Below are 67,037 nucleotides of genomic sequence, written 5' to 3' on the forward strand. Positions count from 1 at the left end.
TATATATATATATATATATATATATATATATATAATATAGACCTATATATACATGAATATATATATTGGTTTTACTGATAAAGCGCAAAATTAAGTTAAGTATGTAGCGCAACATCTACAAACTGACCAAATCACGTACAATTAAAAAATAAAACATTCAAAGTATTTCCTAACATAAGACGAAAAGGGATGAAGATGCCTCGTTGATAAGCGTGCGAATCTTCCCCCTCTGCCTCAAAGCGCCTCCCCTTCGGCCACCGCGCCGCCACCACACGCGACACAGGTCAGAATGCCACTGAAAGACTCAACTTACTCTCTTCTCTTTCTCCACTCTCATTTACTTCTCCTCTCCCGATTGCTTTTCTTGGCACCGGTGTAACTCCCACGTGGATTTCTGCGGCGATACGGTCGTAATGACCAAAGCTATATTTAAGGGGGACTATAGATGTATGGTACGGAGCCTTCTGGTCTCAAGTGATACGAGGCAATACGATTTTTGCAAAGAAATAAGAGAGGTGACCTTTCGGTAATGTTCCCTCGATTTTTCTGTGCTTTTAAACATTTCCTGTACATGAACTAAAAAAAATCATATGTAATCCAAAAAGCTCCTGTACGAGTGTAACTAGTTGCCTACTTCACTTTTAAAAATATCCTGGCAACATGTTTGCTTAAAACCATGTGCTGTATTCTGGGGAAAAAATGACGGAGCTTGATTTTGTGTCCCTCTTTTAAGCTACAACTATAAAAAACCTAACAGTAAACAGCTGGCTATTTCAACACCGTTTTTCATTTTAAAGGTTGAGTCGGTTAAAAGATATCAACGTAACCACTTTACATTTAAGACGAGTTCCACGTTTCTTTCGTTTCCTTCCCTTTCTTATTCTTTTGTTTTTTTTGGGGGGGGGAGGGGAAGGATTGGCAAATAGCTAACCAAGTTGCTCATTCCAATCTTTCGTCTAATATATACGCAGGCTACGCAGATCTTTACACGACAATGTACAATGCAAATGTTTTATATGTAGTATAATAATAAAATATCTCGCATCTTCGACTGCGTAAAACATATAAACTCGTGAGAGAGAGAGAGAGAGAGAGAGAGAGAGAGAGAGAGAGAGAGAGAGAGACTTATTTGCTGGCATTAGCGCACATCGAGAAACAAAATAAAATGTGTAACAGGTTCATCCTGCCTACCCTTTTTGCTATACTATCCCATAAATCTTAATCACAACATTTCACGTAGAGCAAAAAGAGGTAAGTAAAATGGAGTAAAAATAAACGTGTTCTTTGGAGTGACACGAAAACCTTACTGCTCCCAACACGATCAAACATTAGTGGAAAAAAAACGTGGATTTGAAATGGACGAAGTGGCAAAAAAAAAAAAAATTAAAGCGGCGATAACTACCAATACCATTCTATACGAAGTGAAACAAGCCTTGGAAGCAAAAAAAAAAACTCTCAAAATATGCTAACACCCAGAACGAACTGAAAAAAAAAGAAAAAAACTCTGGACCATCGCAAGAAGCTCTCCGGAGTCAGGAAGTCATTCCAGAAAAATATAGGGACAACTTGGACAAGAACGACTGGAGCTAACTTTTTGGGGACACGGTTCAAGCGCGATCAGGCAATCCATGACAATGGCATTTGTGTGTTCGATCATAACTCATGGTGTTGTCCTGAGACACTGCTGTCCTAAGTTTGCAAAAAAAAAAAAAAAAAAAAAAAGTCCTTCGACTCTTTTCTACAGGTCGTTTCATTTGTGAAAATTATTTATTTTTCTTGAAAGAATCAGTATTGGTTGTGACTTGATCCTTTGGGGTGATCAAGGTCCATACATCAATCCTGGTGGTGAAGTTGACTTGTTGGGTGATTTCGTTTGACAGTGTGTAGTTAAATTCCTCTAACGCAGAATACTTTGTGTATTTAATGTCGAAATTAATGTAACATGAAATATCGAAATTAATGTGATATGAAATACGAAAGAAAAATGAAAATATCAAAAACAAAATAAAAGACATATACCTGTTTTATACATTATATATATATATAATATATATATATATATATATATATATATATATATATATATATATATATAATATATACTGTATAAACAGGTATATGTTTTATTTTGTTTTAATATTTTCATTTTCTTTATATTCAAATCACGTAATTTCGATATTTCATATTGCATTAATTTCGACATTAAATACACAAAAGTATTCTGCGTTGGAGAATTTAACTACACACTCATCAAACAAATCACCAACAAGTCATTGTATATATATATATATTATATATATATATATATTAATTTCAACATTGTTTCATCATTCTCTAACATAGGTGGCTCTAGAAAAGTGACAAGACTACAGGTTGTGGTAGCTCAGTTGGGTCGTTGTTGACTACACAGTATCTGTGGGTTGTAAGTTCAAGCCCCATTCATTTCTTAACAGATTTCACTGGCAACATGACCTTGCCATACCTTTGAACTGGGGCTGGGGTGTTTTGGGGCTTCACAGATCAGCCTGCTGAGCCATCAGCAGCTACTGAATAGTTCCCCCGATCCTTGTTTGGATGAAAATGGGTCTCTAGACGTTGTACGACAGCACAATGACAGGACCCTTGCCTTAGACACGTATAAGCATTGTTTAAACCTTTGAATGGTCACAGTACATGAAGTCTCTGTACAGGAGTCTTCCACATTGTTAGCTATTTGTTGCAGCAAAACAAAGACTCAAAAGTGCATCAAACACCCAACACAAGACACACTGGCCCTTCTATATCTTGTATGTACTCTTGCACGTGTTGGATGTTAAGACGCTTCCTTATCAAAATATTACTACACACGCTAATATAAAAAAAATAAAAGACGGGAAAATAAACAGAAAAGACAAGGCAAACCTGACAACATGTGTAAGAAATAGAGATTAATGTTATATTAAATACAGAATACCGTTGCAATCAAAACTTGAATTCTGTTAAATTCTATTCAACTTTTGTGCTTTAATGCAGTTGTTAAAAACTTCTGGATTAATCTAATTTTTATCCCAATTTTTATCTAAGACATTGATAGATTGAAGGCCATTATCTTAAGAGAATTTTAAGAAATGTAATGTTTCAATAGTCGATTAGAAACATTATTCGTTATCTTTTATGTACATTTATTAATTATTTTAATATAAGTACAATATTTTACATCATGTTCTTCTATTGTTTCAAATATCAGCATTCAAGGCTGGCAACAGGGGTGGGGTGTCCTTCCTTATGAATGCGTCTGCCTCACGAAAAATAACAATACTACATTATAAAATTCTGAATGCTGCAATGAGAACAATGAAAAATATTGTTTATCACTTTATAATGAGATGGAATGTGTACGACTGTTAATGTAACTGGCATTTAAAAGAGACTATCCGTTGATGGTCCAAGTCATAACTGCTAATTTTAGGAAGCAGAAACCTATCACTACGAGCCATTCTATCTAAAAAGAGATAAATCTCTGGCAAAAGCAGACATCCACACCATAGTAAAGGAAGGACAAATGGTTTAAAACAGGCTGCACTGATTTTATCAATGTCATAAATATATGAGGCCTTACATACGATACCCAACTTCCATGCATCATTTAATGATACTTTCATTAGATGTTTCCAATGACAGTTTCTGCTCATTAAGTACTTGAATCCATTAATGCCCTCCAAGGGCCAAAATAACTTGACAAAATATCATAGATTCATATATAAAGGATTACACTTTCTCAGGTGCCAACCCCGAGCACTTACAAGTGCCTGATAGTTATCTGTAAAGAAACAAGGAAAGGACTATTCTTTACAAAGCTGTGAGTTCTTAAATGTATGATACTATCAAATAAATCATACGTTTCTTGCCATAGTATAATAAATAAAAAACAATTCTATATAACGCTTTAATATTAAAATACAATTTTATCATTTTGTTACAAGTGTACTTCAATAAGCAAGTGCAACTCCTGATGATGAGCACAAGATACAGCTGAATTATAATAAATCATGAATTATCAACAAGTTGTTCATGTTATTTGTAAAAAATAATGATGGGTTGCAATAGATAAAATACCAAAAAGATTTGTAAAACAATTATTTATTCAAATAATTCAACAAAAAATCCATAAAAAATCTAAATTAATTACTACATAGTTTTACATGCAGCATAAATTACTGACAATACATTAACACAATTCACTGCAAAATCCATATTTACATCTAATTACAAAAATAACCTCCATATTACAAACTGAACAAATAAAACTTTTTAAAAACAGATAATTACACAGCACATACTGCATTATTTTTCTGGGTACCATACAAGATACAGATCCCTTCATAGCATCTGATTTGAGAGTCAGTGTTTAACTCCAACTTTACCTTAAGTTTTCTCAACAGCAAAATTCAAATTAGCACATTAAATCAATATATGTATATCACTTTTAACACTTAACTCAAGATTGCCATGCAGTACAAATTAGCTCTTTAATTCTAGTGTTTTTTCTATTAAATCTTAATAAAAAATGCTGTCTAGTAATAAAAAAAAAGTTGTACTTTAATGAGAAATTGTAGGTTTGATGGTTGATCCTAAAATTGATATCAACAAATCCTTTAAAGTTAATGTCAATCACCTTTCTGAAATTTGAAAATAATTTTCCAATTTCAGAAAGGTGTATGAAGTGTTAAGAACTTCATTTAAAAATAAGGTAAAAATGAATTTTCTAATAAAATTTTCAATCAAGGTACTGCCATTCTATTTAAATAACCTATGGCAAAAAAGAGAGAAAAGACTGTAGTAAATAATTTGACTGAGATGATGTTTTTTTGTTTAAAAACAGTTAACTGCAGAAGATTGTACAGCAGAAAATGCAGTGCTGAAATTTGCTTTTGCCATATAATTGGAAATTTTAAAGCTGAGGTAGTAGTAGTATCATTATATAGATTAAACAATTTTTTATTTAGATCATAATGAAAATATTATTAACACATGTTGATGGATTCATTCTTTTCACGAAATTCCTTCCTTACTTTTTAGAGAAATTTACAAACCTATAGTCAGTTATTCTAGAGCAGTGGTCTCCAAACTTTTCAGTGTGAGGGCCACATTGTGTACTGTATTTTACACATTTTTGTGGACCAAGGAAAAAACCAGTTTTTAAATGAATGGACAAAATCTAAGTTAATACATAATTTCATTTGGATGGTTTCTGTAATCAGCATCACACAATTTAGAACAAAAGAGAAATTTGAGTTATAATGAAATAATGTTATGCTTACACTGAGAAATGATATTGTGAGTGAATATGCAAAACAATAGAAAATGCTGACATACTCACAGAGATGAGTTTATTTTTGATAATTTATTGTATTTACTGAAATTTATCATTTGTTTACCTGAAATTTGGATTTTCCAAATTTTGCACAAAATAGGAAAATGAAAATGCCCCCCCCCCAAAAATTCAGTAAAACAAAGCAATGTCAAAATGAACCTGAACCATTAGTAAAGGTTGAAACAAAATTAACCCAGTCTGAACTTTTCAACACAATTCAGTCCTGAACAACAAATTGCAAAGTTTTGCACACTAACTGGAATGATGGAGTGTGGCAAACAGGAGCTGCAAGTCATCTGGCTGACAGCATTAAGAAAATAATGAACGGAAATTTGTTTTATATAATTTTTAAATATTTCAAGTTGCTATGAGCCAGATGAAATCATATGACAAGCTTGATGTGGCCCAAGGACTGTAGTTTGGAAACCCCTACACTTGAGTATGTAATAAGTAAATCTACAAGCACAGGATGCATCTATAGTCATTTAAGCAGGCTCCCTACAAAGTTTGCAATAGGAACATGTACAACAACAAAACTGAGATATTAAGTTCTAGCTAACTTGCAAAAATAATACATTAATATAAGGTAGAATAACCAGACTACCAAGTCAAAATTCTTAGCACTATCCCACAAGTGGCCCATAGGATTTACTTTTATAATGAGATTTAAATACTGATGCCTGACTTAAAAATTTTTTTTTTCTATTGATGCACTGTAGCATTGTAATACTAGTTTCAGTTTTATTGTGTATTGTTAATGTTAGTTTGATTTTTTACTTTTAACTCCATCATTTTGTTTCAAAAACAAAATACTGATTAAACTGTTAAGCATATTTTTGTTGTAAAGCTTTGTTTCCCTATAAGAGAATGTAATGCTCCTATCCAAACCATAATCTGTAATAGTGGTTCAGGAGTCACCATACATTTATTATTTCCAGAAGGAACATGACCTACTTTTTATAGTTACAGATACCTATGTTTTAAAACAGATGCAATGTCAGGTAATGAAAAGTGAATTACCACATCCTTTCAGAGCTGTCTGCATACACCACACTGTGCAATCCATACATTCTTACATGATCAAGTGTGTACTGCTGATGGATATGGTTTTTATGAATAGTAAAAATGAGTAGACTCATACTTTCGACATATCTTCAGGAAGGGAAGTACTACAAGCTGTACATAAAGAGGGCAAAATCCTGCTCTAGGTAGACCTTTTTCTTTTATCAACACATATAGAGTACCAAATAAGTGTTGCATATCCTCCAAGCCCCTATTTGTGATGAAAAATTCTCAAAGTACAGCCCGAGGTACCAAATGCTGTGGAGTGAATACAATTACTGGGGGGTGGTTGATTCTTCCCTATCTAACATCTGATTTATATCTATTCCTGAACTGTTAATGAAAACCTTGCTTCCCTCCCTATTGTTGGTTGCGTTCCATACGGTTCTGCTCTTTCACCTACTTTTCCCTTCTGTATCAATGGCCTTCATATCAATGCTTTGCTGATGATTCAACATTATCTTTCTCCTTATCCCTCTTGTACTTATAAACTCAATCTTGAGTTACTCTCTTGTACTTATAAACTCAATCTTGAGTTACTCTATCTCCATTTACTGATCTTGTGATCTTGTCCTAACAGAGATCCTGTAACTTAAGTTAAAATACATAAACTCCAAAACACTGCTTGAAACCATTTCTGTCTCTCTCTCTCTCTCTCACCCACTACTTTTAAATATTTAACTGGTCCTCTAACTTGTATCAGTTTTACAGTGCTCAGGTTACTTCAAAGTTCTTCAGAAACCATTTGTATTTCAAACTGATCAGTCTGCCACTAAACAATTGAATGCATATTGTTCAGAAAACGTGAATTTCTTCATTACATTTACTCGCATCACTCATATTTGGGGATCACTCCACAGTAAGGTGGCTTTCTGTCTCTCTATTCTCCACAGGTTACTTTTCTGTTAAACTAAAAATGTCTTATAAAAGGGAACCCCACAACACCTGCTAAGTGATCTCTTCCTATAATTAAGGAGAAAATGTTGACCGTTGAATTGCATTCTACCAAGCTCATCTATCAGCTTTGATTTTTTCTTTTTAATCTAAGAGCCAAGAGTAAGTATATTCTCCCTTTATGGTTACATGCCACCTTTCTTTTTTTTTTCTTTATTGCCTAGGCTAAAATAGTACACCAGGTTGGCTGCAAAAATTGGCCTTTGAACTTACAAATAAATAAATAAATAAATACATATAAACTGTAGATTCTAAGCTACTTATAATTTATTGGAATTTAAAAATGTCATCTAGTTATAACTAATTAGGTAATAGCTGTTCTGTTGCCTTGGATTGTAATTTTCTATCTGGAGATAATTCAATAGCCCTACGTAGTCTAACATGGAGCTCTAACAGATTATCTTCCAAAACATTCCCTACTCACAAGCTTCTTTTTATCAAGCGCTTTATATCTGTTGTTACTAAGGAATAAAGATCTGTTCTAGAAAGTATAAATTCCAGCTTACTTTTCTCCTCTTTATCTAAGACCTAAAATCTGACTTTCTTTTATACATTACTTGCTTTTGCCATCATGTCAACCTTTCAAACTTTTACCTTTGTCTTACAGTCTCTATATGGCACTGCATGCAATGGATCTCAAATTAATTTTTTTTCTATCTGAATGGGGAGTCTGTTTCTAACATCTACCTTCTGTTTGGATGAATGAAAGTGCCATATTAAGTAGTTTTACCAGATCACTGAGCTAACTTATTTAGCTTTAACAGGGATGGCCTGAAGGATCTGTCTTTAGTAATAATAACATTTAGATTTTATTTATTATTACAGCTCTAAAAGTTTTGTGACTGGGTTAACTGAAAATGGAGATTCTATTATACTGCCATATAAGAAAGTTTTCTAACAAGTGAGTTCCAAATACTGTAGTAGGGAGAAAACAGTTTTCTATAAGTCACTACTAAAAGAGCCCTGTACACTGCTCTGTAAGGAGCTTAACTGAAATATCAAATCACAACACAGAACAAAATAAAAAATCTTATGATTATGGTAAAAATTCCTTTACAAAATGCACCTTAGTCCCAAGAATAACCTTGTGAAGATAAATGTACATAAAATCTTTCTGGACACCCATGAGCATCAGATTAAATTTTCAGGTACTGGAAAAATCCAGTTTATAAAAAAAATATCAAAAGCAGCAACATACCATGGCAACAGTTTAAAAGACTTTGGCTAAAGCTAAGTTTCAAGATAAACATCATAATGCATGTTGGCTAAGCCCTACACCTATGGAATTTTTTCTCCAAGCATAATTTTTTATTACACTGCAAATAACCCATTTCACATAGCAGTAGATGTAAAAGAACATCATACATTCAAAAACATGTGATAGAGTAAATCTAGCTAACAACCCAATGAACTTTATACTGCTTATCACCTGAAAGATGTTCCTTTCAATGCACAATATGTAGTCATTACTAACTTTCCTGCCCAGTCTCAAAGCACTCACGATGATTAATAAACTTCTCTTCACATTGTGTCAAAGGGTGGAAAATTATTTTCCACCCCTATAAATGCATGTGAGATACAATTTATCAATTCATTCAGGTCTACTGCAATAACTGTATCAAGCATCCAACTTTTATGCAAGTACCAATGAATCCAATACCCACGAGCCCGTTGGCATATCACTAAAATGTGGTACTGTACTATACAAGGGAAAATATTTCATTACCTAAACAATGCAAATAGTATATTGCCGTAATAAAAAAAATGATAAAAGGTAATCTTTCGTACAGTTAAAAGTTTCTAACAGGTTTGAGGGACTCAAAACTCCATTTGAACTTCCAATTGTTAAAGTCACTGAGCTTCAAATGAAAGTAATGTATAGCAAAATCTTGAAATTTCTCAGAAATATATATACTGTACCTGTTTATCAAGAAAGACTGCAAAGAACTTAAAGACCTTAGATATAATTTTTAATAAAATTAGCTAACCACCTAACTGCTAAAGAGAGCAATAAGAACTACTGTGGTACAGAGTGATTCATTATGCAGAAAATAAGCAGAAACTATAGACTACATTCCAAAAGATAATGAAAAACCGTATGGCAGAACTGTTTTGAACACAAGGACAATTGCAATGGACTCTGTGACAATATAGCTGGTATCACATCATCCATCATCATATCAGCACACTGATAAATATTTTGTACTCAAGAGGACATGGCCTACCCCAGAAATACCGTAATTCCTTTATAGTACATATAACCATTGACAAACTGTTCTCATCAATTCTGGAAACAGCATTCATATGCAATCTACCAAACTTATGTCTTTTCTGTTGGGTTGAGGCTCAGTGATTGTTATACTTAAGCACATTCTTGTACACTACAGGAAAATGATTTTCTTAACAATGTAATACTTGAATACAATAATTTAAGAGATTAATATGCTTGTGAAACATTTTAAGCATAAATTCTAATCCCACTTACATTTTACCAAATTCTGGTACAATGCAGTGCAAACCCTAAAAACAATGCAACCCCTGAACAAAAAAAGTGTTATGTCCATATAGATGCCTTAGACTGTTTATATATTTGTATGCTATGTGCCTGAATAAATCATACTGCAAAATGCATAAGCAACAATGAATCTACATCAAGTTCTGAACACATATCAAACAAAGATTTAGAAACAGGAAACTGATGCAGGTATCAAACTGTTATGTTCAACAAACTGCATACTTACCTCATTCCAAATCTTGTATGTACAGTGCATAATTTGTTTTTCATCAGTGAGCCATAAAATTACAATTGAAACCATAAGACATCATACTTAATGCCATCATAGAATGTGCTGTGTATACTGTGTTATGCTACTTTTCATAAAACTCCAGCTACCTAAAATGTTTTACAAAATAAAAAAATTGGTTTTCATAAGTATTTAGAAACAGGATCGCAAGAACAGGAAAATAACCTTTATAAGAACAAAAAGCTTACAAAAGCATACAGTCTACCCTGTTAAATTTAAGCTATGCATGGCAATTAGTAACTGAAGATTTTTAAAATTTATCTTAGCAAGCACAGAATATAGTACTTAAGACACTACCAGTTGCACAATGTATTCTGCATCATAAATGCAGGTGAACATAGGATGCAGATGAACATACACATTAATTATAAAACATTATACGTACACTAATTTCAAATTCTCTGTTCAGACCTTACATATGATGTACTTTGCTAACATTCAAAGAAAAGGATATGTCTATATTCTGTTACCATGCCATAAAAAAGTTCATGGGCATATTTCATATATAGTACTTCAGTCTACAAAAAATTTTAAACTAAAAACTAACAACAATTGAATGATAACTGCATTAATGTTAAAACCAAAGCTTACCAAAACCAGTGAATTTAATATCTAACACCCAAAACTCCTGTATTTAGACTTTAACTAGTAATCCAAAAAGAGGGATGATTATGATAAAAACTTAAAAAAAATAATAAATAAATACAGTACATTGTATTTTTGCTTGAAAAGAATTTTCAAATCCTGTGAAATGATGCCTTATAAAAAAAGCAATAGTGTATATTTTGGAGCTGTCTTCACACAAAACACTATAAGTAGCAAGATCTGAGGTTTCATAAATCTTCATAATTCTGAAGACACAGGATAAAGTCATGAGATTCCGACTAAATGCTGTTTTCAAGAAGAGAAATCAATAATTATAATAAAAACAATTTTTGCTAGGAAGGTTTGAGATTTTCAATTTGAGTATGGGAACCTTAATCGTTCTTGGGTGAGGAAGTTGACCACGTTTATGAACTAAACATCTACTAGCACTCTTACGGAAATTGGACTACGGTTTCTCTCTTAATAAACCAATATACATAACAATTTAAAGATTTTATATAAAGAATATATTCTTTGACTTGTCCTTTTGTTACCAAACTCTGATGCTACCATATTTCATAATTTACAAATGTATCATAGGTATCTGTAAAATTTAATATGACAATACAATCTATTATTTGTATCAGCTACTTTTTGTTTCAAGTCAAGTCATGGATTTAAATCATTTAATACTCTACATTCTTTACTATAGTAAAGAATAAATAACCAGTTCCTTGTTGGGTTGTTACAATTACACTTTCCTTGATCCTCAACCTTCAAAAAGGTACTGGAACATGTCTCACAAAAGTGGAAAAATAAAGGTTTTCTTAAAGAAAATGAACAGTTCAAACAGTATTGAGGCTAACTGCACAATTCAACCTTGTAAAAAATGGAAGCCTCTCCTTGGTGGTATTACATATAAGCCCCAATTTCAAGTTTCCTATAAGATGTCAAACACTAAGATCACTAGGGCGTTACTAGGTAGAAAAAAAAGCATGGTCAAGTCTATTTGACCATTTAAATCTTTCTCTTAACATTAACCCCTTGTTTATGGTTTTGTCCGAGACTTTGTCATTCACTGTATTTGATTTCTTAAGAAATAACATTAATGAAATTTTTCTTTCATTGCAGTGCTTTTGGGAATACATAACAATAATAATAATAATAATAATAATGTTATTGAATGTACAACAAACACAATATATAACACTCAGGTTAAACCCTGAGTTATTATGGGTCTGTGTTTAAAGCAATTTTGTAATCTATTTTCCCTTTAACATTTATTTATTGTTTACAGAATTTCATTTTCTGAATTTCTCATTTTCACATTTGCCAATTGATTAATGAGCATTTTCAAAACTTTAGTTGCTTCAGCTGTACAAGTAATATCCTTTGCAACTTTAGTTAGGACCCCCTTGTTGCTTTTCTTAAATGAAAAAATTGAAAATGTTGTATCTATTTTCCCTGACCTGAGAGTGGAATACTGGCGGTGGGGAGCTTTGGCCTCTCATATTGTCCTATAACAATGTTAGCTCGAGCAAAATTGCTCTTCAAGTAGATGGGTGGTTTACGATTAAGCCAGTAAAGTGACCAATGACCTTTAAAATGACCATATGTTGCAGAAACTGAGGTTTGGCAGCACATGTCAAAATGCTATGCCACCTTTTTTTTTTGCTTTATGAAACCATTAGATATAGATTCAAAATATCTAGTCAATTAGAAAACTTTCACTTGAGTAGGCTCTGCTAAGCACAATTTATCATAACAATGATAAGTTTAGCAACACCGGAATTCCTTGTTCACCACATCCTAGTAATCTTAGTGTGTCTGACTGACTATATGTTCGTTAAAAATTACAATGGACGTCGAGTGATCATTTTAATGAGCTATAACTATTTATAAAAAGCATATAAATGTATTAGATATTCTAAAATGTCCACACCTTCAGCCTGTGCTAACAACATCTACCTTGTAGCATTTTTTCATGTAGTTCTTCAGCTCGCTCTCTTAATCTCCAAATTTCTTCTTGAATTTTGTCTGTTATAATTTTCCGTGCCGTGGTTGGATCCTCTTGCTTTGCCTTCATTTCTGCTACGATTTCTTTAAAATCCATGGGTTCCCCAATCAAAACTGTCACTTTTTTCCCTACTCTGGGTATGTAGGGAGCTTTATTTGGAAGAACTGCATCCATTCCTACGTGATAAAATGGAAGAACAATTGGGCACACAGGAGACTCATAAATAAGTCTTCCAACACCCCACTTGAAACGCATATGTTCTTGTGTCATGTTCACTTTTCCCTCTGGGAATATGTGCACCCACTCACCTTCTTTCAGTCTGTCTAGCAAGAAGTCCATTGCTCTCTGAAAAAACCAAAATCCTTGAAAATTAAGCTCATGTTGTAAATGTCCTTGATTTTATAACACATTTTTAATTTCGTTAACAAATAAGAATCTAATGTATGTGGAAGACTGCCAAGGAAAATTTGTCCAATAAGATTACATTCACATTCTAAACAACAATTACCACCCTGATACCACAGAACCCATGTTACCAGTTTCCGAAAGATAATTTTTTGCAATAATAATAATGATATTATTATCAAAATAATTTTTGAATTCATCATAACAGCTACAGCTCCATCTAGTAAACATAAATTATTTTTAGGCAAGAAAAATCATTTACATACATGGATTGATTTCTTTCAACAATCTGGCATTGCAACAACTTTAGTCATCAATGCAAAAATGTGGTTTTGGGTGCTTATAATTTTAGAGTAAATAAAATCTTAAATTCAAACAAATTTACTCAGCTCATATTAACCTTGAATTTGTAGTTATAAACGGGGATAAATATAGAAAAAAGTAATAACTAATTAAATCTTTCAGAGAAGGTTAATTTTTCCAGTAAATCTACATACTGTACAGTATGCCAATAGATTTGTAAACCCCATCCTCTCTGAGAGACACGGAGAGGCAGTAGTTACCCTTCTCATTTCTGCACTCAAAAAAGGAATAAGCTTCTCAAATCTCCAAGGCTGAGACACTTGACCATCAAATAATGCACAATCAAGGGTAGTCATCACAGAAAGGCTGGGGTTACCCAACCATTACAAATCCAAGTTAAAAACCAGCCCCAAAGCCCAAATTCACAGGAGGGGTGCCATCAACAAGGGAAGCTGTCTGTAACATATCTACCAAAATCATTAAGAAATGAGATGTTCAAGATAGCTGGAAGAGGCTCATTGAAGACAGTGACCCTGAGTATGGATTAAGCTGAGAAAAAGTCAATCCGCTCAGGAGGCAGACACACCAATAGTCATTTGTCAGGTCTCGGAAATGGAAAAGGTACCATGCTGTCATTCACTCAAAGATGTTTGTCTGGCTAAACTTTTATCCCAAATTTTTGGTCTTGCTTTTTTCTGAAAAATAATAACTTTCTTCAAACACATGTGCTGATTCTTTGGAATTCCAAGGCTGGTTAATCTTTCCAGAATTACATCTTGCAACAATTAAGTACTATTTACAAAACTCAGTCCTAATCTATTACTGTTGGCTTATGCCTTTTGTTTCGTTTCTCTGATAAAAGCTCTTTTAGTCCCTCTGATTACATGGAACTTCCTTTACAAGTAAATATTGCATTCACTTAATGAAAAAGGGTGACCCTTACCACACCTCTCGCCTGAGAGAGATATGCACATGTGTGAAGAGTAGGGAGGTGTTCATCAGTAAGGAGGAAGTAGTAGGCTAACTCTTCAAGCCTACTTCCTCCACTGAAAACTTTCTAACAGCAGCAAATTTACCCCTACAGCAGAGAATAAAACAGTTGGGATCACCTAAATGGAGGACATGAAGGTTCTCTACACTCACTTTAATACCCTTCACACTTCTGATAATGACAATATTTTTTGTGTAAACAAAACACTCAAAACCATACTACAAGTTCAACTCAGCAGTCAGTAGGAGCTCAGCAAGATGTCCTCGCTCAGTGACAGTGAAGAAATGCTTGGTGAAAGCAGGAGTGAGTGGTACTCCACCACTCAACCCCCTTACAACACAGTGCCAGGGGATAGGCATTAGCATTATAACTTTCCTATCACTTGAACAAGTCAGATATTGTACTGAGTTTTACTAGTGAGGAGGGTGGCCATCACACCACAGCCTCCTTTTTGGATTACTTAAATCACATCAGGAAACAGTCTAACTCATCAATAAAATAACCCGCATAAAGGGATTTTGACAAAGGAAAAATCTATTTCTGGGGGAAGACCTGTGTCACCAAGTGAAATTGGTTCCAATTGGCACATTTCTAGGTTTAAGACTGCTATATATACCAGAGAAAAAAGCTATGTAGGATGCTGGAGTTACTACCTCCATTTCGAACATCTCATACAGATGTCGGTATATACCGAGGTGAGCTATTACGCCCACAGGCCTTCGTCCAATAGACTTCTCAATTCTCAAAGACCCAAATTGGATGAGCCGTTACAAACCTGTGATTTCCGAATACTCACCCGACCGCCAAGTAGGCGTCATCACGAGACTGACGCGTCATTCCAAATTTAGCCTCTACCAAGCAGAGTATTTCACCGGGGGAAAAAACGAGGGTGGGTCACTGGGTGACACAGGTCTTCCCCAGAAATAGATTTTCCTTTGTCAAAAATCCCTTTCTGGGTCGACCTGTGTCAGCCAGTGAAAATAATAATGAGAGAATTAACTATACGAGAGCTTGGTGGCCCGCCTCAGAGAGTACACAAACGGAGTTAAAATAAAACATTTAAAGAAAACTTCACTGTGTTTTAATACAGACAATTCAAACATTATCACAAAAATAGGATTCAGAGGCACACAGGTAAAATATTTCATAAATACACAGTAAAATTTTGAGGTACTCAGATAAAATTTTTTTGAATACTAAGTATTAATCCAACTAGTATACTTAAGGCTAACAAAATAAATGACAATGAGGCATTGTGGAAATAAATGGGGCTAGGCTAAAGGCAGAACTGACCCAATGGAAAGGCAAGGGCAAGCAGGTGAGACAGGGGTCAGGGATTAAATTCATATAAACTAAACTTGAGTTGGACCAGGGGACCACACCACCCTGCAACTGTGGAAAATTTAAGGGCCTCTAAAGACTTAAGATAGTGGTGTTTAAATACTTTTGGTGATTTCAACCCGTATATTTCTTAAGTTCATCAAAATTCATATAATGAAAAAAGTTAGTGGAAGTGGCCACCGCACGAACATCATGGACCTTAGGTACTGATTCTGGATTTGCTTGCTTAATGAAATAAAGAATTTGCTGTCTGATGGCTTTCAGTGAGATATTGCATCTAAAATTCGTTCAACGAAACCTTGGTGTCACACATCAAGACTCTCACCAGGTTCACCTGAAGGATTTGTTCTTAAATGTACAGTAAAAATTGCAGCAAGATACAGTTAAAGAAGTTAGAGAACTAAGTAAGAAAAGACAAAAAGTTACTATTGAAAAGTAATATGCAGAAGGTAATTCAATAAGGGCAAAGGGGATGCTACAAAATCACATACAAGATCCACAAATCTTTTGTGTGATGTTATAACTGAAAAATTTTTAAATGGTAAAATAAAGTTGAAATGTAAAAATGTTGCTATGTATAATACAATGAGATTAAAGATACTGTAATGTAAAACCCAACCATACAGGCATTTGGAAAATTTTAAAAATTTACATATCACAAATGAAAAATATGCGATTAAAACACTTAGAAAACACACCATACAAAAAGACCAGATCAAGTAAGATAAACAAGGTTTACGCTTAAACATTTTCATAGGAAATTAAGTACTCTCTTAATTAGGCTGGTTCCCCAAGTTTGATAAAGATAAGACTCCGCTATTCTCAGCTTTTCACGATGTGTTCCTGTGAGGAAATATATTCCACTTCTATTGCAAGGATGAATAGCAAATTTCAGTGGTCTTACCAATTGTTCTAAGCTTCGGAACTGTTAACTCTATATCTCCCAGTAGCTGATAAATGCAGAACACTGGCGTGCATAAATGCTAATGTGTCCTAAGAACACTGGAAATCACAATTTCCATGAGAACAAGTCCAGCAGTGACCAATGTCAATCTTTTTGCCTGAGGTTAAGTCTCCGTGTAATTATAAAATCAGAAAACTAAGGTATGGAATGTATAACAAGATAAATGCCACAGATGTATAAAAATACACATAAAACTAGATTTCTTACATGGCATTTATTATACTGTAAATATATATAGTATTAGCATTACTATCATTATCATTTACCAGTAATTTCACCATACAGCACAGTTAAAATATTCAATTCTCATAGGACTGGCCAAAGGATTTGTTTTTCATAACTAAATAAATACACATTTAATAAATTACAGTTTTTGGTATGAGGAATTCCACAATCCAATGAAAGGTTTGGTTGGTTTCAATACATTATTATCTGACTAAATACTTTTTAAAACTTGCCATTCATTGAAGGTAACTGGTTTAAATGAAAACCATCACTGACAGGAGCTTACAGTACAAGAATAAGAAAAAACAGATATTGACCCCAATGAACAAAAAACAAAGGTAATACTTTGTTTATTGTGAAGGGCATCTCAAGAATCTGATGGAAAATAACAGCTAATAACTTTGGTCTGAAATAGAATGGTTAACTGTTTAACTAAATTTGTGATGGTCACTGGTCTTTTACCACCCTGAATGACAGCCATGTCTTTTGTAAAATGAAAGGTTTATATTTGCATACAGTACACCAAACAACTAATTAATCAGAGACCCAAAGTTAGTTGTCAGAAGGAAAATTCTGACACTGATAGTGCTGATAACCAAACATAAGTAGTTACTCTAACTGCATAACAATTTTCATACAACTGTTATACAAATATTTAGATAATAGTACTGTACACCGAAATACTTTTACAGCACTTTCAAAATATTTCTCCTAAAGCATTATTTCACAATCCTACCTTCAGGAGGACCTGCAACTTGTGAAACAACTCTTATTGTGATACTGCTATATATCCTTCCCTCACTACCTTCAGTGAGCTGCTGCTATTAATTAACATACCTGATAAACGCCAATACCTCTGATAATTGGCACACATCTTCCTGCACTGAAAAACCAGCTATGAAAGCGTTTCGTAAATGCAATGTCATGCGCTGCCGGAGACCACCGCAATTTCTTTGCATTCCATAACTCACGCAATCTTAAGATACCTACAAATCAAAATATTTCAGTAAAGTATGTAACATTTATAATAAGAGGTCAAATCAATATGCATTCCCAAACCTGTAAATTGAAGCATTTTCATTAATACTGTACTTAACAAAAAACCTGTTAACCTGTTAAATTAGTCATCAGTACAGTATACTCAAGAAAATCCTTTTCCCTGATGACAAATATTCTTTAAAATAGTCATCAGTACACACTCAAGAAAATCCTTTTCCCTGATGACAAATATTCTTTAAAAATGAATTACAAGAAATCTTGTACATAAACTTTTCATAAACTGTTCCAATGCAACAGGACACTTAGCAATCTAAATTTGATACATTCTACTACAGCATATACTGTACCTAGTTCTGAATATATCCACTTTATCAAATTCCATACCAGGTTATAGGATTAGTAATTTTTCATAAATCTGCTCAAATCTCTATTCCCACAGTACAGTACAGTACTATCAAGTGCAAGGGCATCCTTCATTTAAATAACAAATTCAAACCACAAATATTTCAAGGGCTGATAATATAGTTGTTGAGCAAGCACACAAAGCTGTGACTGAATACTGTACAATAAAATTCCTTATTATAGTTGTGGTAGTTGTGTAATATACATTCATCTGCTATTAAAATTAAAAAAGTGGTAAGTTCAATTAATCTAAATTTAGTCATTTCTAAATACATATAGTACTTAGCTGTGTAAAAATCAACTGTACTTGGAGGTACTAATATAATCTGATGACAGCACTGAACTTTTCTCAATGATCACAAAACACTAATAGTGTATTACTGTACAGTATACGAAGTCATAATGTGACCCACCTACAAATTGCACTTGTTACTTCTATTTGAAATATTTATCCTTATCATAATTTTGTTACAGTAAATCTGAGGCTGTTGTCGATGTCTTACACCCTACCTCCCTGATCAGTTTGTATGTTTGCATGAAAATTACAGTTCATGTGCATACCCCATAATAATACAGCAATTTATACTACAAAACATATTTTGTGATTCAGATTATGTGTTTAATTCTATACTGTACTCTGAATGTTATTAGTTTTCTGGCAAGCAATAAGCTTTTTTTTAAATTTGTTCACACTGACTAAGAATTCTAGTTGGCCTCTACATCACAGCACTTAATTAGAATGACCCTGTCACATGCTAGCCATCAGTCTCAATCTTTTGATGCTAAACTTTTCCTTTGTCTGTCCTGACTCCCTTGTTTATAAAAGCAAAGGTCTTACGTGAGTCAGAAATTATCATTATTGAAATCTTACAGGGCAGGCTTAAAGGGTTGGTACTTACTGAATATACTTGACCTTAATATACAGTATTACAAATTTAATAACGGACAAGACGAAAATGTTGAAGAATCTGAGAAAATTTCTTGCAAGGATTTGTTTTCAACACTTCATATTCATTCTTGATTAAATAATCATAATTAATGGGAGTCCCCCAATCTCTGAACATTTTATCTTAGTTGCAACTATTCATATATTTCATTCTGCCTTGTTAATTCTGACTTCAAAATCCAGTATGTTCCCCATACCATAAGACAGTCCTCCTCCATCCCTTCACTACTATCTTATTTAAAGATACAGGTATCTTAAAAGATATTACTAGGATTTACTTCAATAAGGACCAATCAAAGATCTCGGATCATGAGTGACTGCGTGGATTTGAATCCAGGTACTTTAGGAAGATTATTTACAAAGGCTTCTGTTGTCTTCCAGTACAGTGAAACGTAATAGCGCACATCGCATGATATTCTTTAGCTGTAATTGGTGCCAAGATATTATAAGTGGATATTCATAATTAATATGTACAGAAGCTACCAGTCACCTTTACCAGCTCCTTATGTAACTGTAATAACCATAATGCTCCTCTTAGATTCTACAATTCTTCACACTTTTTGGATATGCCTATCACTAAAAAACCTGAGATTCAGATGAGAGATATGAGGAAATTCTGGCAACCGTAGCAAGATTCAAACCTGCATTTGGAGAATCAGAAAGAGGTTGCTTTACTGACCTGACCACAAGACTTCTTGCAGTCAGGTCCTTTTCATGGCCAGGTTGGTAATGTGACCTCGTTCTGATACCCCGCTACAGACATTAGGATTGTTTCATATTCTTGCACTTGGATTTCAGGCTTTGTAGTGACAAGTGCAGCTAAGAAGTGTGAAGAATTCTAGAAGTTAAGAAGGCATTGTGGTTATTACAATTTCATACTTAATTTTTAACCCAATGCATTCATTTTCTCCTTCATTATTGGCATTTGATATTCTGAAACAACTACTCAAAGAGTATGAAAAATGCAAGGGATGAATAGGTAAAGAGTATAAAGGTGAAAATTTACATCAAGAAATGCAGGTAAGTAATCTTCACTAAAAGATGCATTACACCATTTTTAACTTACAGTATACGAGCCATGCCCGCTTAGACCAAGCATACCAGTCAAGCCTGTTTAGACCACTTTAGAGGTGCTGTTTCTTCTGCAAAAAGTTTTAAAAACCAAATTTCCAATTTATTTTTCTTTCTCTCTGAAGTCTACGCTTGGTCACTTGTAAAACCCATTTCTTACATTTAAATAGTTTCCCTTAATATGGTACTATTGATACTTCATTTACCAAATGAATATAATTTGCCCCATATACCAAATTACTCAAAACACATTACAGCATAAAATAATAATCCACTAAGTAAAGAAAGTGCACCAATTCTCTAGTTAATGACTGCAAATGCCCTGTTGCTCTATGAAACACATTTGTAAAGTAACTGAAATACAGTCATTAGGCAAGAATGATCTGCAAGTGCGTGAAACGGAATAATAATATGCAAAGTGCATTCAATTTGATTATTATTATTGCATTTCACTCATTTGCAGGTCATTCTTGCTTAATGATTGTCTTTCAGTTACTTTACAAATGTTTTTCATAACATAGCAACAGGGCATTTGCAGTCGTTAACTACATAATAGTTGGTGCATTTTCTTTACTTAGGAGATTATTATCTTATGCTCCAATATGTTTTGAGTAATTTGGTATATGATGCAAACTATATTCATTTGGTAAATGAAGTATTAATGGTACTGTATTAAGGGAAACACTATTTATATGTAAGAAATGGGTTTTACAACTGGCTAAGCTTAGACTCCAGACAGACAGAAAAATAAATTGGAAATTTCGTTTTTAAAACTTTTTGCAGATGAAACAGCACATCTAAAGTGGTCTCAACAGGCTTGGCTGGTATGCTTGGTCTAAACGGGCTTGGCTCATATACTCTAAGTAAAAAATGGTTTAATGCATTTTTTAGTGAAGATTACTTACCTCCATTTCTTGATATAAATTTTCACCTTCAAATTTTTTACCTACTCATCCCCTGCATTTTGCATACACTTTTGACTTACTGAGGGAGAAAGGTACAGAGCAAGGGATGATGCTTTTGAAAACTTTAGTTTCAGTGTCCATACCTCCAGTGCACTTATTGGATTATTCATTTAAATACAGAACATCTTTTATATTTCCAGAATCAGATGTATCCAATCAGTTACAAACTCCAGTAAGTTGAAGCCATTAAGCTGAGGTATTGGTGTATTAATATTAATCAATGCCAACTGCGTAACTGAAAAAATCTGCTATGTACCACAGTAATTTATAAAATTTCTGAAGCAACTTCAATATTTCATAGTACACAAAACTTAGTCTTATAAGAATGCCATTTGGTATTCAGTGCCAAAGACCAGTGAATATAACATTTGGGAAGTTGTTCACATAGTTACTTGGTAATATTAGCAGCGCTGCTAAAAGAGCAACCCTGCTACCAATAAAGCACATCCTCTTCTGCCACCAGGCAGCCAAAAAATCAATCTGCAGAATCAAGATGAGGGCAGCCCATTATATATCAATGTTTTTTATATAAAAACACTACATTATGACTTCAATAAAGTCTAAATAATAAACTGAAACTAAGAGCTCAAGTCCTCATTCAAGCACAGATTACAGGTGAGGGAGAAAGACTTTTGGATGGTACCTCAAAGTAATTACCACAACTAGATTTGAATGCAACCTCAGGATACTTGAGACAACATAGTATGCCAATGCAGATGCTATTTACCTCCTTGTTAAGAGAATGTATACTGCTCATTACATACTTTACCACAAAAGAGGGAGCAATGTCCTAGTTAGTGAGCCAGTCTCCCAACAAAAATGTTGCCATAAAAAAATTGTACACACTAAGAGTACAGAAGAGGTAACTAAGGTGACTCACCTAGTTCATGTATAGCTCAAGACATTTAATCACAAGGTCTCAATCTGCTCTAACTCCTCATGTGGGCAAGATGGAGAGTGGTTTCAACAACTAACAGCAAGACATACTGCAGAAGACTAAGGGAAAATGGTGGTGGTAGTCAGGTACTGCTAACTCTCTACTAAAATGAGAGTCTCGAGTGTATGAGTCTAGCATTTTTGAATGGAAATGTACAGCACTTGGTGAGAAGCACTTCATGATACGGTACAAACAGGTATACTAATGGTCTATAATCAACAGATCAACCAGAAAGTGTTCCAGTTTATCCTTTCAGTGTTAAATGGACCATAAATACCTAACTATGTTCAAACTTTGGTAATTTCCTACCCATATTACGATACAGTATTTACATCTCTAACAATCCTGCTAGTACATATGTATACTTGACCACTATTCTCTCCATGTTTAGAAATAATATGCTCTCATAAAGTACAGCCATAGAAAATAGATGAACTAAGAATTTAACTGTTCATATGAAAATACTATAAATATGACATCACAAGCATGATTTGAACCACACCCTTTACTACAACTACTTTAATACAAAACCAGTTTCATGAGCTGACAAACAATCTCTTCCCATAATAACTTTACTTTAGTAAGCATATAAAGTCATACCTCTGGGAACGGACGTCTCAGTTAACAAACAATTCAGTTAAAGGAAATTCTATATGGGGAAAAATCTGCTCCATTAACAGACTTTGCTCAGTTAGGGGGTAGACAATGGCAACCCAATGCTAAAACGTGTATGGAATTAAGCACATCATGTGCACAGTTCCCAGCTGAAATAAAGGGAAGGGTTTCTATACTTGGGTCTCATTCAGTGCACATCTGCTAAACTGTCTAACTATACAGTACATAAGTTGTCACTGCCCCTAAGAAGGATAGGGTCTGCAGGGCTGAGCTTGTTGTGGAGGATATTGCGTCTCTGGGCAAGTCCATGGTATTGGCTAGCCACAGAACTCAGCGACCCTCAGAGGGAGCAGCAACAGACAACAGCTGAGGAATTGTCTTCAGAGGAGGAAGAGGAAGAGGAGAGGGAGAATGTCCCTAGTCCACTAATAAAGGAATTTGTTCAAAATGGATAAAGTGCAAAGTTTTGTTGAAAAACATCACTTTGACAAAACAGTAACAAACTATATTATGAACCTGCTGAAAGGCAGCTAACTCTCACTTTAACAACATTTCAAAATTCAGCAAAAGCAAACATCACTGGATAGCTTTTTAGTGAAAAAGAAAACAGTGACTCTCAAGAAGAAAGCAGTAGAAAGAGACAAAAATAAGAAATATCCCAGAAGCACAGTTGCCTGCCATTTTTATGGAAGGGGGCTCCCCTTCCAAGCATTAACAGCTCTCCTCCTCTTCACCTTTCTCACCACCTACCACACATGCCATCAACTCTCCCAATTACAAGCCAAGTGAGAACACATTTGCTTTTATTTTATCTACAATATTTACTTTCCATAGGTAGCAGACCCTCTTTCAAGCATGTAGTATTTAAGGTGATAGCTGCATCAGCTGCACTCAATATATATAGTTTTTGATAATTGATTTTTCAGAATTACTGCATTCTGCTGGTAACTCGCCAATGTTTGTCATTCTTGGAGGGGAAACCATTGCAAACTTTTGGGCAAATACACTATATCAGTTACAGGGTAATGACAAAAGTAATTGAAATCTGGAGTTCATCCTCTGTGGTTATCCTTATTCAGGATGCGTTAAAGCCCTTCTTACGAAAGCCCTTTAATGCACTGGTCTTCTTGGCAGGACACGCACAAGGAATTAGACCACATCTCCAAGGTACTTATAAATAATGGATATTCCAACAAGCAAGTTAATAAAGAAATACATAGGGCACTGGATTGGCAGTACTGTACAACAACCGTGAGCAGCCGCAACCTCATCCACAACGAAGTGAGAGACTACTATAAGGTGACAATGCTACTAAGAAAATCGTCACAGAAAATGTCTTCACCATCGACTTTGACACGCAGCTAACCTTGTATGTAATTCATTACCAAAAGGGTTGCACAAGAAACCTCATAATGAAAAACAACCCAGCCCCACTGACAAGAGATCCTCTTAAACACAATGATGTGGTATACCGATTCAAATGCCCAGTCCGTGGGTGTCCCAGTTCCTATATTGGTATAACAACAATGAAACTAGCAAAGACGAATTCTTGTCATGCTCAAGACGGTGTCTTAAGAAATTGCAGGAGAAATGCCCAACATACTAACATCACAAGGAATGCAAAAGTGGGGAATACAGAAGTAACTGGAAAGGCTCCTGACACAAGACACCTACGGTTGCTAGAGGCCTCTTGATACAGCAGGTTAAGACCTCACTGAATACCACTCAAGAAGTGTTCTCCTTGCCTACCAGTATTAGACATAACTAACACACCTGCGCCAGACCCCATGAGAAGCGACATTCCCAACCATGAAACACAAGATAGCGTCTGAGATTCTAGGAGCTACCCAGGGACCAATCAGAATATTTGTTGGGTAACACCAGACGTTGACATTACACACTAGCCCCTCCACTCAGCAAGGCTGCAGCAGCAAGCCCATCAAGCACAAGTTTTTGGCTGACAATGAAATACCAGCCAATCAATGCTACACTTTCCTCATCAGCAGTCAGCATACATTCAAGTCCATTGACCATCTCGTATATAACGAGCATGAATCACCACAAATGACAGTCTCCTCCCATCTTTTGGCATGCTGTATTGAATACTGTACACTATATCAGTTGCAGGGTAATGACATGGGTAACTGAAATCTGGAGGTGGGTGAACTCCAATTTCAGTTACCCACATCATTACCCTGTAACTGATACCGTATAGTGTATTCGTCAAAAACAAAACTTCCCAAGTTTCCAACTGCTTTCCTCTCCAAGACTGACAGACATTGGAGAGTTACTGGCAGAATGCAGTAACCCAGAAAAATCAGTTACCAGAAACACAAAGAAAACTCTATATAAATTGGACGCAGCTGATGCTGCTATCACCTCCAGTACTACAACTATTTATCTATGTTTTTTGTATAATTTCTCCATGCTATGCATATTAAATTCATGCTCAAATGCTTTTATTTGTTTTAGTTTTGTAGGTTTGGAATGGATTAATCTAATTCCCATTACAGTATTCCTTATGGGTAAAATTTGAGGAGTTTAAGGACAGATCAGTGAAAGGACAGCCTTCTGGAACAGACTAGGACTGTAGCCGTGTTACGACTGTACAGTATTCAAATTATAATTACATACTGTACGGGTAGTATCAGCACACGTTTAGCATACGTGGTATGTAAACCCTTTCTTAAAAAAAGTCTTGTTTAATATAATTTCTGCACTATCACTTATGACTTTGCATATCATTTCCATTTGGGTAATAATATATTTTTCTTCAGAAAGGTGGGGGATGAGTAAATATCCAAAGCACATTTATAAGTTTCTTTCTTGAGGTACATGCCCAGATGTTTCACACAAAACAGTGATCTTCTAGTGGGGGAAGGTACAATGAATGAAATATCTGACAAAGGTACAGTGTATGTAAGAGGCATGGTTTGAGAAGATGAGCGAGTGGCTGATAACTAGTTGATTTTTCAGTTCAGTGGCTCTTACTGGCTGGACTATCACATGAATAAGTATGAGGTCAATTGCAGCTACGCGATCTGCAACCAGAGTTGTTTTGTGTCAGTTCAGCTGGTTCAATGCCAAACCTCCTTTGAAAGGCTGCATGGAGGATAAGGTGTCCTCTTTTTTACATTGAGGGAAGGGTGATGCTGAAGGATGTGTAGCACTTTGATGAGTCTCAGGCACCTGACCATTTTGCCTGAGATTCTTCAAAGTCTCCACACCCTACACCAGCACCTGCCATTCAGTGTGACAAAAGAGCAACTTGTAATACCCACATCCTTGTTAAGGTCAGGTGATGAACCAGCAGAACAGACCTCCCTAATGGGACAAATGCCTGGTCACCAGGCAGGTAGATATACTCACCTTCCTTCTGAGCTTATGCAATAGGCTGGCCTTTCAGTGCCGTGGTCATAAAAATAAACCAATCAATTCAAACTACACCTGTATGTAATGCACTTTTCTCTAGTTATTTCAGCTAACTAATCTTCCTTCACTACATGATGCACAGTTCTATATGCTGAATGTCTGGCCTCTGCACTTACAGAAACACACTTCATAAATGTCCTTTACATATTTACTTAGCTCCTTTCGTTGATTCTAATCAAGATCAAAAGTTACATATGATGGTAATAACAATAATTACACTGAAATGATGATATACCACTGACAACTAAAAATAACAGCTAAACCAACTAGTCATACCAATTCTAAGATTAGGAGTAACTAAAATCTTAAACTTCTAATCCTAAACCATCCAACTCACTAATAGGTTATATCATATACTCCCCTTTCCACATGTGCCGAGGGGAGAAGCCTCACTTCCCAGTAATAAAGACATTATTTTTGTGGTCCTCTAGTATGAAATGTAATATTGTAAACCAGGGCTTTCTCAATGGTGACTATGAATGCAATGATAAGTATTTAGCCAAGGATCTCTACATAGTTTTCTCTATATATAAATACACATAATAGGGAATCTCTTGTTTCTGAATGTAAATACACACACTTGCGACCATGCACACAAAAATTTCAGCAGGTGATAAGATCTGATGTCAGCTTTACTAAGATATCTGCTATGTCGTGCATACTGAGCTCTGGCTGACTCAATGTATTTAACTCTTGCAATTAAATGCCATCCATCAAAACCAGTAGCAGAAATACTCTCCATTAACACATCCCCAGTGCATGTCTCCAAGCTGAAGCAGGTTACAGGACTTGCAAAACAAGGCAAAGATAGCTACAGCATTTCCATATTTACAAAAGCTCATTTAAAATTATCCGTCTACACCAAAACATCAAAGATGCTTGTGTTTGGGGCTTATTATTGCTAGTATTGCAATGCCCCATACTGAGTGGACATTCATTCTGAAAAAGACTAAAAGGCATTTAACTTGAAAACCAGCTTCAAAAGAATAAACTGCCTCTATGTGATAAATGAGATAACAAAATAAAACTAAAAATAAATAATGATTAATTAATAATTATAAAAATGTTTGCAATAAAAGCCTAGAATAAAGTTTTGGGCGGTAAGACAACGAAACGCTTTAATAAAATGTAGAAGCTAATATACTAAAAAGTGAATAAAATGTTCTAGTTCTTGGGGTGCAGGCACCATAAGTGGTAGTGGAAGTTTGCTTTTACATAAGGGTTTTCGGAAAATGACCATACTATTATGGAAGTCTGCTCTTAGATAAGGGCTTTTGGAAGATGGCCATACTATTACAGGGATATATTTCCACTTATCCGAAGGCAAAGCATTCCATACAGCACTTCAGTCCAATGAACACCATCATCCTTTTCTAGTAGTTATGAAAGTTAATTCAGATGGATATTGTCCTACAAAATGGAATTAATGCTTCCCTTGAACTAACGAGCAACAAATTCCACAAATTCTACAGAAAAAATGTGCTACCTCAACAAAATGGATACCAACCTTCAAGAAAAAACGAAGAGCACCCAATGACTCAAAAGTCACCCACTAAAGGAAAGATGTGAAGGCTAGGGTGATAATGCTTTCTTCCAGTGAGCTAACTCACTCACTGCATAGAAACCCAATCATCAGGGAGCTAAACCTCCTGTCAACTACCCGGTAACATAAAAAATGCAGTTCTTCAACAGTGGCCTCACTTCTCACTGCTCTCAAGAAGGAAGGTATTCGTAACACTATAGTTTGTATGAAAATACTTTTGGTAAAGTTTTCTCTATACTCTGAATAACATAACATGGCTACCAGACATACCAGTAACAAACAGGGGGGATATACTTAAGTGGAAAGATATCTATACTGTATTTACAAAGAAATTTAATGGCAAGAAAACAAGCTGAAACTAGAGGGCCACGGACTAGAAATGCAAGCTTCCATGGAATAAGTGAAAATGAAAAAAAAAAAAAAACAGGTAGAGGAAGATATTAAGAAACAAATATTGTTATACATAAACAACATGGCAAGACAAAAACTCTAAGCAATTGGTGCCTGGTATTTTCAGTTAAATTATAGCTTTTATTAATTATGCAAGGAAGGCCATTCCATACTTTTAAAGTAATAGATATGAAAATCTCTGGTATTGGGTAGTGTGACACATCAATAAAATAAGGACGATGACGATGATGCTCTGCAAAGAGAGTAGTCTGTACTAATTCATGGGGGACAGGCACTAAAAGAGGATAACAGAAGTTCCCTGTTGAAGTGCAGCTAGTATTTTCTGCTAATGGTCTAAATCATTATTACCAATATATTGGAAAAAAATCTCCCACTTAAAGGAATGTTACTTAAAACATAAAGATTCAGGGCATCTGCTGACATCCAAACAGTGGAACAGTACTTCAAAAATTATAAAACAAAAGCTCTGAAGCCAGTAGCATCACCACACTACCTATCTGTAGATAAAGAGCACTTAGTGAAAAGTAACTTGTTTCTGATAGCAGCATACAGTATTAAATTATGGGCAGTTACGGCAAAGTGTCAGACTTTAATTTCTTTCTCATACTCACCCCACAAACCAGGATCATCAAGGCATGAGTAATGATTACTAACGGTGATAAGCGGCACACCTTGTGGTCGATTTGCAACAAGATCCACCAACTGCTTTAAGTTGTGACTATGTACTGTGTTACAACAATCTGGGAAAGCAGGTTTTAAATGAAACTGGTGTATTTGAAAGATTCTTCAGTCTTTAATAACAAAAGACAGACCATAATTCTAAATTTGGACAGTGATGGTCCAGATTTTATGTTACACTTAACTTAACAGAAAATTGAACAACAATTTATCAGTGTCAATCTGGGTAAATTGTTTCATTTTCTTTTTTACATCAAATTATCTCTTAGGTTAAGTTTTCTTCAAAAGTTTACTAATGCAAAAATAGGGCTTTTCCATAAAAAAAAGACAAAACAAATCACTTACAACAAACAAACAAAGTACTTCTTGAATTACATGATATAGAACCTTAACAATTTTAAATGCAAGTCCACATCACGGGCTCAGTAATAGCTGAAAAACATACTTCTCTCATTATCAACAATAGTTATGCTAATGAATTAATTGCATATAGCATATACTTCACTGTGAAAAACATATTTAAAAAACACACACTCTTACAAATATATAGCACAATTACTGTTCCACGAGTAACTGCATTTCTAGAGGGCATAGGAAGTATAAATATTGCAAAACCAAGGTTATTTTCATTTCTCCTTGATATACTGTACGACCTGGAATTTTATATGGATATACCCTCCAACAAAACTTGGTATGGTTGTTAACACTTGGTAACAAGGTAGTTAACTAGCAGCAAACAAGTGAAGGGGCGGAGGGAACAACCCCACTTTCTTGGTAAACAGCATCCATTTTTCTTTAGGCAACAGGGATAAATGTGGGGTTGGTTACAGGTAGGAGTTTGATAAAAGAATTCAAGTTTATATATCTTTCAATTTTTTCTTACAAGAACACAAACCTTCAGCTTTTATATGGAGACTCATTCCTTAGGCATTCATTTTCCACCAAGAAATGTCTCCTCCTGACCAGTTACGTTAGCTGGGAAATGAAGACATCTGTATAAAAATGACAGTGGCCTTGGCCAGAGTATGGCTTGGCTGTAACTTCACTCTGTGGCAGACATCCAACCTTCAAGTGGGTGATGGGTCCCACCAACCCTTGCAGGGGTAGGTGCTAACTCAGAGACTGACAGGACTCCTTGTGAGAGGGCTTCCAAGACCTCTTCCTCTTCCTATGCAAGGAAGAAGCAGCAGAAGAAAATGAGGAGGAAAATCTCAGCAAGAAGGGAGAGGGGGAAGATGAAATCCACTTGCATCTCTTCACCTTACTTTGTCCATGAGTCTTGCTATCCTTAACTACAGTAGGAGAAAAAGTTAAGTCAAGTAGGTCTGTTGAAGTAAATTCTATCTTTGGTAATATGCTATCTCATACAGGCAGGATGGCCACTAGATGAGGCTCAATGTTGAAGAGTTCCTTGGTAGAACAGAAACAGCTGCGGCAGCAAGAACTGGGGACCTCTTAGCTGAAACTACGTGGTCAAAGAAAAGCAACGAAAAACATGTCACCAGAAATACCAGGGAACAGTCACATCCACAGGTACTCCAACGACACAGACATACCAGAAGCAGCCAAAGCAGAGGAAGGTGACAAACCACATGCATGGACCACAGTCTTGCCTCGGGAGAGCTCAGTATGTGCATCTGGCCCATGACTGTCACTGATCTTGTCTTGATTGCCTTCCTTTAAACTGGTATCCCCCTTATACCAAGCCAGCTAAAAACAAGAAGGGACAAGGAGAGAGGAAGGGTAGTCCAGGAGGAAGAAGCCAAAAAGATTTAGCAGAGTTAAGAACACAGTATCGCACCAAACCCTTCCCTGGTCCAAGGATACTGCTGATTGTCTTAAGCCTCCCTGTGTTTCTTGCAATACCTCTTCCCCTGCGAAGAAGAACAACCAGCACACTCCTCACAGACAAACTCAGAACCACAGATCCTATCTCAGCAGAACCAACATAAATGACACAGATATAGAGAATATAAGGTTTGTGCTAAACAGTCTATAATGACATATAAAACAACCAAGCTTGCCTAACAAGTCAAAAAGAAGAAAAAAAACAAACAGATTCTCAAAGTCACCACTGGAGAGCAGGTAATAGTGCGTCCTCGTTGTAAAAGAAAAAAGAAATTATGCTTGACGTATCACAAAATGGTCGAGATTAACAAAAGACACGAAATCAACGTAATAAATTAATAATATAACATATAAAGAGTCTAAGATGTCAAATAAAACAACCAAACTTACCTAAAAACAGGCAAAAAGAAGCAAAACACAAACAAACAAACTACCAGGATGGCCACTGAAGTACTACTAATGACGTATAGTTGGTGCGAAAAAAACAAAGAAGTCATTCTCGATAACTCTTGACTTCCAGCAGCAAGTACCACTGCCAAACGTATGATATAGCATGAGATATCTCGCAGAAGCCTTAAAAGAACACCGTGGATCACGAGACAACTCGTATTAGTCTTATATTAGCAATTAACATTTTTACGAGATATCTCGTGGTAAGTCCAAAATTTTTAGAACACTGATCACAATATATCTCGGGCTAATCTGGTAAGGTGTTAAGAAATAGACAAACAAAAAAAAGTATTCAACAACCAAATCCAAGATTCCAATAACAGTGAGTCAACAGAGCGCATGGTACGTCTTCACTAAATGGCAGCTGAAGAAAGTGCTCAGTGACTGCAGGTGAGTTAGGGTTATTCCCCAACTCGCCACCTTGTACCTATCTTGTAAGCAAGTTCCAAAGACCAATTCCAGCTTGTACAGAGGAATACTCCTGTGTAAAATGCTCTGGTTCTTCTTTCTGTTGGAACAAATTTGTTTTCTAATATTTTTGTTGCATCTTGCCTCCAATAACCTATATTTGTCGGAGCTCTTACATGTAGTTATGCTTTTGGTTGCCCATTTCAGAAGAAGATCTTTTGAATACTTCAGTATTCTTTTTAAAAATGTATGCTACACTGAAATCCAAACTGCATTTTATATTTTATTTTTGTTTTAAAAGACCTAATCAAGTGGAAATTCAGCCAGATTATTATTAATTTTCAGTAAATAATATGCTATAAAATTACAGAGTACATAAGTATGGTAATTACTTGGTTGTGGATAACCATTTTAAACTTATCCAAAGTTCCTTATGATAGCAACATTCCTTACGTCATAATGCCCTATTTTCATTTAGCTAAATTTAATTTTTGTATATATTTAGCCATTCATCAATCAGAAATCTCATGTTCCTCAATGTCTTTACTGTGCTATTTGCATTAACTATTTTCATTGTTTTAACATCAAATACTATTCTGATTTCTCTTTTAAGCCAAAATAAGGCAGCTTATAGGTTTACAAGAATAGCCAGCTAAACCAGTGCCAGTACATTAGGACAGTTATTTCACAATTTGGCACTGTATACTAAAGGGATGTTTACATGTTCAACCTGAAAAATTTATCATGTAGCATAATTGTTGTGCTACATTATATATACCAAAAATTAAATATTTCTCTATGAACTGCAAGTAGGCCTCATTGGTCATAAATAGGAAATGAACTAAAACTTAGTGTTACCATGTTTAAGCTCTGACAACTTGTATTGTTTGTTGTGGGTAATACAAGCCAGCATCTGGGTACCTTAAAATGAGTCCATGCAGATCAGTGTATATCCTACATAAATGAAGAATGCTTGCCTCTCTTCAGACAGTCCACGAGGAATAAGGCTAACATAACACATGCACTGCATCAACCAGTGGCCTGTCAACTCTCAAGGATGCCCTTACCAGGAAAAAATCCCCACAAAAAAAAAAAAACTTAAAATCTAAACAAAAATATGTGTATTACATTTTAACAACTACTGACATTCATTTATCATGTGAATCATGAGGTTTGAGAAATACAGTGTACAATTTCATGCAGCCATGATGTATATATTTGTTATATAATGATATGTATATATTTCTATGGCAAATTCTATGCAACATTTTACCGTATAATAAATAATATTTTCAATCTTTTCAAAATAAAAACTTGTGTTATCGTTTGCATGTAATGTGAATCATTCATATAAACAAACTAGAAATCAAAACAAGATTTCCATACAAATCTACGTAACTATGATATTATACATGATGCTTTATTTATTGTTTAAAAAAGAAAATGGATACAGAATCAGCTGTCAGCATAAGAAAAAAAATCTGAGTTTGATACCAGACAAAACAGTAAAAAGCACATGATAAACTATAGTTGAACTATGGATCAAGAGTTTGGCCACAAATTAATTTACTGCATAAGTATATCCACTTTTCCCACCAAAAACTCATGATTCTCAGTGGTCACTTTTCCCACTAAAAACTCAGGATTCTCACAGTGGTACCTATTAACTGTTAGAAGTTCGACACTGTTTCATGCAATCAGGCCCTTAGTTTAATACTAAATATGGTAAATGCATGATGTAACTTCACAAGCTATATGTTAATTACTGATTTTACACTACAGAATGTGATACATTGTGTAATCTTGTCATATAATAACACTGTGAAAGCATGCTTACAAGGAACTGTAATCAGGAGAGTATAACAACATTGATTATAAAATGCAATACATTGTCAATATAAATATAAGAGCCAATGCAGACAGTGGGGTCACGTCCTATGCTACCCCTTAACTACAGTAGGCATTTCAGGAGGAATATGGCCTAACAAGACCTACATTTACCTAACCTAACCTCGGATGCTGTGCCTTTAACTGTCTGGGGAGCAATAACCCTGCCAAGGAAGTCATGACCCCTCCGTCTGCATACTACTCTAAAATTTATTCAATAAGACATCACAGTGATAGTCTGCGTAATTCTTTACAAAAGGTCCGCATCAATATTTGGTGTTTGTTTGATGCGTTGGGTTGGCTGCCCCCTTATGGGTCGCAGGGGGCCAAGCCCTCCCCGCTAGGCCTCGGTAGGGGCACGGCGCCCTAGGTTAGGTTAGGTTGTTGCGTTGAGTTACTGTACATATTAAGGGGTTTTGTATTATTTTAGTAAGGTCAAACACCAAATATTGATGCGGACCTTTTGCAAAGAATTACCATAGTCTGTTCCGTGAAATAATTGTCCTAACATGCTAATTCCCTTTGCTGATTCACCATTTGCTGGCTATTCTTAGTAGCCCACCCGGCAACATGAAGCAGATTCAACCCTATGGTAGTCAAGCTATCGTGGCTTAATGGCCTGCTGTAAACCCAGCTCATATTTGTCTTTTATAAAACTTAATAAATTTCTACCTACAGTACACGTTCTGGGCTAATATGGCACTTACTCATAAGAACTTTGCTGAACGTTCCCACCATAGGAATAATGATGGCACTCCTTATTCTAAAAGACAGCGGAGGATTCGTCATATCGGGGAAGGGCCAGCCATGCCTTAGTGAAAACTGCTTTTCACCACCGTCTGTGGCCTCCTTCGGATGTATTTTAACCTCTTGCATGCTGTCCTCTATTTCGGAGGAAGAGAGGACGGAGGTCGAGCCGCCAGTCTGAGGACGAGTCGTAAATACCGTAATTCGAGCGAAATTTGTAAACAAACCTCCAACAAAATTCTACCTCGCGGATTAGCCCGCACAGGTAAGTAGCGTTTCTCGGTTTTCAACAAAAATAAAATAACCAGGCAAGTGTTACCTTCATAATGAATGACAAAATCGCTGCTGGAATGTTATAATAAAGCTCAGTTGAAGAACAGTGACAGTGCTAGATACAGACTTTACAAATCCAAAAGATGCTACTAAGATAAATGATCACTCTCCAAAACAATGAGCAAATGCGAAGAACTGAAGATAAGTTTGTTTCAGTGTTCACAATAGACTGAACAAATGTGATTATAGCAATTACCTATGACGCACACTGGAACGTGCAATAAATATCAAGCAAGACACTTTTTTTACTTTTACACTTTTACATTTTACCACACGGAAATTTGGAAAATGAAATTATCAGTTGACTTTAACAGAACTTTTTCGTTAATTTGCTCTCGTTTTATAGTTTTAATAACTTAGGCGTTCGCCACGAGTAGTTTAGTTTAGCACCAAATCAGACATTTGTGATTAGAAGCTCAGCTTAGCAAAACCACAGTAAGCTGTATGGTATGTGTGAATTTAAGGCACAACAGGCATAAGAGAGCTACTCATCTGGTTAAAGGTACAAGCAAATCCGCGCACACTTAGCCAAGAAGTTGACTCTTAGGAAAAATTAAGCGTACCATAATATAAATACACTGTTTACTTTCGCTACATAATATATTGCTCTTGTTTTCATTCCTAAATGCTTATTTCAATTAAACTTAATTCTGATTATTCTTCTGTAATTTTTCCAGTACTGCCTTTCCATAAAGAGGTGTGTATAAATATTTTAGAACAGTCTCACGCTAAGTTCAGTAGGATGCTGCATCGATCCAGTCGGCAGTAAAACACCGTTCACTGGTAATTCTCTGGAATTACTGAGAAATTAATAAGTTAAACTTTGAACCGTGATGTTGTCTATGAAACCTCTAATGTTGTCCAATCAAAGAAGTGGAGTAGCAAGATAAAGCTTTAGCTTATACAATACCCATATAATCTATAGATAATTATTACTATGCATCTCCCAATAACTAATTAAACTGACCTCATTTGACCTTAAAGGTATATCTTCTTGCTTAAGCGGTATATACTCCATCCCAAAAACAATAGCGCAGACAAATGTCGCAAGGCGAAAGATATCACACTCCACAAGGCACACTCCAAACTCAGTTGCGATCGATGCCTGAGGAAGCCAGCTGATAAGTATGCAGCGTGGGGTGTTTTATCAGACACGAGGGCAATACCGTTGGCAGGTCCACAACAGAATATGCTGGTAGGCTATGGCACAGATGAAATCACAATGCCTATCTTTAAAATTGAGACTGTAATAAATCTATACTTATAATTAAGCATGTTGAGTCATGTTTGCTTAAGCCTAGCAGATAAGCGATAACACACAGGCGTACTGAAATATTGTGCAGATTCGATAATGGTCACGAACCGTAAACGATTACATAACAAGTGTTACGTTTTTACGTTAAATCTTAGCCATACCTGCGGATTAGATCAAATCCGCTGCAATTCAAAGGTCACGTAAAATATAAAATGTAGATTATATTGATTGTGCTGATATTATGGCGTTGAGCAACCAACATACCAGCATCATCACGTTTCTAGTAACTGATACGGCCCTCCACCATTTCCTTCAATCTCTGGTGAAGGTTTGGGCGACCCAAAGTCTACGCTTTCACTTCTTATTACTTTGGCACAAAAGCACTTTAGCCAAAGCTGCCCAAGAATTATCCTCGTTCTTCACTGACACGTTGAAGACTACTGAATCGTGCGGTATGGACAGGATGTTTGTGTCAAAGGGATATGAATCAATGTTGTAGACATGCCAATGGATTTGTTTCCGACAATGGTTCATACATATCTCCGGCATTGTCACCTAAAAGTTTCAAGCCTGTCTATATACGTTTGCAACAGTGTCTACGAAATGTTTTGTACCTTAATAATGACAAATCTTAAAACTAATGTTCTGTGCGAAGTCAGAGGAAAAAAAAAAAACCGAAGATGGGGACAAAAACATGGTAGCGACTCAAGCCCTAGTATTACACGTAACCTCTTTATTTATGTGTAATTAAAGACTTACAATAAACTTTCTCCAACCTGACGAAGTCAACATCCGGCAAAGAGTTATAACCACAATCTGAAACTTTCCTTCCAAAGTAAAGCACCGTTGCAATTTCACTCAAAATAGGTAATAATTATTCTACCAACCACTTCTCTCGCTATAACATTCAACAGTTTATTCATCCTTCTACCCTGTACTTACACATAATCTATGATACCTTGTTCATTCTCATTATTTGTTGCCGAGTTATACTTATGAATATTCTTTTTTTATACGCCAGATTTTCCCAGTAATCCAGATCCTTTCTGTATACATTTCTATGAGGCGCTAACTCTCCATTCTCATTCATTTCAGGTATTCCCTGGTTACCAGCTACTCCATCTTTCTCTGCTACCTACCTTTGCATATGAATCACCAAGTACAATCACCCTTCCCATCGCCCAAACCCAAACGAGCGCAGGTTCAGGCTCACAAAAAAACTTTAATTCACACTGTGTTTTTATTCCTGGATTATATATATATATATATATATATATATATATATATATATATATATATATATATTATATATCATATATATTATATATACCTATATATATATATATATATATATATATATATATATATATATATATATATATATATATATATATATATACACACATATATTTACATTGACATTTTTGGCCAGATTTCATTTAATCACTAAAGCAACATTTTTCTACCTAATTTCAAAGAGTATTTGGGAAAAAAGAGGAGAAAAAAAGACTGATATAACAGAAACCCTGTTATCACTAACATGGGGTATATGGTGATAAACAAACTGCCTTGGTAATCATTCCGTAATCTTTTATCGTCAAGAGCAATGAATTATCTATGATAACAGTGAATTACTGGTAGTGTGAGCATTCATGCCTTATGGCTGTCACTCAAGATTAAGTTTTTTAATGGCAATTCTAATGCTGTGCTTAATCTGGTTAGTTTTCTAGATGTAACCTTTTTCACAATACACTTCTCTTGGATTTTATAAAAAATGCTAAAAAATGTCTACACTTTTGGAATAGACAAACTGATAAACGTCATACCACTGGCGTTAATTGATATAATGCTATTTCTTGCTCTTTCTCTCTATCCCTCTATTCGCTTGTAAGATGAACGCACTGCGACCTGCACTACTTGCTTGCAAGACGAGCGCACTACTACTTGTACTGTGAAAATGTGAAAATAACTTTGAAAGCATACGAGACAATAATCACCATTACCTTATGTAACCTATCAACAAGGATAACCCCACTTTCTTTTATATTCCGATGTTGAAAAGGTAAGTAATTCATCTTTTATTCACAAACACAGAAGAACTTAATGACCACAGTTAACTGAAACAGAACATATTTCAAAAAGCATGAGACAGATAGCACCGACATGCCTCCATTGGAGCTCACAGACTTAACAAAGCCCACAAACGATTCCAGTATTCAAGAATATAAATAAAACTACATAAAAAGTATAAGATAACTACAGATTTTAACGTTGGGTTGGTTTAGATTAAGCTGATTTTTTGCCATCAGGATGTTTTGCCCAAGGGATGACTATAAGTGGTCAAGTGTGAAAGGAAAGAGTGTGGACCTCTTGACAGAGCGCAATGAACTCAAGCCAGAGTTTTAGAAAATCTTCAAAATGATGGTCCCAGAACCCTTGAAAAACAATGCCGAGACTCATGAAAGTTAATGAAGACACAGACACCTTTCAATTAATTTGGAGACTTTGCAAAAGCTAAGTCTTCAAATTACTGTTAGGATCTAAAACTTGAAATTTTTCGGAAAGTGAAAAGCTTTTCGGAAGCAAGTTTCAAGGGTTAGAGAGAACTGATCCTTCTACTTACCCTATCTTATCAAGGAAGAACTTTACTTACACAAAAACTTAAGTGAAGATGTGAACATTTCACGAAATTTTTAAAGTTGTGAAAACGGTAAGTTCTATATAAAGCTGAAATGACTTCAAGACTACACTGCTTACCTCCAGTTAAATTAAAAATTATGTAAAGACTTTGAAAGGACAAAAATCGTTTGATGAGGAAAGTCGTATGAAATCCTGATACACAATGAAATTCAGCAAATATGCTGATAATTGAAAACTGGTACCCTAAAGCCTTCAAGGTATAAAGACTTTAAAATTAAGTAGAAGATACTGAGCAAACTCCTATAACGTAGTCTTTTTCAGGAACCATTATGAGCTCACTGCTGTTTAGAAGTTTATATTCTGGCATTTCTGTTACAATGGTTACATCCTATGCTGCTGTTGGCTCTGCTGCATTACCATCTTCATTTCCAGAAACGAATCGATGGTCTGTCAGTTTAGTTTTCTCATTTTAGACTAGCAAAGTTTATGATAATCTTCTTGAGATCCTGTTCCTGAACATGGTCGAGCTTCGAAAAAGGAACATTTTGCCATAACTTCTTTAAACAACTTCAGAAGACAATTGTTACTTCCTAAAATCAACGACCTATCAAGCAAGATTTTAAAAAACTTTTTGACGTTAATTTATTGACAAATTCTTCATAAAAATACACAAACGCACCACTTCTTCGAATGAGTTTCAATTGGATTAGAAAAGGTCTTATCAAATAAGAGATTAAAACCCTGAAGAAAAAGCAATACACTTTCAGAAATTCCAGGCCCTCTAACTCACGAAAACTTGAAGCAAAAAAAAAAAAAAAGTTTACTGATCGAATTTTCAAAAGTTTATCTCTGAGGAGCGAGACTTGCAAGTCATTCAGCACTCGTAACAATCGTCTCTGAAAACTGAAAACTGAAAACCTTGATTTTAAATTCCTTAAACATAAAGGGTTAGACAGAGCTGACCCTTCTACTTACCCTATCTTATCATTTAACGACCTTCGATCAAAATGTGACACGAGCTATATGGTGGCAACGGAAAGGAATGAGTCACAGCAGTTTTCGTTGTCTATAGTATACTATTATTACTACTCAGTAATAATAATAATAATAATAATAATAATAATAATAATAATAATAATAATATATTTCATAACAATAATAATATAATCTGTATTTCAGAAACTCCCTCTCTTCAAGAAAAACTTGACAGCGTTGGAAGGTGAAAACGAACTTCATTACTTACAATACGTATGATAAAGACATGAAAGATAAAAATGCAAAGGCATAGAAAATGTCAACACTGAAACACGCAAAGACCAGCTGGTCTTAACAAAAGGCCATCGTTAAAGAATTGCAGATTCTAAGGCAGAAGAGAAGTTTCCCTTTTTCTTCGCATTCAATTTGATGGAAAAGTCATCCTCATACTCTCAAGCATATATATTCTTTTTTTTTTTTTTAACAAACCATCTCACTGAAAGCCTACCCTTCCTTGTTCTTCTTTAGCGAGAAGAAAAGAACTTCACAGGACACAAGAGATATTCCTGGTATGAACAATGCTCAAGATTACCAAATTGGCCTACTGCAGTATGTATGTTTTCACCTTACAAACCCAGATAAATACTTTTTTTTATCAAAAGTTTTAAATATAATTCAACCTCGAAGTACTGAATTACTGATGAGTATCCTGAATGAAATGCTTTAACGCCTCGAGGTCACCAACTCCAAAATATGCGAATCGTCAAGGATAATAACACGCGGACTTAAGGTAGGTATATTATCATAACTTTTCCAAACTACGATATGATGTTTTGTATATTATTTCATGAACAAGTACACAACAAGCCTTTTAAGTATAAAGGATATGCATCAATATTCAAAATAAGAATGACACAAGATTTTTTTATTAAGTAAGACCCGTACAATATTAATTCATAAATTCACCATAAGACTATTGATAAAAGACAGTTTGAACATATTTCTCATTAATCAAAACATCACAGTCCTTCGTTTACCTTCTGAAGCCTAATGTAGGTAGATTAATATTCCTCAGAAACCTGTGTCTTGTGTTGCAAGAAAAACAGTCCTAGAAATTGATTGATAAGTAGAGATAAATGGGAAAAAATGTATACACAAGTTTATATATATATATACAAATATTTATATATATATATATATATATATATATATATATATATATATATATATATATATATATATACACACACACATATATATATATGTAAGTTAAAAACGCTTTAGTATGCCATGGGATTGTACTCATAAAGTATTTGGTCAAGAGGAAGAGGATATGTACAATGTGAGCACTAGGGAACTAGATTTTGCAGTCTATCATCTCCCAGGTGTCTTGGCCTTTCTGATCCTGGGTTGTTTTCGTCGGCGAAAGCTTGTGTTTTCCATCACGTGTTTTCTTCTGTGCTTCCAAAATCCATCACTCTGGAAAAACCGGCAAATATTCGAGTAAACACGCAAAGCAGGTATAGCTACAGATGACTATGACAGCTAAATAGTTTACAGTAATGCTCGTCAGAAAATAGGAAAAGGAGAAGTAATTCAAAACTTCAAATAGGTGTATATCTTCGTTTTAAGCAAGTAGAAAGGAAAAAGATGGTAATTGTAAATCTCTATAAATTAATTAGAAAAGCAAAGTATTGGTAATTATATAGATTAATTGTGACGAATTCATTACAGCTCACCTCCGTAAAATAAAAAAAAAATTGAACTATAAACAGAATACTGATAATTAGGTAAGTTCAAGTCTCATCAAACATCTGTCATGACAGACCTGGAAATCTTGACTCTCAACTCATGAGCATCAGCATGCAGTCAATGGAATGTTCACATGCTGCGGCTTAAATAGAAGTAACATATGGCAGCAAGGGTCGACTACATATCAATCATCAGCCTTGTCAAAACCACCTTCAAGAGATTACTGTGCATGTAATCCGGCATCAATTATAGCACTCAAGAGCCATGCAAACTGCTTTCCAAAAGCTGACTTCAACTGGTGCTTTTAATGACAGATCGCCATCAAGACTGACTTTTGCATACTTGGACCATAGAATCACATTGATTAGTCCTTTCCTAAGACATAGGCATAGCGCACAGTGCTAACAAATGACAAGACCATGCGCAGTCTGTCTGCTAGAGAGTCTGCTAAACAGCATATAAGCAGAGGGTATTGATCGCACCAAATGTAACATCTGTTTCGGAGATTATCGTCGCAAACCATTAACCAGGCTAAACAACATAGCGTGAATGTAAGATCATTCCTGCAGGATGATGACTACTGAATCGACATACTCTCTCTCTCTCTCTCTCTCTCTCTCTCTCTCTCTCTCTCTCTCTCTCTCTCTCTCTCTCTCTCTCACTCTCTCTCTCTCTCTCTCTCTCTCTCTCAGAACTCTTTTATCTATACAAGTATTGCATTACAAGGATACAATAACGTAAATCAGAGTTGAAAAAATGCAAGGCACGAAGTCCCAGCTAGATTACGGCAAATGCCTGTGGAAGATAAGAAAATTATCTAAACTGCTTCGTTGATATTCAATAAAATAGGCAGTTGCCGAACCTCTCAAGCGAGATTTAGCTAGAATTTCAAGATGAATTTTCTGGGGCTGAATTTAAACCTTAATACATTCAAAGTACAATTGTCAGTGAGTCTCCGGTACTGAATCACCTAATCCAGATTTTTTCATTGAAACTGTTCCTTTAACACATGCAAATTATCTAAAATTCTAGACATCACTTTTCACAGCAAATTCCTTTCGAGAAACATATGAAGTCTATCTCTTCTTCAATTGCGCAGATAATTAATATCATTGCTGAGAAAGATTTCGAGATTTTTGGAAGCTTAGTCTATCCTGAGGATAAATTTTATTCTTTTACTTTACTATGGTTTTGTTATTATTGGACAAAATCTTGAGCTATATCAAAGTTCTTATTTACCTGATCTTGGCACGAATCTTCGACACCAAGGATCGATTTACCTCATCGTGTACGCCTGATAAAATTTTTCATAATTCTGATTATCCTTTGCATTCCATTCTTCTAGAATAAGTAATCCATCATGTAATACTAAATCTTCTGTCAATTCCAACAGTTTTGCCTTTTCATCTATATTAGGTTCAATGCCACACCGTTTCCTACAAGTTTTGTTCCAGCTGTGACAAAATTATGGAATGTCTCTACGTTCATGTAGTTAATGGAATCGCTGGACAAAATTATGGAAATATCTCTATGCTCATGTAGTTAATGGAATCGCTGGAACCTCAGAAGTTCAAACTGGGTGCAAATACTTTCCTGTTAAGCAGACTCACGTGAGTTTTACTTCATAATAAAGGTAGAATCCTTTTTGTTTTTCTCCGTTATTCTCTTACATAGTCTGCTTTGCCTTTTGTATTTTTTTCCTTATTAGGATGCATTCCCAATTGGAACCCATGCTTTTCCAACTACGCTTGCGGTTTGGATAATAATAATAATAATAATAATAATAATAATAATAATAATAATAATAATAATAATAATAATAATATAAGCAGTTTGGATGATAATAATTATAAGTATGTATATATATATATATATATATATATATATATATATATATATATATATATATATATATATATACATATATATACATATATATATATAAACACACACACACTTATAGATACATAGCCTACATACATTTACGCACATCAGTATACACACAGAGTATGAAACATTTACAAACAGGAGAAGTGTCATTTTCTATAACGACTCATATTGAAAGCCTACAATACAAGCCTGGTAAAAACTGTTAGGAAAAACTCAAAATATATAAATAATTATTGTTAACTAAAACCATACGGCCATGAAAGTTACTATCTTCCAAACCGGTAGGGCGAAGATAAAGGGGTTTATTCGGCTACCGTGCAGAAGTTTCCCACCTCCAGAGTATTGCTTCTGAACAGAACCAAAGTTCACTCACGTACATTGGAAAGAAAACAATCCAGCTGTCATGTTTACAATAGCATCTAGAGCATGAAAATGTCAAATATACACACACCTAAGTAAATATGGAAATAAACAACAACAACAACAACAAAAAAATCAGATGCAAGTCAAACTTAAACTCATGCATAGTTCAATGCTAACAGGAGAGATACTAAGGCGAGATAGCATTTCCGGTGTACACTTTCAAGTAGAGAAAAATTATCATGCTTACGAAAGATCCCGTTCGCTATAGCCTCCAGAAGGTCTTAGCTATTTTCCTAGTAGGTGAAGCGTGGATAGAACATGACGTTTCTATCACTGGTCATAATAGCTAGCTCACTGCTAGAGCATGCGAGCCTTTCTCATGATCCGTAAATAAAACTGCGGTTTATCATAAAAGTACCATCACCTATTTTTGTTATTCAGAATCACTATATTCACATTAAAAGGGAAAAAATCCTTGTAGCTGGAGATAACCAAAATGAAAGAGAAAGACTGAAAAAGGACAGACTCATCATATCACTATCAGAAATGCATGGCAACAAACAACTATAAAAACATCTCAAGAAATCATGTGTTCACAAAAAAATCAATGTTATTTTTATGACTATTTTTACTTACCATCCAAGTTTAGCAATGAATGCACCCTTACATGTAGGAGACAAGAATCCAGCATGAGGCCAGACACGAATAGGCCAAATTTTAAGTATGCTATACTAATTAAAAGACAGTAAATTTTAATTCCCCTTAATTATGAAAACAATTATGAATTTTCTCTCCTCTCTGTATGTATGCATGTATGTATTTATACATGCATTATGATATATATATATATATATATATATATATATATATATATATATATATATATATATATATATATATATATATATATATATATATATATACACAGTATATATATATATATATATATATATATATATATATATATATATATATATATATATATATATATATAGGTATATATATATATATACACACAGTATATATACAGTATATATATATATATATATATATATATATATATATATATATATATATATATATATATATAATTGGTAAATAATAGATAAATAGATAGTTTAGTTCCTTTCCCTTAGAGACGTTGATTCCAGAGTGCCATCCTTCCTGCTGTCAACAATTGTTCTGAAAAACGATTTCAAGCCCCATACATTCTGCAACTCCAGGTCGCGACCCGTTACTCTTCACTGAATCTATCAAGTATCTAATTTACTGTTCAGATCAACAAGGATTTAATGGACCGTGACTAAAGAGTTCTACTTCGCCTGGAGAATTGAACCCTATATAGTAATGCAGTATCATAACCATTAACCCATGATATATACATATATATATATATATATATATATATATATATATATATATATATATATATATATATATATATATATATATATTTGTGTGTCAGGTTGCGTGCGTATCTGCACGTGCGTATTCATTTACGTGCGTGTACATCCACCAAAAGTTCAGCCATTTCCAGTACTCATGTCATCCGCGCTTATCAACCACACACAGACATGTCTGTTGTTAGTACAGCTATTCTGAACTGAATACCCTAAAAAGTTACTTGTCTATGTAACTAAGCAACCAGATGGGCTGCCAGTATCTAAGAAATTAATTGTTTTTTATTTTGTTCCTGAGGCTTTAAATCTATATTTAATATGACCAGTTAATCTGACTGAATCAAGATAAGGCATTGATCCTCTAGGTTTTAAGGTCTGTTAAATAATAAGGACTTAATGGTTTTCATCAACGCACTATCGACAAAATTACGTCATTTAAAATAATAAGCGATGACAACAACAAGAACAGCGCAATAACAATCACTGCAACAATCGGTCTACTGTAAATAGCACCAGGAAGTAAAAACAACCACATACAACTACAAATTTTGTTTGTATATGTACGGATGAACATTACTCATTTTGTGTACATGCATCTGGAAATGGCTTTTTCCATGTTCCCGCCCTTCCCTACAAATGTAGTTATAAGAAACAAAAGCAGAAAAAGCAGGTAAAAACACACACGCACACACACAAACGAAGCCTTTTGGACGCACACCAACTGCGCCGGTAATGTCGCCGTTTTTCAGTAAAGCGAAGCAGAACCACGTATCGAAAAAATTTACGCACGGAATATCGATAAAAGGCAAACGGTGCTATGATCTAGGTTGAGAGACTTTTAGTACTGATTCGTAAAGTCACACGTTTTAAACTTGTCAAGTTAACTGTTTGATCTATTATTTCTTATTGTTCTTTATAAGTAAATGGGAGCGTATACCCAGCGAAGGGATTCTACCTGTGGTTATCAAACTACGTATGCATCAGTCATGAAAAAATGCACCATTCTAACGGATGATTTTGCTCTAACGACCGAAAAGCATATAAACAACTCAAGCGTTTTAATAGAAAATATGTTTTAAAGAAATATATAATTTTTAGTTTGTGTGCTACAAAGCCATATGACACAATATACTCTTATTAAATACAAGATATATAGCTTTTATGCTTTTTTTATATAAAAATTCTGTAATTCAAAATGAAATACTGCGAACTTACCTGTAACTCGCTAACTGAGATTGCAAGTTCCCCGGAGGAACACTGTTAGGCCGGTCTAAAGTAAATTTGCATATTTGAATTTAAAAAAAAAAATTATAACGCGTACGTAGAAGAAAAAACCTATTGCGATTCTATCCATTTTTCAACATTTCATATTTCTGTAAATGGACTAATTTTGGACTGGATACTACATACTAATATTCATTCTCAATTTCGTTTTCCTAAATCTAAAACTATGTGAGTCAATATGGTCAGAAACACTTAAAAGTAGAATGTAACCTGAATGCCAATAATATCCAAGAGAAACAAGTAAAAAATGCGCCGAAGTTTCTTCGGTGCAATCGAGTTTTCTGTACAGCCGCTACAGCGTATAATCAAGGCCACCGAAAACAGATCTATCTTTCGGTGGTCTCGATATAATGCTGTATGAGCAGCGGCCCATGAAACTTCAACCACGGCCCGGTGGTTGCCAGAAGCACGATTATGGCTACATTTAACCTTAAATAAAATAAAAACTACTGAGGTTAGAGGGCTGCAATTTGGTATGTTTCATGACTGGAGGGTGTGTGATCAACATACCAATTTGCAGCCCTCTAGCCTCAGTAGTTGTTAAAATCTGAAGGCGGATAGAAAAAGTGCGTCCATAAAAAAGTGCGGACGGACAGACAAAGCCGGCACAACAGTGTTCTTTTACAGAAAACTAAAAAATTACAAATAAAAAAAGGTATGGACATGACGTTAACAAGAAATCAGAACATGAACATAAATATATTCTACTGTAAGATAGGTAATTAGAGCACGATATGAAAACTAGGATGTAAATATAAGAAGAAAACGCTTCTGCAAGCTTTAGTAAACATCTGGTTCATTTCTAAAGATCTCTGACCTTCACATCAATCACCAGGGATTGTTCCCGCTGACAAAACCTTTCTATTATTTCGTTGGTTTACCAACGATTCTCGAGTTTTTGACGTTCGGTTGCACACGAAATCTAAGCTGCCATTAAATAGAAAGTATGAAACAGAAAGTTTCTATAAAAACATTAAAATATCAGACATACAACGGTTTTCACTTTTAGAATTATCAACTGCCAGTAACTGAAAACAATAAATACCGTATTATTTCTAATGTGTGCGTATATATACATATATATATATATATATATATATATATATATATATATATATATATATATATATTATTTATTCATATATTTGTGATAGCCACAATGACCTCTCATCTTTCGATTTCTTCACTATTTTTTGGATACGTTTGTCAATACAAGCCCTGAAACCCAAATGCAGAAACATGTGGGCCCTCCTAGCCTTTGTGTGACAAGCTTACCCAAAAAGGGTGAAGAAGAAATCGAACTCTTAGGAGGTCATTTTCGGATAATACAAATATATTCACATCTCGTAAAGTGTGATCATCAGATTATATATATATATATATATATATATATATATATATATATATACATACATATATATAATGTATATATATGTATATATATAATGTGACAGAGAGAGAGAGAGAGAGAGAGAGAGAGAGAGAGAGAGAGAGAGAGAGAGATAGAGAGAGAGAGAGAATGTTACCTTCTGCAAACTGGAGTAACGAGTGATGGCCCACTGAACAAGTCTACCGATCTCCTGCAATGATGACGCAGGGACGTGCAGCATCCTGGACGTCATCTCGTCTGTGTAAAGCAACACCTGCAACGACCATATTTCAAAGTAAAAGGGCAAAGGCCTGATTCTAAGGACAATAGATATTAAAATAACTTATTCAAGTACTTTTCGCGAAAGCATGTAGTAACGCAAGTTCAAAAAATGTCTTTGCGAATGAAATATATTATCTACAACCACCGTGCAGTAGATATATTGCGGAAGCTTTGATTCTTAAACTACAGGAGTAAGCAGAGCTTTGCTGTAAAGAAGTTGAATCCCCAGAGACGTAAGCTAAATAAAAATTAACATAAGTTATTTTGCTCATTTCTCCTCTGAGGAAAATATAATAAAATACACACACAACATAATTCTCAATTTAAATGATATCGAGATAACGTTTGCTCTGCTCTACACGATATATATATATATATATATATATATATATATATATATATATATATATATATATATATATATATGTATTATGTATGTACATATTGCTGATTTGAAGAAAACTTAATTTTCCCATCAGAATCAACCATTTCTCTGATGTAATGAAAATATACAGCACTACTCCACATAATACGATTTTTTTTTAATTTGGACACATGTCTGTTTGAGGAATGCAAAAGTTTTCCTAGCGAGAATTCGATTTTAATAAAATACATCCATGAAAATAATAATAATTTAGAAAACGAATAAGTTACATGCCGATATAATAACCAATTATGCAAAGCCAAATGACTGAAATAAGGTCAATTTAATATCAGATCATCTAAAAGTGTCGGTAATATAACTACCAGCTTTCGAACACGTGTTTCTTCTTCCCCTCATTCCTCATGACGAATAGCAAAGCCGAGTGCCAAACATCCATTCCCTGGCGAGACTAAAGCTAACTTATACAGTATATATATATCGAACGCTTGAAATTCAGTTCTGGGTTTTAACATTACAGCATTCATGTTTGTTGTCGTCTAAATAGCAAGATGCTAATCTCCTTCATATGAGGAGCCTCATTATGAAGTTTAAGGGAAATATGCTTAAAACCAATTGCTAATATTGCTAAGTTTATATAATATTAAATATAGTTCAGTATACGCTGACATTTATTACAAAGACTCTTGACATTTTCCTTATACTGTGTTTAGAAAATGCTTCATTGGAATATATTTCCCTTTCAGTGCACTGATGAAACTGCTCTTTCTGAATATTTTATTTGCAATATGAAAACTTTTTACATCAATTGGTCTCAACAACCTAGGGAAAAGCTGGAAAAATAACACATATATATATATGTAATATATATATGTACAGTCAAGAGTTTGACGCTGTGTTATGTAGAAAGGTTTACAAGTATATATATATATATATATATATATATATATATATATATATATATATATATATATATATATATATAACAAACCTTTCAACACTCAAACTCCTCACTAATCATTGCTAACTGAAAACAGTAAGTGGTAGTAGTGAATAAATATGTAAAAAAAATTATCAAAAATAAAACAAACAACATTACTACTAATAGAGTACAAAAAACCACAATGTTGATACAAAAAACCAAAATGTTGATACGCAACGTAACATTGTACTAAAACATGACTCTTGGGTACGTGGAAAGCGGCGAGAATGCCAGTTGCACTTCAGAGGACTAAAAATATTCTAGACTTGGCACCACTTTTGGCTGGTTCCCTACGACCGCGTATAGAAAAATTCTTAATAATGAAACCAACTTTGAACTGTTGTATGAGTTATCTAACTTGGGAAAAAAATCATCTGAATCTATGAACATGTAATAGTTATTTATGTGTCCAACATGCTGAACACTGTAAAGAATTTCACAGTCAATAAGAAAATGTAAGTCAGCATAGATACGCAAGAAAATAAATCATCACCAGCATTATATACTATTAGATATGCTAAGGTGAATTTAACTTTGTTGTATTAGAAACTAATAATCCCCACCCTAGACTTGGCAAGACTTCGCGTGCGTAAAGGAAATGAAAAAAGTGAGTATTCTCGTTCTCATGTTCCTGTTCTGTACGGGTATTTATTATTTCCAATGGGGCTGCCGTGAATGCATGGTTGCTTCCGAAATATAGTAAATAAGTAGCGTTTGTTTTTACATATTTATGGAACTTTCTTCTTGACAGACAAACTTGCACTTCATAATGAGTAGGATTACTGGATACAAGTAATTTACGATTTACGAGAAAACATCGCATTACAAACTAAAGGATCACTCAAACCGACCGATCCCCAAATTCGTGCCTTCCACTCAGTGTCTGTGAAACTGCGACCCCTCGCATGTTTTCAGTATGTTCAATCTCTCCAAGACATCTGGTCTTGAAGTACTGCAGTTCCGAAATAAATGAAAAAACAGCAAGGGGAATCCAGAAGTCACAAGAATAACATCAACAGTTTTCAGTAGCCTAAGTTTTATGCACTATCTTCATTTTTTATAGACGTCAAAATGGTTGTTCAAAATTCTGTTTTCATATGATGTTCAGGTCTCATTTTCCGATGGTTTTACCTGGTAAGTTACATATAAGAAGCTCTGTGTACTTGAGCTGTTAAGTTTCCTAATTAAACTTGACGACCTCATGTTCCCCAATCCACGAGTTACTGAGCTAAGGTGATATAGCGTTTTGCCTAATTTGCTTAAAAAAAAGGAGGTAACATATAAACCAAAAATCAAAACCCCAAAGTTATGCAAACATATAATTTCCCAACAAAATCTGAAGCGCCTAAATATGTTTCCGGATAACTCAATGCCCTCTTTTAGCATATTTCAAAAAAAAAAAGGGACCAATTAATAAGACGGGAGAAGGGTTGGACATATTCTTGAAAAAGACTAAGCAATGGGATGGGAAAAGGAGGGGGCGTGACCACGAAAAAAGACCAGGCTCCTTAAGGAAGAAGGCGCATATGAGGGACTCGCGTAAAAATAGAGGCAGGAAGGTAAGACCGAAACTGGGCCTACAGTAAAGCATCGAGAAGTCACCCTGCGGCAGAGAGAGAGAGAGAGAGAGAGAGAAATGAAATGAGTTCGATCACTTGTTAAACGACGAGCAATAGATAGGATCCTATCGAGGTTATAGGCAAAAGATAAAACATCTCTAATATGTCAGTGCAGAGTAAAGCCAAAGTATTTTCAGTCTGCCCTTATTCATACTACAGTCTGAATTCCCTCAAGAGACGAAAAAACACCACATCTCATAGGGTTCAACCACTTTTTTAGTTTTCTGAAATGAAAACTATTGCGCCCGGTTTGGTCTGTCCGTCCGCCCTCAGATCTTACAAACTACTGAGGCTAGAGGGCTGCAAGTTGCTATGTTGATCATCCACCCTCCAATCATCTAACATACCAAATTTCATCCCTCCAGTCTTAGTAGTTTTTATTTTATTTAAGGTTAAACTTAGCCATGGTCGTACTTCTGGCAACACAACAACGCAGGCCACCAAGGCCGGCTGAGAGTTTCGTGGGCTGCGGCTCATACAGCATTATACCGAGACCACCCAAAGATAGACCTATTTTCTGTGGCCTTGATTATAAACTGTACAGAAAACTCCATTGCGCCCAAGAAACTTCGGCGCATTTTTTTACTTCTTCCTGTTTCTAATTCCAGCTGGTATATGAGTTGCTACGCCCACTGTTTTTTTCGCTATACAATACTAGATTAGGGCAGACTGCTCTAGAATTCAGAAAATCGGTGGGTCTGTTATCAACCTCCATTTGGGTTAATTCTAGAAAAAAAAAATAGTTGTAAATATGAATTAGCCTTTACGGATAGTTATCAAGTGCTTTGTTCAAGATATAAAATGAAACAAATATGAAATCTATATCTGCATATTCTATTCTATATCAGTATATTTGACAAATGTTTGGCAAATCTAAAAAAAAAAAAATCATATAGGTAGAAGAACAATAAAGGAAAACACAAAACATTCATAAGAGGTATAAGTAAACAAATATAAAACTTAACCTGAAACAAGTAAAGAAACCAAACTCGAAAGGCAAATATATATATATATATATATATATATATATATATACATATATATATATATATATATATATATATATATATATATATATACACAGTATATATCACCGTTCTCCCCACTTATTACGATCAAATAAAAATTTACGGCACCGCCGAATGAATAACTTTCTCCGAGGAGATTTACTACAATTTAATTCAATTATTTCTATGACTCTCTGAGTCATGATTTAACATATTTTCCCATTTTTTTTTACTTACTTATACGTTCAGGATCCCCTTTAAAATGACTTGCCAAGTGAGAGAGGAATGACGTCAATAGCGTAGAGAGAGAGAGAGAGAGAGAGAGAGAGAGAGAGAGAGAGAAAGAGAGGTATCTTTTGAAGCGTGAAGGGTGTAGCGCATTCCACCAAAACATCTTCTTGTACATTACTGCATCCAGTTCTTCATTAGCAGTTTTCATACCACAAAAACTTTTATTCCATAGTAACTAACATGAAACATCTTAAACTGAAGTTGACTTACCGAACTGCTACATGAGAATTTAGCACCTGCTAATCTAAACTGGTTTGGATTTTACATCTGCTATCGCAACACTTAATGGGAATAAGGTAAAACAAACGGTAAAACCAGCATACTTACTTCAAGATTACATATAACAGGAAAACCAACTAATTTACATTAAAAATTTATTACGTTTAGACGTCTAATTATATTATATGAATAAACTTGCAATAACAATATTAAACAAACCCGCTCGAAATTACAAAATCTAACACAGGAACCACGCATAAATTGTTATCATTCTCTCTTGCATTAAAGCAAGCTGATACTGTGAGTGAAGCGTTTACCATTATCTTCATTCAAAACAAGACATTTCAAGTTCTAGATGACTTCTCCATTTAAAAGTGGATGACAATAAAATAGCTTTGGTAAAAAGTAACAAATAATTTCATATGAACGAAATAATCTTGGACCCACTACCAATAGTTCTACGTTCAGAAGCAGTTCTAAGAGAGAGAGAGAGAGAGAGAGAGAGAGAGAGAGAGAGAGAATCTTCTAAGATGGATGGATCTCGAGTAACTCCGGTAATTGCTCAATATCCGACCACGTTCAGATCTGCGTTTATCTTAGAAACTGGGAAACTTGGTTTCCCACCACGACTTTTATATTCATCTTTTGCTAAGCAACTTTACCTCAGCATTTTTTTTAGCGCCTACTCATTCAACTTTCTCTCTCTCTCTCTCTCTCTCTCTCTCTCTCTCTCTCTCTCTCTCTCTCTCTCTCTCTCTCTTTGCGTATGTGTGCGTGTGCGTGTGTGCTCATCAATTTAGAATTGAGAAATGAAACATTCTGAAAGTTGAAGACCAGGTATTGGAAAATCAAGCTTTAATTGAAAGATTGCTGTTCCATGAAATTCGAAAACGTTTCCTGTAGGCTGAACAAGATTTTTCAGCAGGATTTCTTGAAGATAACGACCAAAGGTTGCAGTCCTATAGTACTAAGACTCACTGTCGTCTAGTTTATATCATGTTTTCTATTGTGTGCTTTCAAACTCAATTATATTGACTTGTGCTAACAACTGAGGTGTTGCTGTTTTCCCGCTGAAGTAGAAAGCCTGACCAAAATAGCTCACGATCCCAAAACGACAAGATGATTGCAAGACTGTGCATCTGACGTTTAGCACGTGTCACAAGATCATCTTCATAATTTACTAAAGATGGCGATCTAAGACACTTACACACAGAGAGAGAGAGAGAGAGAGAGAGAGAGAGAGAGAGAGAACTGACTATAGAATTTGGGCCAAATGCCAAGCACTGGGACCTATGAGGTCATTCAGCAATGAAACAGAAATTGACAGTAAAAGGTTTGAAAGGTGTAACAGGAGGGAAACCCCGCAGTTGCAATATGAATCAATTGTTAGGAGAGGATGGAAAGTAAGATGGACGAAGAGAATATGAAAGGAGGTACAGTAAAAGGAACGAAAGGGGTTGCAGCTAGGGGGCGAAGGCACACTGCAAAGAACCTTATGCAATGCCTACGGCGCACCGCATATTGCACTGACGGCACTACCCCCTACGAGAGAGAGAGAGAGAGAGAGAGAGAGAGAGAGAGAGAATACTTACGTTTAGGGAAAATATCACAAACACTTTATCAGGTCCTATTATACCTTTTAATTCCAACTGTACCATAACCATAACCTTTAGCATTCCTTGAAAATTGAGAGAGAGAGAGAGAGAGAGAGAGAGAGAGAGAGAGAGAGAGAGAGAGAGAGATGGATGGACCTCCGGCAACTCCGGCAATTGCTCAATTTCCGACCACCTTCAGATCAGCCGTTTACTTAAGAAACTGGGAAATTTGGCTGCCTACCAAGATTTTTATATTCATCTTTTTGCTAAGCAACTTTATCGCGGTCATGTTTTTTTTTTTAAGCGTTTACTCATTTCAACCCTCTCTCTCTCTCTCTCTCTCTCTCTCTCTCTCTCTCTCTCTCTCTCTCTGCGCTTATCAATCTAAAATGGAGAAATGAAACATTCTGAAAGTTAAGGTAATGTCCAAAGATCATAATCACCTAGTGGGAAATACTCTATTGCTTTCAAACTCAATTGCTTTGACTTGTTCTAAGGAATGAGGTTTCGTTGCATTCTCGCTGTAGTAGAAATCCTGACCAAAATAGCTCACGACCATAAAATGTCAGGATGAAAGCAAGTTTGCGCACATGAGGTTCATAGCATGTGTCAAAGATTTATCTTCATAATTTACAAGAGACAGCGATCTAAGAAAACTTACCAAGAAAAGAGGCATAAGAATGCTCAACAGGCTGCCATGTTTTAAAGCTAAAGATAAATACTTAAGGTTAAGAGATATATCACCAACGGTACATGGCTGAACCTACTAAAAACTTTAATTCCTAGGTGGTATAGGAATTGGTGAAGCATGAAATGGAATATGAGGAGAGCCAAGTTATATCAGCACCTGTTATACCTTTTACTTCCAGCTGTACCATAACCATAACCTTTAACATTCCCCGGAGAGAGAGAGAGAGAGAGAGAGAGAGAGAGAGAGAGAGAGAGAGAGAGAAATCTGAGATGGATGGATCTCCGGTAATTGCTCAATATCCGATCACCTTCAGATCAGCCCGTTTACTTGTTTCTGGGAAAATTGGTTGCTTACCACGATTTATAATGTTTATCTTTTCCCTTAGCAACTTTACCTCAGTCTCTCTCTCTCTCTCTCTCTCTCTCTCTCTCTCTCTCTCTCTCTCTCTCTCTCTCTCTCTCTGTTTACCAATCTATCAATCTACAATGGAGAAATGAAACATTCTGAAAGTTAAGGCGATGGCCAAAGTTCATAGTCACCTAAAATGGAAAATACTCTATTGCAATATCTTCAACGTCTGCTTGGCAACTAAGCCTTAGCCTTGTCATCTGTTGCGAGCCTTCAAACTCATTCACTTTGACTTGTTCTAACAACTGAGGTTTTGTTGTTTTCTCGCTGTAGTGGAAAGCCTGACCAAAATAGCTCACGATCATTAAAATGTCAAGATGAGCGCAAGTTTGCGCTTCTGAGGTTCATAGCAAGTGTCATCCATAATTTGCTAGAGACAGCAATCAAAGAGAGGTTGTTATAAAGACAAGACGCAAAAGAATGCTTAGCAGGCTGCCATGTTTTTAAGCTCAAGAAAAATACTTAAAGTTAAGAGAAATATCACAAGCGACATATGGCTGAACCTCCTAAAAATCTATTTCCCGCGGTGGTAGGAATTGGTGAAGCAAGGAATGGAATGTGAAAGAACCAGGTTCAGCCCCTGTTATAACTATTAATTCCAACTGTACCATAGCCATGACCTTTAACATTGCTTAGAGAGAGAGAGAGAGAGAGAGAGAGAGAGAGAGAGAGAGAGAGAACATCAACTGGCGTTCCAAAGGTAAGCGAACAAAGGATCGAATATACAAGAAACTATAAAACAAAAACCATTCAAATAATTCCTATTAAAAATCAGTTAAAAAACTGCATAAATACAGTACACACACATACAGAGAGAGAGAGAGAGAGAGAGAGAGAGAGAGAGAGAGAGAGAGAGAGAGAGAGAGAGAGAGAGAGAGAACTTATCTACAATAGAAAAAAATCATCCGTGGTAACCGCAGGCTCCTCAAACAGTCGAAATAGCTTTAAATCCGTGAAATTACAGGCACCTGAACGTTAAAGAGAAAGTACCAAACAAGATTTATATCCGAATCGAAATCACTTTCGGAAAAATTAAAAGTAAATCGATAGTCGACATAAAGTAAATTTTACACGGCCGCGTCTTCTTTCCCCCTTTTATATTTAGACTAACATCGTGATTGCACAACAAGGCCGAGAATTGTATAAAATAACTGAATTTCCTTAATTGAAGCACGTGTGTCGCAACAGTTATTAAATATAGTCTATCGTATGCGGATGAACACATTAGAATGGGATATTCCTGAAGCATTTACCTCTCATTTATAAAAATCCATTAATATTTTTTTTTTCTATTTGCCGGAACAGTCATGTCATTATTTTGTCAAGCGAACAAAAAATTAGGCATAATAAGAAAGAATGTCAAATTTCTAGTGATAAAGTCAATATGATAAACTTAATCACTTCATTTAATCAAATTTTCTTTTCCCACGCTTTCTTGCCTTCTATTAATCAACAGTCTTGTCCTACATTATCTTAATCAAACGGTAATGTGATAATCATAGCGATTCTGGGAGTCATATGTGGGGTGTACTCACAGGCACACAGTCCTTCTTGAACATTTTTACCATAACTTCTTGTTTACAAAATGAATATATAGAAGCTAAATTTACCTCCTTAATTTTTAAGATTTCCTAGGTATGTATGTAAGTAATAACCTGAATAATTACATTTCATAAAACTCATCTCAGTAGCAGCAACAGTCAGTGGCTGTGAAATTAATGTGATTAATCATCAACTGTATACACGCGCACAGTAAAAACAGCAAATACAATGATAAAATGAAACCTGTTCAATAAAGTAAATAAATTGAATCTTTTAAAGAAAAAGGAATGAAAACAACGAAACGTGACGTATACGAATTATTAAAATAAAACAACATATCATTATCAAATTTACATAAACTGCTGTAAAATAGCCTTGTAAAAACCACCTTCATAATTCTAACAGACTTCAACATGAGTAATTTCCACCTAAAACTAGCACATACCTTCAAAGGTTGTACAGCTGCACAAATCATTTCTTTGTATACTTCTAAAATTAAGTAATTTTTGCATAAATTAAATTATTTGTCCATAAATCAGAGAAACATTTAAACAATAATTTCAAAATAAAACTGGCATGTAAATTCAAAAGCTTTGCAACTGCACAAGTCCAATTGTTTTAATGCAATTGTCAATAGCAAGGCCCCGAGAGGATGCGCTCGAAAAAATTTGTTACAACAAATGCTGTATAAATCTTTGCAAATTTAAAAACCATTTTTATATTTATTTTCATTTCTCGTGATAATCTCTTCTTTTCTGTATTTGGTTCGGATTCCCTAATGAGCACCATATTCTTTAAGCTGAATTTCAAGTGGCCCTGTGGGCTTGTTCCATATGAATTTTCAGGATAATGTGGTTCGGACCAATAAGCTGTAGGTGGTAGGTAACCAACTGATTCTTAGCCACGTAAAATAAATCTAATCCTTCAGGCCAGCCCTAGGAGAGCTGTTAATCAGCTCAGTGGTCTGGTTAAACTAAGGTATAACTTACTTTTTTTTCATATGAATTGGGTTCCTCTTCTGAATAATAATAATAATAATAATAATAATAATAATAATAATAATAATAATAATAATAATACACAACAAACATGAAATGCTTTCATCTTCAAAATTCCAAAAGGGGAAGGCTACTAACCTGCATGTAAATGGAGGGTATGATGATGGTGACACAGAGGACCCAAAAGACGAGCATGAGCTTCAAGATGATGAGCCATTGCCACCACTCCAGCTTTGACAGCCAGTTGTATATATGGCTGGGCGTCCAGTACTCAGTGTCTATGTTCAACCCGAAGTCCAGGTGAATGGATACGTCTTCAGCCATTAGTACGGTTGGAATGTCTTTCTATTGCTAATTTTCATTGCAGTTTAGTCTTTGGAATTTCCCCACGATACATAGGGTGACATAACTTAAAAGTTATCTTAAACATTTATCCCTTCTGGGAAGTAAAGCACTGATGCGTCCCTCATGCATTGTTAATTTTTCAGTATAACACCTCAAGTAAAGTCCTTGGGTGTATTATTTCTACTCCCCATTTCTAAATCACCTACAGGGTACCTGAAAATCTGCTGAAGTTCATGCCCATTGGTTCACAATACCATACACTATGCCAAACTTCGGAATACCTGGACACACTCAGGAGCGAGCAACCCTTTTTTATGAAAAAATCAAAATCAAAACAATCCTTCTCTTAGGTGTTTTCTTGATAAACAGATAATTCAGAATCACGGAAAGTGAATGTGGATATAACACACGAAAAACACCACTTTTCGATTATTAAAGAGAGGAGTATGGAGGGATCTTGGAAGGTGTGCTGAAGACTCAGCGATGCATAAATCGTGAAAACGGGCCTTCAGCCAACCTTTTAGATTTCACTGATTTCTTCATCGCATTAGTCACAATAAAATTCGCTTTTTACTTTTCTCAGTCGTGGACAGAAGAACAATTCAACAGCCGGTCACTTGAAGAAACATTACAAAATCACAGATGCAAGACACTCAACATTTCTCAAACAGAACGTTTCATAAAATAGTGATACCCATTTTGCTGGCTTCGTTATTGAAAGCACTAATTAATCACTACACCTTTCCATTACGGACAAAACCATCTTATACCACGCTGCAGACTCTGTAACAAGAGTGACGTGAAAACACAGCATACAATAATCTCTTAAAAAGTCAGCGCACAGCTTCGCAATTACTGTTTGTATCAACGCAGGCTCCGTGTTGTATCTTCTACTCCCTTTGAGATAATTACCGGAGCAGAGATCCACAAACAAAACATTATCGTTACTGTAAACCACAACACAGTATGCCAGCAGGATTGTAGGTGTGGGTGGTCAAGCCGTCAACTTCAGTTGCCAGCTATCACTACAGGATGTTTCATGCGTCTGAGCACCATCATCCATCGCTGTCTCCTTCCCTCGCCTCCTGGAAGCGACAAAGTCTGCTAGTGGAAATAAATGCAGGTTTTCGGAGATGGCTATCGAGCTCTCTCTGAACGACACCCAGGTCTCATTTTGTCAAATACGGGCTTTGGTTCAGAGTTTGATTCTAAAGGTTACGGTGAAGCCCCGTCTGTTCATGGTCCATGCCTAGTAAGGGAGTTTAGCTGTATTTATATTAGTCACTTTAATTTTATTTATCACCAATATGCATATGCGTTGGTCATTTAAAATCGTACAATCTGAAAGTGAATGGAATGACGATTAAAACTATATGGAATTTCGGAGACCGTGAGGCCCAGAGACTCCAGGACAAAATATCAAGACATTCAATCTTGGAATCTGGAAGCAATGAAGATTATACGTACAAATAATGAATAAAAAAAATTTCCTTTCAGAGAATTCACAAGTACTCCTAAATGTAATTTTGGTCTATCCTACTTAATTTCATCGGATGGCATGGCAGAGTAATTCGCAAAATTTAACCATTTCGCCATACATCACAAATACAATCTTGCTCTCATCTTGTCACAGAAATTGTTGGAAACTAGCGATGCAGCATGAAGCCGTTCGTAGTCACTCAAGCCATAACTAAACAACAATAGAGAGCCACTGATTCTCCCACGGTCCCATTTCAGGAGATGTAAAAGTACCGACCAATACCTCAACGTTGCTGGTAACGACTTCAAATTATGGGTGCAATCTTCGTGACCAGTATTTTAAAACAACCAAGATGCTCTTCATCCCGATGCCATCACTGATAGCTATGGAAGCAATGCGATGAAACCTAAAGACTGGTTACTGGACATTCTGTCGTCGGGAATACTCTTGTTACTAGCTTCTTAAATCCCTTTAAATAATCTGATTTGCCATCTTTCTTTGGGCAGTGAATCATTCACAAGTTCGAAAGGATGAACATTCATATCATTCTCCAGGTTCACAAATGAAAAAACGGAGAATTGAGAGCTGAAACTCCAAAAATATTGCCGTATGGCAAACGCCTACTGATCATCGAATCTAGCATTCACTGACTTTAAATGACGATAAAAAAAACTCACAGTTAAGACAATATCTGGATTTTAAAAAGTTCTATTAAATTAAAGACAATATGAGCTACGTGAAAATGAATTATAGCTGGTTGGAATTTAACAGCATTGCCATCAGACGTCAGTGATTTACTTCAGTGCCTTATCTATAAACCTTTCATTAGATAATCTAAAAATTATAAAATAATACTATATTAGGTAATATACAAAAATTAAAATAATACTATATTAGGTAGTCTACAAAATTTAAAATAATACTTTGAAATCGTTGGCTTGAATAAAGACTGAGAATTATGTTGTATTTGCTAACTTATTACTACAACAATAAAATAATAATAGTAATATCTGTAATACCAAAGAATAGATACCATAGGTAAAAGGCAAAATATTATAACTATTACACAGACAAAAGCACACACTGCCAGTTCTACAAAAAAAAGGGAAGGGAACTTACTTATTTGAAAAATATATACATGCCAAAACAGTTTTACATATAGGTCAATTCCATATATTAAATGCAACAATATATATATATATATATATATATATATATATATATATATATATATATATATATATATATATATATATATATATATATATATATATATTCTAAAAGGTCACATGACATTGCTTCAAGAGATTTTTGGAAGGAAAAATCTAAAAGAAGAAAAAACTTCCTGTGCAAAATTTGAAAGACATTCAGTGCTAAGACACTGACAACTTTCTGTAACGGTGAAAAATCCTAGACACTTTATCAACGAAAATTATAATGTAGAAGACAAAAAACATCTATGTTTCATCTGTGACCACATGACTACAAACTACCATATTATCTTGAACACTTCCGGTTCAAGTCTTGGGGTTCCAAATATTTTTCGCGTTATATTTTAGAGAATGGAAATTATGGCACTACATTTCAATTTCTAGGTCACTGCATGCTGGTAGATCATACTAACACTTTAAATATACAAAAAATAATCACACTAATATTTTTCCTTAGCATGGTTGGCTCCAGAGAAAACTGCACAAAGATTACTGTTATATTCATGCTTTAATTAGTGAAAAGTGGATGATCCCACAATATTAGCCACTTCCTACATTACACAGAAGGCTCTTATCTTGTTAGCTTTCTCGTTCGTCCTGGATATTAAGGCCCTTCCTTTTCAGTAACTCTTTGACCTCACCTATCTACTCCTATTTAGGTCTTCCTTTTCTCCTACCTCCAACAACATATGAGTTATGAACCTTTTTTTTTTTACTAATCAATCATTGTCCCTTCTTTCCGGACGACCATCTCCATATAATCTGATCCATCATTTCATCTATGCAAACCTTTAACCACTTACATGTACTTCCTCATTTCTTACCCGATCAATTCTCCTTACGCCACATAACTTACATAAACAGCTCACTCTAACACGGTTTTTTTTGTGTCATTTAAATGCATTAACATCCACATTTTACTTCCATAAAGGAGAGATGGCTCATCAAATCCCTCATACATTCGCACCTTTGGTTCTAAAGACAATTCAAGTCTCATCCCTAATTTTTAAACAAGCCTTGCTACTTTTCTAATTTTAACGGTTCTGTCACTAACACCTTCTCTCATCCTACTGTCATTCACTATAATCTCTACCAATTAACATTCAATGCTCCATCTTCATAGTTTCCTTCCACCCTCACATCTTTACTCTTGCTCACGTTGACTTTCAACGTTCTACTCGTGCAAACACTTTCAAACTCTTTTTACTAGTTTCTGTAGTTTCTCTTCATTATTCCCAATCACTACTCTATCGTTTGCAAGCCTTAACCATTCCAAACTCCACTCATGTCTCAAATTCTTATCTTATATTATTGCATCTACAACTATTGTACCTTCTCTGATTTCCCACATCACCCCATCCATGAAATATTAAACAGCGACAGAGACACAACATACCACTGTTTCAGACCCACTTGAACATCAAACAAGCCACTCTCCACCTACATTTCTTCTCCTCCATTGCAAAAAAAAAAAAAAAATTTAATTGCACTTTTAACATTTACTAATCATAATTGTCACAGATATAATTAGCAATCATAACGAATACTCTTCACAGATGTTGCTGCATTACACCATAATGAACGACAATTTAATAGTTGCTTTCACTAACATATCCTCTAATTCACGGATAAGTGAAGAGACAGGCTTTTACTTTCCGTTCTCTCCGGTTCTGCTCATTTATCTCTTTCCTACTTTCGAGGGAAAGTTTCTCCACAAGTTGTCTATTTTAGTGGTTTGCTGATGAACATTTGTTGTTTTGTTTCTCCCTCCTGAGATTAAAACTTGTAACTTAAATAAGAGTCATGGAAAAATGAGAGCTGCATCAGAGACCGATAGAAAAATTAGCGTGGTAAATACACGATTTCCTTTCTTCAACAATAAATTATGATGACAAGAAATTAAAAACACTGATTTCTGATGCAAATATTGTACTATTTTAAACACCCATGGAAAAAGGATAATTTAAAAATCATAATACCAAGACGTCAGCTTGGAATATTCTCCTAAGTTTCACTATCTTTTCAAAGATGTCACCGAAAAAGTGCTATAATTTCATGTGATTTCGCTTTAATGAATACATTCAATAATGTTAAAAGTCTGATAAAAATATCTTACAGTTAATAATGCTACAAGTCTGATATTAAATGTCTAACACAAGGAAACCTGTTACGAATATCATTTACGAACGAGTTAGAACTATATGTGTACAAAATTCTTCCCGAAATCAGATGCTGGGACACAACATACCCCATCTGCTCTTCAGAAACATTTTAATACAGTTCCCTGGCGCAGTTGATGGGCGTGCTAAGTTGCTCAGTTCTCATCCTTCCCCCAAAACCTTCTTCGTGCATACTTACTGGTGCAGACCTCTTTCTCTGTGTGATGTCTGTGTGAAATTTCAAGCACGACCAACAGAAGAGATTATTCTTCAATAATAGGACTTTTGTTTGCATACAAAATTGTTTATGGTTATGTAATAAAAAAGAGCACACTTCTTATCTTTAGAAATCAAATAAGAGTTTCTACACCTTGCATGAATATCATGGTGACAGATATGCAAAACATCACAAACTCACAAGACAAAATCACATCTATTAGCAATAAAACATTGAAGGATAACAGATTCTTTTACCTTTTTGTTTGCTTGAATTTTCAGTACCTACATTACTTGGCTTATATTTTCACACAAAAGACCAGTTAGATAACATTTTATTTTTCAACGTACACTAATCAGTTTAAATTTTTACAAGTAACATTCAGTAGTTCAAGTCTAAACAACAAACACTGATTGATTCACACTATGAGGGTCACCTCCAATGAGATTACATTTTTCACAGCTAATGGTAAGTACATTGAATTTCAAAACTAACGACCACTAGCGTGAATATTCACGGCCAACAACATCACTGTAGCTCAATTTTCTCACTGTCATCAGTAAGTAGCTTACATTTTCAAAGCCAAATGCAAGAGTGGTGGCGAATGATTACATATTATTGTATAAATGGAAATCAACATTCATTAAGACACTAAAGTGTATTGTTTCTTATCCGCAAGTTTTTCTTCAATTCAAACTTTGTTCATAAATGGACATAAGTATACAATATGACAATAAAATGTATTGTTTTTTCTTAGACTTTCCTTCACGTTAGACTTTGAAAATACATTTCATCACGGTGAGGTTCGATCAAATAAGTTTGTAAATCAAAACAACACAGAACGTACATTGTAGCTCAACGTCTGTTCTTGAAGTAATAATAGCTGCAATAATCAGCTGGACGGTGTTGAGGCAAAAAGGACGTAGTAGCTGCGGTACGTGTCGAGACTATCAATTAGTATCAGTAAAGTGTAGTAGTTATAAAATAAAAAAGGGAAAGCAGCAAAAACAAAGAATATAAAATATTCTTGAGGTATAACACGAATAAATCAATACTAATTTCAAGATTAAGACCAAAAGATCAAACACTACCTGCGCAACCGTCTACCGACACATACCAAAAGATCTCATACACAGCGGTCCCATCAAAGACAAACCATGTCAAAAGAAAATGCTAAAAAAAGAAAGAAAAAGCAATAACGTTTTTTGCTACGAAAATGTTCATAATTATCAGCTACAACATAGGGGAGACAGGAAGCTATACTACAGAGCACCTACATTAAGCTAGCAACTTGAGTGCTTAGGGTGATCTGATCCAACGGTGTTCCAGCATTCGTCGGCTAGATAATTCCTAGATGAAAAACTTGAATTATTTTCTGAAGAACACTTGTAGAAGTATCTAATTTTAATCTTGAAGAAAACCAAATATTCTAAAACCTTCCAATCAACGGTGATTAGCTGCATGAAATAGTTGCTACACAAAATGCTTATGAAGACCTTCCACTTGATACAAATACATTACCTTAATAAACTAATCTATTTTCAGGTAGATGACAATGGTCGTTGTTACGTTACACTATAGAATCGAGTAAATAAATTATTATTTCACATTAAAGTGAATTTTAAATGAAAAGAATAAATGAGCATCTTTTCAATTAGAAGATAGAACAAAAGGAAAAATTCAAGAACACGTTGAAGAGAATCATTTAAGCTTGTGAGAAAACCATGAATTTCATTACAACATTTAATGAGAGATTAAGAAAACAAAGCATATATGTTTCCTGCATAAGCCAAAGACAGGGATTATTTATAAGCAGCAGCAAAAGTATGAGTCCCAAAATCTTCATAAAGAACCAAGAAAACAGAAAATGCATTACGATAAAAAAAAAAGCTTAAAGACGGGAATGATGCATAATTAAAAGTAACCAAAATGATTAAAATGAATGTACTACGTCAAACTCAATGCGCTTACGACGTTACGTTTAAACGACGGTATTTATTAACTCTGACAGTTATAATGACTCATTGGATTCTTGTACAACAGTTCAACGCCAGTTACTGGAGTAACGTGACATGACGTCACGCGTTAATTAATGAACTTCTATTAATATATAGAGTAATTAGGAGCTTCGGTGTCACTGCCACATAGTATCAAATGAATGATCAATCTTCATACACTTGCAAATGAGGACACAGAAACGAAGCGGAATTATACTAAGCATTTTATCAGCTAAAAGGATTGGGATTGGTTAAGCTACAAAAATGTTCTAGTCATGACTTGTGATGTCTTAGAGAAGAGAAGTATAATAACAAAAGAGGCTAATCGCTGAAAGTAAAACTGAGATATAACATTCTAGAAAAGAATGATCTTTCTGGTGTCTCTACAAAAAAAAAAAAATAAATAAAAAGCTTATCTATCAAAGTCAATATAAGAGCTGTGACTCATGATACCGTGCAATTTACGAGCGAAACTCTATTTACCTGTTTCATAAAATAGCGCTTCGGAACGTTACGTCAAAGTCGATAATAAACGTTTTCACTCGGAGAGTGGTACTTCAAGTGGCGATCTTCCGCACATAATTCACCAAATACCGTTTTCAACTGAAATTTATCGCTTTTTCACAAAATAAAGAAAAGCTGCCAATCTTTCGCGCCAAGAGTTCCTCTCAAACGCCAAGGGAGATTCCTACGCACGATGTGAGCGGAGCAGCCAAATTGTAACGACTGAAGAGAAAGAAATATAAAAAAAATAATACATCGTCAGCGGGAGGAGCCATAAGCACTTAACCCTCGAGACGTCTAGTCTTCTGTGGATTTCGCAAAACGAGCAAGTCATCCCCGGCACATACGCACGCACGCGCACGCGTCTAACAGTATGTTCACCGACCCTGATGCTCCGTTCCGTGATTGTTTACTGCGTCTGTGCTCTAAGATCTTGAAAACCACACCTGCAGCATCTGCATGCTGTCATTCAAAGTGAACCGCTTTTAACTGTTGTCTTGAATATATGTAGCTTAAATAATCATATATATATATATATATATATATATATATATATATATATATATATATATATATATATATATATATATATAGAGTATATACTGTGTATATATATATATATATATATATATATATATATATATATATATATATATATATATATATATATATATATTATATATATATATATATATATATATATATATATATATATATATATATATATATATATATATATATATATATATATATATAAAACAGACAGATACAGTGAAAATGATATGACTGCCAAAGTACTAACAACAACCTCTAAATTCTGAGCTTTGCCTTAAATCTCGTTTCCAAACATTTTTAATTTTTCTTGAAGAGAATTAAAGTCTGTTAACACTTCCTCTACTTTGCTTTATGCAACCAAGTCCATCTCGAGGTCGTCATACAACTACATAAAGCAAACACCAAAACACACACATGACATTCTTGCAATTGAACTCGATCGCGTTAATCAAACAATAACACTCCATTCAGCGGCAGTGAAGACTAGTGCCTCATCATAATAATTATATTCAACGTATGAGCGCAACGTACGTGGAAGGCCATTTACTACTTCCGTTTGTGTGCGTGTGTGTGTGTGTGTATGTGCATTTTTTTTTTTTTGAACAGGCACAATGACCGCTTAACTTCTAGATTTCCTGACACTTTTGAGAAACACTTCTCACTACAAACCTCGACTACGACTGGGGGAATGAATGGAGAAGGTGTCCTTCCCGTGGTATGAAATGAGACAGACTTACATCCTTCTCGTAGTGAAGTAGAGGGTTTCCTCTATAACCATACATGCTTAGGTGGAAATCTCTTCATTTACTCCCCACTTGCGGTGATATGCGTATCTAAGAAGTGAGAGGATATCGAGACGTTGGAGGTCCTTGTGGCTATTAAAAAAAAAAAAAAATTTCCCTAGTTGAAGTAACCACTTATTTCATAAGAATCAAATTACTCTTACCTA

General features: G+C 35.0%; 2 protein-coding genes across 3 annotated transcripts; both read right to left on the reverse strand.

Moving 5' to 3' along the window:
• Positions 1–3,911: 3,911 nt before the first annotated feature.
• On the reverse strand, positions 3,912–36,323 carry Taz (tafazzin, phospholipid-lysophospholipid transacylase). 2 transcript variants are annotated; one of them, XM_067119694.1, is made up of 5 exons: positions 35,644–36,022; positions 34,304–34,520; positions 28,937–29,065; positions 17,842–17,990; positions 3,912–13,120 (listed from the first exon to the last, which is right to left on the reverse strand). In XM_067119694.1, exons 1-5 carry the CDS (start codon positions 35,692–35,694, stop codon positions 12,713–12,715), a joined length of 954 nt encoding a protein of 317 aa, XP_066975795.1. In that variant the 5' UTR covers positions 35,695–36,022; the 3' UTR covers positions 3,912–12,712. The 2 variants fall into 2 exon arrangements, with proteins under 2 accessions (XP_066975795.1, XP_066975796.1); XM_067119695.1 differs by lacking the exon at positions 28,937–29,065 and having other exon boundaries at positions 35,644–36,323.
• Positions 36,324–40,749: 4,426 nt separating this feature from the next.
• Positions 40,750–59,287, reverse strand: LOC136847786 (uncharacterized). The gene is made up of 3 exons (XM_067119699.1): positions 57,759–59,287; positions 47,762–47,878; positions 40,750–41,025 (listed from the first exon to the last, which is right to left on the reverse strand). Exons 1-3 carry the CDS (start codon positions 57,942–57,944, stop codon positions 40,921–40,923), a joined length of 408 nt encoding a protein of 135 aa, XP_066975800.1. The 5' UTR covers positions 57,945–59,287; the 3' UTR covers positions 40,750–40,920.
• Positions 59,288–67,037: the final 7,750 nt, after the last annotated feature.

Source organism: Macrobrachium rosenbergii, chromosome 17 (assembly GCF_040412425.1).
Source record: "Macrobrachium rosenbergii isolate ZJJX-2024 chromosome 17, ASM4041242v1, whole genome shotgun sequence".
NCBI lineage: Eukaryota > Metazoa > Arthropoda > Malacostraca > Decapoda > Palaemonidae > Macrobrachium > Macrobrachium rosenbergii.

Coding starts and splice junctions, on each gene's coding strand:
- LOC136847786 (XM_067119699.1), bottom strand. CDS start 57,944: ATGGCTGAAGACGTATCCATTCACCTGGACTTCGGGTTGAACATAGAC. Junction 47,879..57,758: donor TACCCTCCATTTACATGCAG/GTTAGTAGCCTT, acceptor TGGTCGTTGCAG/GTGTTGCTTTACACAGACGA. Junction 41,026..47,761: donor GTTACTCCAGTTTGCAGAAG/GTAACATTCTCT, acceptor CGGTTTTTCCAG/AGTGATGGATTTTGGAAGCA.
- Taz (XM_067119694.1), bottom strand. CDS start 35,694: ATGGAGTATATACCGCTTAAGCAAGAAGATATACCTTTAAGGTCAAAT. Junction 34,521..35,643: donor TACCTTTAAGGTCAAATGAG/GTCAGTTTAATT, acceptor ACTCGTCCTCAG/ACTGGCGGCTCGACCTCCGT. Junction 17,991..28,936: donor TGATGATCCTGGTTTGTGGG/GTGAGTATGAGA, acceptor TTTGATTTGTAG/GTATCTTAAGATTGCGTGAG.